This window comes from Theropithecus gelada, chromosome 14 (genome assembly GCF_003255815.1).
Source record: "Theropithecus gelada isolate Dixy chromosome 14, Tgel_1.0, whole genome shotgun sequence".
Taxonomy (NCBI): Eukaryota; Metazoa; Chordata; class Mammalia; order Primates; family Cercopithecidae; genus Theropithecus; species Theropithecus gelada.
In genome coordinates, this window is record NC_037682.1 from 1389476 (window position 1) to 1458952 (window position 69477).

Consider the following 69477-nt stretch of genomic DNA (forward strand, 5'->3'; position numbering starts at 1 on the left):
GGCTGGCTTGTCTCTCCGAGCCAATGTCCTCGGGTCTGCCCGCGCTGCCGCCCATGCCAGGGTCTCCTTCCTTTTGGTGGCTGCCTGGTGTTCCCTGGCATGATGGGCTTCACCTTGTTTTCCCGCAGGTCTGTGGACAGACACTAGGCTGCTTCTGCCTCTTGGCTCCTGTCAACATGACTGTGGACCCTGCTCTCAATTCTTTGTGATTTTGCACTGAGAAAAATATCTTTTAAATGCATTGTCAGCATTTGGTGGAAGGCACCCCACCGTGCGCACGCATTTGGTGGACGATGCCCCACCCTGCGTCGATGCCCCTCTGTCCTCCCAGGGGTCAAAGGTGCTAACCTGTGCCCCAGTGCCCTGGTTGATCTGGGCCCCTGGAAACTGCAGCGAGGGCAGCATGCTCTGGCTGGTCCTGTCCCCGAGGCCAACCAGGATGGGAATCCATGGTGCACACAGCCTGGCAGGGCCCCCCACCCAGGAGGGGCAGTGTGTGCACGGCGGAGTTGAGGGGGGGACTTGTTGGCAGTGTCCCCTGACTCTCATGGGCCTTTGGGGCTACCGGAGTCAGGGGAGTGGCAGGATCCAGGAAACTGGCTGGGTAATGGACTGAGGGGGATTTGGGGTCCACAGATCTACCCCAGAATCTGTGATTCCCCCCAGCCCCCAGCCCCAAATTACTCACAGGCGTGTGTGCACTCAGGAGCCCTGCTGAAGGTGCCTGGGGTCCAGGAGGTGTGAGGGCAACGGGGGAGCCAGAGGCATGGGGCTGAGGAGTGGGGGAGGGGGATGAGGAGCTCCCAGGAGCCGAGCTGGACCCAGGCACAGGAGGGCCCCCAGCACGGAGCATCACCCGCCCGTGCGGGTGCAGATGAGCGGCTCTGCCACGTGGGAGGCCCACGGAGCCAACGGCCACTCCCGGGGGTCAGTGTGGCCCTTGCTGTGGACACGAGTGCAGGGAACTGACGCTTTGGCCAGAACCATGGGCCTTGGGGACCAGAGCTTCAGCAGCCCCGGCCAGATCTTGGGAGGAATTCTGTTTGTCCAGTGATTCAGAGAAAATAAATAAACGTAGGAAGGCTCCAGATCACGCAGCCCCGCCACAAAATCAAATTTACTCTGCCCCTTCCCCGCCCAGAGGGCCCAGCGGGGTCTCAGCTCCCTCCCGGCAAGGGCCACCTAACCCTGCCGTGGGCACGGCCGCCACGGCTCTCCCTCGGGCCCCCTGGGAAAGCCAGGAAGAAATTTTTTTTTTTTTTTTTTTTTTTTTTTTTTTGAGACGGAGTCTCACTGTGTCTCCCAGGCTGGAGTGCAGTGGCGCGATCTCGGCTCACTGCAAGCTCCGCCCCCCGGGTTCACGCAATTCTCCCGCCTCAGCCTCCCGAGTAGCTGGGACTACAGGCGTCCGCCACCGCGCCCGGCTAGGTTTTTGTATTTTTAGTAGAGACGGGGTTTCACCATGTTAGCCAGGATAGTCTCGATCTCCTGACCTTGTGATCCACCCGCCTCGGCCTCCCAAAGTGCTGGGATTACAGGCTTGAGCCACCGCGCCCGGCCAGGAAGAAATTTAAGACTCCTTCCTCCTTATTGTGTAAGTTCCTGGCTTGGTAAAAATCCGCCGCCGAAGCCCGCTCTTCCTGTCAACAACCTTAGATAATTCCTGTGTCAGTTTCCCGGCCCCGCCCGGGGCACCTCCCCTTCCAAAGCCAGAGCTACCCCGGTCCCGGCGCTGAGAAACTCTGTTGTCTTTCTGTGAAATCATTCTCCAGTTCCCACATGAAGCCTGATCAGGCTTCCTGATTCTGCCACATCCCCCAGAACACGGACTGTCAGAGGCCCAGTCAGGGCTGTCCTGGACCCCATGGCCCGCCCTGGCCTCAGTGAGACTGAGGGTCACAGGTGCTAAGTTACCGTTTTCTGAATCACCAGGCACGAGACAGGCTACGTTCAGAGCGTGGAAGTGGCAGAAACGGCCGAACATGGTGGCTCCACCCGTTTTGTGGGTGAGGACACAGGCGCTTTGCAGGCCCCCAGTGGCCCCAAGTCTAGGAGGAGGGTGGGGAGGGCTGGCACCGAGCTCCCATCTGGACCCAGCATGCCTGGGTGCTGTGGGGGTGCATGGCTGGGTTCCTCCTAGGGCAGCAGGGCACTGAGCAGTGGGCTCTAAATGAGCCATTTTACAGCTAGTACAGGAGGGTAATGGCGGGCTCAGGGCCCCACAGCAGGTGCTGTCCAATGCCACCCCCCCACCTGGAGGGGGAGATGTCTGCTCCACAGAGCCCTGGGGTCCCCTGTGGGCAGGGTGTGTGGAGCTGCCCTCCCCTGGTCTCCCCAGGACAGACCTCCACCCTCCACTCTGGGTGCCTTAGCGCGGGTGTGGCCTCCCCAGGTCCTGCCAGCCAGAGCCAGGCTGACCGCAGTGGCCCTGCAGGTGACCTCCTGGGGGCTGCGCCCAGAAACTGGGATGGAAGTGACAGGCTAGGGGCAGGGTGTGAGCCCAGCCCAGGGCTTGCGATGTTGAAACCAGTGATTCCCTCCCCTGCTCACCTGGCCAGTAACCACTGGGCTGGGCTCAGGCTGGGCTGGGGGCCTCTCCTGATGCTGCTGGAAGGCAGACTGGGCCAGGTGCCCCGAACAGTGTGCGCTGGGCCTGGTGGGGCTGAGGAACCTAGGACATACACACCTGTGGGAGTCTTTGAGAGGCTCCTAGGGAGTTCTGGGGTTCCTGGGGAGTCCTTGGGAGCAGGACCCTCTTCACTCCCTCCTCCAGGGGAGGTGGCCCTGGGCCACCCCAGGCTGTTTCCCCAGCTCTGTGGGGTCGAAGCCATCCCCAGGGGGCTTTCCCCACTGGATGTGGTGCGGATGTGGTGCGGGCCGGGGTTAATCTCACATGAGTTAGTCACCCAGGGCAAACTGTCTGATGCAATTCCTCCCAAGTCCGGGGGGCTGGAGGTGGGGTCAGCACCTGGTGGCAGGAGACAGCGCGGTCCTGGGATGTGGCCGGGCCTCCCTCCGCTCCTTATCCTGTTGTCTCTGTGGCAACACCTGGCTGGGAGCTCCTATCGGGGCCGTGACCCCCGCCCTTTCTCCAGTGCCCTCTTGTCTACATTCACCTGTCAGATCCCGGGGAGAGAGGGCACTGGCGGCCACCGAGGACCAGAGCTGTGGGGCCTCTGGCACCAGAGTGCAGAGGGAGGGTTTGTGGGCTGCGGTCCCAGTGGAGCCCACGTGCCGCCACCATGCACAGACTTCCTCCTGCACATCCCACAGAAGCAAGCTCCCACCGCCCGGCACTGTCCCCGCTCTGGCGACCCTCCTCCTGCAAGCACTTTCCAGATGACAGGCAGCTGCTGGTCCCGGGCACACACCTTCCCTGAAGGTGCCTCTCACCTGAGCATGCAGGCTCAAGTCAGGAGGGTGGACTCCTGCCCCGTGGGGTCATCACCGTTCTCAGGGGCTGAGGCAGGGTCTGCTTTAAGGGATGCACCTGCTTTTCAGATCACCGGCCCCCAGGCCCCTGCTGCAGCCCCACCCGGACCGCACATGCAGCCATGCCTGCCCGGTGCTGCGGGCAGGGTGCCCAGGGCATCAGGGTTCCGAGATGCAAGTGCCATGCTCGGCTACCTCGGGAGGTCGGGAACTCATGGGGGAAGAGTGATCCTGATTTTGAGACCAAGTCACTGGCCTTACACCTGTGCTGGCTGCTGGTCTCAGAGCTGACACTGGCCCCAGACTGGGGGAAGGTATCCAGCCGGCCTGGCCAGGGCCCCTGCTGGGAGGCAGCAGGAGTTACTGTGCAGGCTGGGGGGCTGGGAGCTGAGGGGGCGTGGAGCCCTCCGGTGCGTGGGACTCCTGGGCATATGCTGAGAACTTTAGGCCTCAGGGAGGGTTCTCAAGAGCCAGGCAGCTGCGCCGGGGCTCGGCCGACCCTGCCTGCACCTTCTGAGAGGTCCCAGGAAGCCTGCAGTGACCCTTAGATTCCCCTCTGAAGCTGGTGGCGTGGCCAGGACCTCACTGCCCCTGGGGACAGACAGGAAGCCCCTACAGGGCTCAGAAACAAGGCCCAGTGGGTTTTCTGGAAAGTTCTGGGTGTGTGGAGCTTGGGGCTGTAGGCTCTGGAACTGTAGGCACTGGTTAAGGCCTCCTGAGGCCTTGGCCCGGTGGGGTTTTCATGGGACCAGGCGGTCAGCCCGTGGCCCATGCCCAGAGGTTTGGGTGCTGGAACCAAGGTCCCAAGAGGAAGCCCAGCACAGCCAGGGGTCACCAGCACTGGCGGGGGGAAGTCACCCCCAGCCTGGACCACAGTAGCGGCCCTGGGTAACATCTGGTTGAGGGAGGAGAAAGCTGTGGCTGGGGCTGCAAGGCCTGGGTGGCCAGTTGGCCAGGTGCCCTGGGGCTTGGCCCAGCCTTAGACACGCAGGGGGCACTCCCCTCTGAGGCCCAGGCTGGTGACTCAGACTGTTTAGAGGTCATGGTATGAACTGGGCCAGTGACTCAGGGGAACCCTGGCTATACCTGGTCAGGTCAGACCTCCTGAAGCACCAGTGGCTGGGGTGGTCCACCTAACCCTGTCAGCCACTCAGCTTCCAGTGTGATCACTCGCTCAGTCAGTCATTCACTCACTCACTCACCCACTCACTCACTCATCCACTCACTCACTCACCCACTCACTCACCCATTCACTCACTCACCCACTCACTCACTCACCTACCCACTCATTCACTCACTCACTCATTCACTCAATTTTTCACCCATTCACTCACTCACTCACCCACTCACTTACTCACCCACTCGCTCACTCACCCACCCACTCACTCACCCACTCACTCACTCACCCACCCACTCACTCACTCATTCACTCACTTATTCACCCATTCACTCACTCACCCACTCACTCATCCACTCACTCACTCAACTGCTCACTCACCCACTCACTTACTCACCCACTGACTTACTCACCCACTCACTCACTCACCCACTCACTCGCTCATTCACTCACTCACCCACTCATTCACTCACTCACCCACTCACTTACCCACTCACTCACTCACTCACCCATTCACTTACTCACTTATTCACTCACTCACCTATTCACTCACTCATTCATTCATTCACCCATTCACTCACTCACTTATTCACTCAACCACTCACTCACTCATTCACTCACTCACCCACTCACTCATTCACTCACCCATTCACTCACTCACTCACCCACTCACTCACTTACTCACTTATTCACCCATTCACTCACTCACTTATTCACTCACTCACTCACTCATTCATTAATTCACCCATTCACGCAGTCATTCACTCACTCACTTATTCACTCATACACTCATTCACTCATTCATTCATTCATTCACTCATTCACCCATTTACTCACTTATTCACTCACTCACTCATTCACTCATTTACTCACTCACTCACTCGCTCATTCATTCACCCATTCACTCACTCACTTACTCATAGACTCATACACTCATTCACTCACTCACTCATTGACTCACTCACTCATTCACACATTCACTCACCCATATACTCACTCATTGCCTCACTCACTCACTCATTCACTCACGCATCCACTCATTCACTCATTCACTCACTCATTCCCTCATTCACTTACTCACTCATTTACTCATTCATTCACCCATTCACTCACTCATTCACTCACTCACTCACTGACTCATTGACTCCTTCACTCACTCATTCATCCATTCACTTACTCACTCATTCACTCACTCACTCATTTACTCATTCATTCACCCATTCATTCACTCACTGACTCATTGACTCATTCACTCACTCATTCCCTCATTCACTTACTCACTCATTTACTCATTCATTCACCCATTCACTCAATCACTCATTCACTCATTCATTCACTCACTCACTAACTCATTCATTCACTCACTCAATCATTTTCCCTTTCCCCACACTCCTGCCACATATGAAGTGCTCTTTTTCCAGGAACCTGGGCTAAGACAGGACCTGGGGAAGGAAAGGCACAGAAATGGAGACGTAGGTGATCATAAGGAGCTTGGGATGGGTCCTTGGAGAGCTGGAAGCAAGTGCTCAGAACAGCCTGGAGGCACCTCTTCGATCCTAATCCCTCTGCAGCAGGGCAGATCGCCCAGCCCAGCCTCTCCCTTTCCTGCCATTCCTCCCATGGGAGACTTCCTGGTTGGACCCTCCATGTGGGCAGTGGAGCTGCTGACCTTGGCTGGGGAGTATGTGGCTGCCTGCGAGGGAGAGTCCAACCCCAGTGTCCTACCACACACCCGTGATCTGGGCGAGTGTTCATCACACAACAGCACCTTTTCAGCCAGAGCCCTTCAGGCCAAAGACTCACTGGGACCTTTCTGTACTGGGACTGCTGGGACCAGTCAACAGCTTCCTGTCCGGAGGGTACTGAGCATTTCTGGATCTGGGTGGCCCGAGACCATCATGTGAATGGAACTGGCCCTGCCCACCTGGGACCAGGAGACTGAAGCACAGGTGGACTCCTGGGCAATGCTGGGAGGGGCTGCATGGTGAGGGAGGGGTTCTGACACTTGCCTGGAGGCTGCTGCCAGTAGCCTCTCTCTAGGAAGGGTGAGGCTGGCTGGCACCACTTCAGTGGCAGCATGTGGCTGGCTTGAGGGACACCTTGGCTCACTCACTCACTCATTCTCTCATTCATTCACTCACTCAATCATTTTCCCTTTCCCCACACTCCTGTCGCATATGAAGTGCTCTCTCTCCAGGCACCTGGGCTAAGACAGACATGGGGAAGAAAAGGCACAGAAAAGGAGACATAGGTGACCATAAGGAGCTTGGGACTGGGCTGGGGCTGGCCTCTCCCTCCCAGGCAGCCACACATTCCCCAGCCAAGGTCGGCAGCTCCACTGCCTACATGGAGGGTCCAACCAGAAGGTCTGCCATGGGAGGAATAGCAGGAAAGGGAGAGGCTGGGCTGGGCCCCCCGTCCTGCTGCAGAGGGTTTAGTGTCAAAGAGGTGCCTCCAGGCTGTTCTGAGCACTCACTTCTGGGCACCGGGAACTCACAGGTTGCTGGGCATGGCACGGTGTCCAGGAAGAGTCTAGGGTGGGGTATGTGGGGAGAACCCCTGCAGGCCAGGGCTTGGGGGAGCCCTCGGAAACTGGCAGACACACCCATCTCTGCCTGCCACCGGCCGCGGGCCAGCCCGCAGTGAGCACCCACTGTTTACTCGGGTGAGGGGGAACCACAGGCCCTGCCCCGCCCACCCATGTGAAGCTCGGGGCCGGAGCCAGCTCTGGGGCTACAAAAGGCTCCTGCAACCTTGGGTCCCTCCTCAGAGGCTGCCGAGGGACAGGGCACTCTTCCCTGCCGTCCACACGATGGGTGTCGGCCAGAGGAAGCTGGCCCCACTCTGGACCCTGGCTCTTGCTCTGGCCTGCACCCGGCACACAGGTACGGCTCGGTCCCTGGCCGCTCTACTAGTCCTGGGTGGCGCGGTACTGAGTGGGCCTCAGGCAGCTCAGTCTTTGCCCTGGGTTCCGGGCATGTGCCATGAACGGCGCCCAGCAGCAGAGCCCCTGCTTGTGGCCCTGGCCACCAACGAGCAGTTTCCACCTCGTGGGGTTGCTAAGGGATCTCCGGGCTTCAGGGACCTCTGAGGCTGGGCCATTCCCTGAGGCAGGGAAGCAGGAGCTCAGGTCTCCGGCTTCCCCTCCCCACCTGGATCCCTGCACTTATCCCCGGCAGCCGACAGTGCCTGGCCCACAGTATCTCCAGCGGCTCACGGCCCCCGCTGGGCCTGGTCAGGGCATCAGCCCCAGGCACCTGCCCTTGCACACCCCACACGTGCCCAGTTTACCAGCTCATGTTCCCTGTCTGGGCCTCTATGGGGGTCTCCTGGGGGGGGTCTCAGCCTCTGAGCGAGGATGTAATGATGAGGTCCACAGGGGAACTGTTTCACCCCCGGCCTAAGGCTAAGAGGGTGATGGGGGCTAAGAGGGTGTTGGGGGCTAAGAGGGTGATGCGGGAGGCTCCAGGCCCTGTGATCTGAACGGCCCCTCGCTGGGCCAGTAAGTCCCTGCCTCTGCTTCTAGGGGACACCTGGGCCTGGGTCTGCTGGTGACCATGTGCCCCTGTCAGGGGAATGCCTGGGGTTGGGTTGGGGGAGTGGGTGCTCCTGGGCTCCTGGAACAGCAGGGCAGGGACCTCAGCACTGCTGAGACGGCCACATGGCCCACCCAGGTCCCTCGCCCAGCCCTGTCCCCAGCCTCTGGCCCTCTGCCAGGCAGTCCCAGAGCAAGAACTGTCTCCCGGTGTCTCCGTGCTGCCCTTGGCTGTGGCCCAGCCGGACTCTGCACCCCCCCCATCCCTCGTCTGTACCACTCTCATCTCAGAAGCAGGAATTCTCTCCCAGGGCTGCTCCCAGGAGAGGGCAGGGCTGGGGCTGGGCCTGCGGGGCTCAGAAGATGGGGGCAGGCCTGGGCCAGGACTGGGTAAGTGAGGCTCAGGCCACTGTCTCTGTCTCTCCAATGGGGCTTGCAGATGCTAAGGGCCCCTCTGCCCACTGACATTTGATGCACTGGGCCCCACTGGGGGCAGAGGGTATGGGGGTGAGGGGGGTCTCCCAGCCTGGCCTGAGGACCCCACGTCAGGCGTGGGAACTGGGAAGCTGGGGCTGGGATGCAGGCGAATCACAGCTTTCCCCAAGACCCCCTCTCTGCAGGGTCCTGGGCTGGGCCAGGCGCCCCTCCCACCATGCTGGCACTGTGTGGGGCTGTGCGAGGCTGTGCGGGGCTGGGGGCTGGTCCCATCATGCTGGCACTGTGTGGGGCTGTGTGAGGCTGTGCGGGGCTGGGGGCTGGTCCTACCATGCTGGCACTGTGTGGGGCTGTGCGAGGCTGTGCGGGGCTGGGGGCTGGTCCCACCATGCTGGTTCTGTGCAGGGATGTGTGGGGCTGTGCGGGGCTGGGCTGGGATCTGGTGACATTCTGCACAGTCTCCATGGACCCTGGAGATCAACCTCCTGCAAGATCTGCTGCTTGTAGGGAGGCAAGGTCCTCCAGGCGGTCTTGGGGCCGACCCCTCCCATGCGTTTGACTGCTCCAGCCCCTCAGTGGGATCACTGTACCAGGCGGGGGTCCCGAGTGTGGAGGCCAGGGCCTGGCATGCTCTGCAGTGAGTGCGAATGAATAGATGGGGATGCCAGCTTGGGGCAAAGGGTCCCGACACCACCTGCTCCATGGGGCCAGGTTGAGGGGATGCTCCTGGAGGGTCTGGGCTCAGACTTCCGACTCACATGGACAGAGGCCCCCTAGGACCTCCAACCCAGCACAGAGAGAGCCCTCGCCACAGGCCACCTGCACCCACCATGGCCTCCCGATCCTCTGGTGTCCGCGCCGCATCTGTGGTCGCAGCCTGAGCCCCCTCAGCCACCCTGCATCTGGGCTCAGCCCCCCTCCTCTTTCTGCAGGCCATGCCCAGGACGGCTCCTCCGAATCCAGCTACGAGCACCACCCTGCCCTCTCTCCCATCGCCCAGGGACCTGGTGGTGAGTCTGAGCGTCCGGCCCCCACCCTAAGCCTGTCAGATTCCACCCTCCACTGAGTGGCATGGCTCCCAGGGGCACTGGTTTTAGGGAGGCTCCCCAGTTGGCCACCGCTGAGGACCAAACCTGGGAGGACAGGAGGACACCCCACATCCATGACCCTGGTCGGTCACACTACCTGCTTGTCCTTGGGCCAGCCCCCTGCAGCGCTCAGGCTCTGAAGGAGTTGCAGGGCTGGGCAGGCTGGCTGTGCCCATGTCCTGTGGGTGCCGGCCACCCTCCAGGGATCTGGAGCTGGGTCCTGCCTCAGTGTCCCCCCGTTCACCTCCTGGCACTTCAGCAACACAGGTATCTCCCTTGGCGCCAGCCGTCCCGGTGTGGATTGTGCTAGCGGGAGCCCGTGGGGGCCCAGCAGCCCTGGCAGAGGCGGGGCAGGCGAGGGCAGCCAGAGTCGGGGGCTTCTGGCAAACTCTCAGATTGCATTTCTCCAAATCGGGCCAGATGTGCCTAATCTCAGCACCCAAGAGACTGACTTGAGCCGCTGATGCAGACTCAGGTTCTGAGGCCCATGGGTGTGAGAGAGCTGGCAGCCCCTGAGGGCTTCTTCCTGGTGACAGCCGGGAGGATGCAGAAAGTCACACTGAACTCAGGGTGTGCGGCTCAGGGTTCGTGGCCGCAAACACACAAGGTGCAGATGGAACTCAGGGTGTGCAGCTGCAAACACACAAGGAGCAGATGGTGGTGGGGGGAGGCAACATGCGGCAGAATCCAGAGTTGGTTTCAGAGCCAGGAGCCGGGACCCACGGACGCTGGAACATCTCTGGCTGCAGAAGCCCCACCCTACCTGGGGGCCGTGTGTGCATCCTACCAGTCCCTGTCTCCGCAGGGGTCCCGCCCCGTGGGGTGACTCTCTTCCCGCCTCTGAGGACCATCCCCGTGGTACAAGGTGAGTGGAGCCCCGAGGCCTGGGTGGGGAAGGGGCCTAGCTTTGCTGAGCTCCCCGCTCAGGCCTGGAGGTGCCTGGTGGAGAGGGGCCCCAGCTTTCCAGGTGGCCACTGGGTAGGTATTGGAGCCACTGGGTAGGTATTGGAACCAGAGGGCCTAGCACCTCCCTGCACACGTTTCTGGGACTTCTCAGACACAGGAAGGACCCCTGGGTGCCCCGTCCAGGGCAGCAGCACCTCCTGCAGGACGCTGGGGTGGGGCAGAAAGTGCAGGGCAGGGGCAGGGGTACAGGACGAGGGTGAGGGCGACGCTCCCAAACGCCATGCTGCTTCCACCGTAGCCTCCAACCCGGCACACAACGGGCGGGTGTGCAGCACCTGGGGCGACTTCCACTACAAGACCTTCGACGGCGACGTCTTCCGCTTCCCCGGCCTCTGCAACTACGTGTTCTCCGAGCACTGCGGCGCCGCCTACGAGGACTTCAACGTCCAGCTGCGCCGCAGCCAGGAGTCAGCAGCCCCCACGCTGAGCAGGGTCCTCATGAAGGTGGATGGCGTGGTCATCCAGCTGACCAACGGCTCTGTCCTGGTCAACGGCCGCCCGTGAGTCTGGGCTCTCGGATGGTGGGGGCCACGCGGTGTGTGGGGACGGCATTCCTGGGGGGTCACAGGGGCATGGCAGTCCTGGGGAGGATGTGTACTTCTTGGCAAGCCCCTGAGAGCGGAGCTGGACATGCGTCCTCCCTGGTCCCCCGAGCTGGTCCACCGAGCTGGATCCCCTCCTGGGATCCCCAGGCTCTTATTCTGCCCCTTCCTAGCTTCTTGTGACCCCAGAGCTCCAGAAGTCACTGTCCCCATCCCAGACGTGACTTCATGGTCACGATGACCGTGTCCCATTTGCGACCACAGGCATCTGCCCTGCGTGGGATCTCTCCTCACCGTGCTCCCAGCCCCTCAGCCCTGCCTCCCTCCACAGGGTCCTGCTGCCCTTCAGCCAGTCTGGGGTCTTCATTCAGCAGAGCAGCAGCTACACCAAGGTGGAGGCCAGACTGGGCCTTGTCCTCATGTGGAACCACGATGACAGCCTGCTGGTGAGGCTGGGGGGTGGGGGTGTCCCGGTGTGCACCTCCAGCCCTCGAGGGCTGGCCCGCTCCCACAGCCTCTCCAGAGAGGGTAAAAGGCTCCCTGGGCTCAGTCAGGATCAGACCCCACCCCACACAGCGGGCAAGAACAGGTGCCCAGACGCCAATGCTGTCCCAGGGTCTGTGCCCTCAGGATGGAGACTGCTTTTGGGGGTGTCTCCTCCGTGGGCCTCGGCCCCTCCTCGGAAATCTCAGGCTTGAGCCTCATCTGTCCATCCGCCCTTGGTGGGGACGGGTGTCTGATGTCTCCTCCGTTGCAGCTGGAGTTGGACGCCAAATATGCCAACGAGACCTGTGGGCTCTGTGGAGACTTCAACGGGATGCCCGTGGTCAGCGAGCTCCTCTCCCACAGTAAGGCCCCATGGCGCCATCAGCCCCTTCCTCAGCGTCCCCTGGGGGCTCAGTGTTGTGTGCACACACACCCTCCGACGCTCCGGCACACACATGCACAGATGCATGGAGGCAGCTGCCCTCCCTCCCAGCACAGCACACACCTGTACACACGCGATCCCGAAATGCTGGCCTGTCTCAGGGTTGCAGGCTGGGAGCAAATCGCCCGTTGAGCCCCTTGCTCTGTGTGGCTGCTCTGGGTGGCGACCCCTGACCGCACGCCCTCTCCTGAAATGACAGACCTGCCTCCTTCTTGGTCTTTGAGTCTTTGCCGTCAGGCTGTGGCCTTGCAAATGTGACCTGCACCAGCCAAGGCCCCACTCCCCACCTCCCCCTGCCAGGCCTGTGAAGCCCCATACAAGCCCCGAGTACAGGGTGTCCCTCTGTGGGGAACTGAGTCTGCCTGGGTGTCCAGCAGCCCTTGGCAAGGCAGGCCTAGAGCTGGGTTGGCTGGGTTCTGTGGACTGGGAGGTACTCAGGTTCCCGCCAGCCTGGCAGGAGGAGACCAGGGTCCTGGGTCAGTTGAGGACTCAGCCGGCAGTCCCCTGTGACTTGGACACCAACCTCCTGGGCTGTTTCTCTCCATCATTCCGGACCCCCTGAGGGTCCTGCAGCATGCATGGGGTGGCCAAGCAGGTGCAGCCAGGACAACTCAGGCATCCAGAGGGGACAGGAGCCACCGATGGCCCTTCTAACCCCACCCCAGGGACCCAGCCGTGGGGGCTCTGCTGCTTGGGTGCTGGGCTGAGGGGTACCGGGACCTGCAGGCAGAGCCCACCTCCGTGCTTCCCGCAGACATCAAGCTGACTCCCATGGAGTTTGGGAACCTGCAGAAGATGGACGACCCCACGGAGCAGTGTGAGGACCCTGTCCCTGAACCCCCGAGGAACTGCTCCACTGGCTCTGTAAGCCCTGGAGGGAACAGGGGCCCGGCACGGTGACGAGGAGGGGTTGTGAGCCCGGAACCGGTCCAGATTCCCCACTGAGGACTCAGTCGGGCTGTGGCCTTTGTTCTAGGGCATCTGCGAGGAGCTCCTGAATGGTCAGCTGTTCTCCAGCTGTGTGGCCCTGGTGGATGTCGGCAGCTACCTAGAGGCCTGCAGGCAAGACCTCTGCTTCTGCGGAGGCACCGACCTGCTCAGCTGCGTCTGCCACACCCTCGCGGAGTACTCCCGGCAGTGCGCCCACGCCGGGGGGCTGCCCCAGGACTGGCGGGGCCCTGACCTCTGCCGTGAGTGTCCCGGCGCCCTGTCCCCCAACCCCTCTGGCAGGGAGGGCCGGGGCGGGCGGACGTGAGCCGTGTCTCTGCCTCCCGCAGCCCAGACGTGCCCCAGCAACATGCAGTACCATGAGTGCCGCTCCCCCTGCACAGACACCTGCTCCAACCAGGAGCACTCCCGGGCCTGCGAGGACCACTGTGTGGCCGGCTGCTTTTGCCCTGAGGGTGAGGCTCCCCCGCCCCTGGGAAACACAGATGCACCCTGGGAACTAGGGGGCTGTGCTCCCATGGCCAAGCCTCAAAAGAAGGATCCCAGTCCTAGTGTCCTGGGCCCCTGAGGCTGGCTGAGGTCCCTGTCCCGGGCCCCTGAGGCTGGCTGAGGCCCCTGTCCCGGGCCCCTGAGGCTGGCTGAGACCCCTGTCCCGGGCCCCTGAGGCTGGCTGAGACCCCTAGCCCGAGATGTCCCGGGCCCCTGAGGCTGGCTGAGGCCTCAGCTTGCTGTAGGGCTGCCATGTTGTTCCCCTGCACCACCCACCACATGGAGACAGCAGGAGCCCATCACAGGCCTGCCTGACCCATGCAGGGACGGTGCTCGATGACGTCGGCCAGACCGGCTGTGTCCCTGTGTCACAGTGTGCCTGCGTCTACAACGGCACTGCCTATGCCCCGGGGGCCACCTACTCCACAGACTGCACCAACTGGTAGGTCCTGGCCCCCCTCCAGGCCCCCAGGATGTGCTATGGGACGGACCCGCTGGGGGCTGTGACCCAGGCTGGCAGGCGTCCCTCATCCGGGCTGTGATGTAGGCAGGCCTGGGTGAGACCCGGTCAGCCTCCGACATGGAGGCTGGAGGCTGGTCTCCTGGGGCCAGCAACCACACGGCACCGTCTCTTGCTCTCAGCACCTGCTCCGGAGGCCGGTGGAGCTGCCAGGAGGTTCCATGCCCGGGTACCTGCTCTGTGCTTGGAGGTGCCCACTTCTCGACGTTTGACGAGAGGCACTACACGGTGCACGGGGACTGCAGTTATGTGTTGACCAAGGTAGGCACTGGCTGCCTGGGGTGCTCGCCGGACAGACGGGGCCCATGGCCAGCCTCCCACAGGCTCCCGCAGCTTGGCTGCATGTCACTGCTGCCCCGGGGTGACCCTTGGGGGTCACTGATGGTGAGACCTCAAGGAAGCACCCCAGCTCCCCAGCACTGGGCCCCACAGGGGCACAAAGGCTGCAGACCGGAGCCTCCAGCCCCACCCAGCGCTGGTTCCCACAGGGGCACGAAGGCTGCAGACCAGAGCTTCCAGTCCCACCCAGCACTGGGCCCTCCACACCTTGGGCTATTTATTTAAGACTTTACTGTTGAGAATAGTTTCAGGTTTACAAAGAAACTGAGCCCAAAGTACTCCCGCTCCAGCACAAAGTCTCCCCAGATGATACCCAGCACCCAGTACACAGTCTCCCCAAGATGAGACCCTGCCTTGGGGTAGAGCCTGCACTGGCGCCCTCACCTCCCAGGTCACGGTTGACATCGGGGTCCCTTGTGGTGGTGAAATTCCGCAGCTTCGGACAGACGTGCAGTGTCCTGTTCCTGCCAGGCAGTTTCACGCAGTCGGCTCCACTGCTCTCAAACCCCTTGGAGCTCGGCCTCCTCACCCCTCCCTCACCCAGCCCCTGCCATCCACTGGCATTTGTGCCTTCTGAGAGCTGTCCTTCCCAGAGGGTCCTGTGGTTGGCGTCGCAGAGTGTGGCCTCCCCACAGTGCATGCAGATTTCTCTGTGTGCCTCGGTGTCCACACCTGGTGGACTCCTAGCACACCTCCCCCTCGGGGGCTGGGATGTTGGAGTGGGGGTTTCTAGTGAGGGAGAGGAGCACAGCCGGGTGGAGGGGCAGGGCCAGGCGGGCTGGGCGCTGGGCAGAGTGTGAGGACCCCTGGTGTGTCCGGTTCTGCAGCCCTGTGACAGCAGTGCCTTCACTGTACTGGCTGAGCTGCGCAGGTGTGGGCTGACGGACAGCGAGACCTGCCTGAAGAGCGTGACACTGAGCCTGGACGGGGCGCAGACGGTGAGTGGAGCCTGGCAGGGCAAACCCTGGGAAGAGGGGAAGGGGCCTGTCTCTTCTACAAGTCACCTCTGCCCAAGCCCTCCGTCCTCAGCGTGAACAGCGAGAGGCGGGGATCCTCTGGCAACACTGGCTGCATCCATTACTTATGGGTCCACGTGACTGTCCCTAAAGGAGCAGCTCAGGGCCGGGCCGCCCGGGCCGCCATACCCGACCCGAGGGGCCCCGGGAAGGAGGGACTGGGTGCATCTGCAGCCAGCTTGGCTTCTCCGCTGAAGTCAGTTTACGTTTAGTGAATAACTTTGGTTTTTACTAAAGAATATAAAGCATGGTCCTCACAGAAAACTCAGAAAATCAGGGCGAGCACAAAACCACCTTGTAGGACCCACAGCCACAGGTAAAGGCCTCCCAGGCACCTGCAGGCAATTTCACAGCCTCCGCGGGGCTGAGTGCGGCGAGCCTGCCCCGCGCTCACACGTCTGTCTGGCTGCCCTCAGGTGGTGGTGATCAAGGCCAGCGGGGAAGTGTTCCTGAACCAGATCTACACCCAGCTGCCCATCTCTGCAGGTGAGGGCGGCGGCCTCCTCCCCACCCCCGGGCTGCCTGGGGTCCCGCCCCACACCCCCAGCAAAACCCTTGTCCTTTGTGTCCCCAGCCAACGTCACCATCTTCAGACCTTCGACCTTCTTCATCATCGCCCAGACCAACCTGGGCCTGCAGCTGGACCTGCAGCTGGTACCCACCATGCAGCTGTTCGTGCGGCTGGCACCCAAGCTCCGAGGGCAGACCTGCGGTAAGAGGGCCGCCTTCGGGGCCTGGAGCCCACCCACTCTGGCCGGGACACATGATCCTCAACCTGCCTAACCCGCCCCCAGGTCTCTGTGGGAACTTCAACAGCATCCAGGCCGATGACTTCCGGACCCTCAGTGGGGTGGTGGAGGCCACGGCCGCAGCCTTCTTCAACACCTTCAAGACCCAGGCCGCCTGTCCCAACATCAGGAACAGCTTCGAAGACCCTTGCTCCCTGAGTGTGGAGAACGGTACGTGTGTCCGTTCAGCTCGCCTTTGTGCTGGCCGCCTGGCGCTGGTTCTCCCGCTTCCATTTGGCACTGCAGGCAGCGTGGAGGCTGGCCCTACGTGTGCCTGTGAGCCAGGTGGGGTGGCTCACGAAGGGGCCCAAGGACAGGCTCATGGTGGGCGCCTCGCCCGGCTTATATGGAGCTTCAGGAATGTGGGGCACCTGCTTCAGGGTCAAAGAAAGGGTGCGAGTCTCTGTTGGTCGATATCGGCCCTGACTGCCTACCCCTGCACGGGGTGGGGTGGTGGGGACGTGGGGAATGGATTCACCCACTCACCCACCCATTCACCCATTCACTCACCCACTCACCCACTCACCCACTCACCCACCCATTCACCCATTCACTCACTCACCCATTCACCCACTCACTCACCCACTCACTCATTCACCCACTCACCCACTCACCCACTCACTCACTCATCCACTCACTCACCTACTCACCCACTCAACCATTCACTCACTCACCCATTCACCCACTCACCTACTCACTCATCCACTCACCCACCCGCTCACTTACTCGCTCACTCACTCAGTCATTCACTCCGCCTTCGGAGCTCGGGCGCCAGTCGTGGGGAAGTGGGATCCTATCTCGCTGACTCTGGCCTGCTTCCTGCAGCCTGGGAAGCCTGGGTCCAGTGAGCCCAGTGGAGGGGCCAGAAGGGCTTCAGTTTGTCTGTCCAGAGCGGGGGTCACTAGCATCCCTGGAAGGCGGCACCGTGAAAGGCTGTGAGGGGCTGGGTGGGACATGCAGGAAACGAGAGGGCGTTGTACCCTGCGCTTGGGGGAGCTTTCCCTCGGGGAGGGCACCGCACCACCCGGGCTGAGTGTGTAGCAGGATGAAGGGCCCAACGTCAGACCGCCCAGAGAAGCTGGCGCCCCAAACCCCACACCAGGGGCCAAGCTGGGTGGGATGAGTGTGCTGCCTGATCCTAATCCTAACCCTAACCCTCCTCTGTCCACAGAGAAGTATGCTCAGCACTGGTGCTCGCAGCTGACCGATGCCAGCGGCCCCTTCAGCCGGTGCCACGCTGCCGTGAAGCCAGACACCTACTACTCGGTAGCATCTGCCGCCTCTTGGCCCAGTGGGGCTCCGGCCACTGAGCCTCACGGCTGCCTCCAGGACGGCTGGGAGGGCACTGGGGGGGCTCGGCAGTCAGTACCAACCTTTCTAGGCTGTGATGGGCACCAGGGGCTGGGACCCAGCCTGTCTGTCCAGCTCCATTCCCCACGTCCCCAGCCCCCCCCATTCACTCATTCACACATTCACCACTCACCCACTCACCCATCCATTCACCCACTCACTCACCCGTTCACCCGTTCACCCATCCACTCACTCACCCATTCATCCATTTACCCACTCACCCATTCACTCACTCACCCGCTAACCCATTCACTCACTCACTCACTCACCCATTCACTCACTCACCCACTCACCCATTCACTCACTCACCCACTCATCCATTCACTCACTCACCTGCTAACCCATCCACTCACTCACTCACTCACCCATTCACTCACTCATTCACTTACTCGCTCTTTCACTCACTCATTCATTCGTTTCTTCACTGACTCATTCACTCATTTACCCACTCACTAATTCCTTCATCTACTCATCTACTTGCTCATTCACTCATCCGCTCACTCATTTACTCACTCATTCACGAATTTCTTCACTCACTCATTCACTCATTCATTCCTTCACTCACTCATTCACTCATTTACTCACTGATTCCTTCGCCTACTCATTCATTCACTCACTCATCCACTCACTCACTCATTCACTCACTCACCCACTCATCTACTCAGTCATCCACTCACTCACTCATTCACTCATCCACTCACTCATCCACTCACTCACTCATCCACTCACTCACTCATTCACTCACTCACTCAGTCATTCACTCACTCACTCATCCACTCACTCACTCATCCACTCACTCACTCATTCATTCACTCATCCACTCACTCATTCACTCACTCACTCATCCACTCACTCATTCACTCACTCACTCATCCACTCACTCATCCACTCACTCATCCACTCACTCATCCACTCACTCACTCATCCACTCACTCATTCACTCACTCACTCATCCACTCACTCACTCATCCACTCACTCACTCATACACTCATTCACTCATACACTCACTCATTCACTCACTCACTCATCCACTCACTCACTCATCTACTCACTCACTCATACACTCATTCACTCATCCACTCACTCATTCACTCACCAACTCATCCACTCACTCCATCCACTCACTCCATCCACTCACTCATCCACTCACTCACTCATACACTCATTCACTCATCCACTCACTCACTCATTCACTCACTCAGTCACTCATCCACTCACTCATTCACTCATCCACTCACTCACTCATCCACTCACTCATTCACTCACTCACTCATCCACTCACGCATACACTCACTCACTCATCCACTCATTCACTCATCCACTCACTCATCCACTCATTCACTCATCCACTCACTCACTCATTCACTCACTCACTCATCCACTCACTCACTCATCCACTCATTCATTCACTCACTCATTCACTCACTTATCCACTCACTCATCCACTCACTCATCCACTCACTCACTCATCCACTCACTCACTTGTTCACTCACTCATTCACTCACTCATCCACCGTTTACTTATTCCTTCATTCATTCCTTCACTCATTCATTAACCACGTTTATGGTGTTTTTCTTGCACCTCCAGCCCTACACTAGGCACAGGGGCTAAACTTCAGGGGTTTGTTGCCCCCCTGGCCCCAGGGGCCAAATGGAAATTAGGCCAAGGCTGAGCTGATGCGCTGTGTCTGAGGCAAATTGGGCATGGCTGGACCTGTTGGGTCACAGAGATGAAGGACCTGGTCCTCCCAACAACCCCTGCTTTGCACGGTGGTTCTGCTGCATGACATGCCAAGTGGTTCTGCTGAGGGGGTGGGATGCCTGTGAGGACTCAGGGAGGGGTCCTGGAGGCAGGAAGACCTGGGACGGGAGGACCCTGGCTGCTGGACGTGTGGCCTGCAGGGTGTGGGGGGCCACCAGGTGTGGGCTGGGGTCTCTGATGCCCTGATGCCCCCCTTCCCCACAGAACTGCATGTTTGACACCTGCAACTGTGAGCGGAGCGAGGACTGCCTGTGCGCTGTGCTGTCCTCCTATGTGCATGCCTGTGCCGCCAAGGGTGTGCAGCTCAGTGGCTGGAGGAACGGCGTCTGCAGTGAGTGCCCGCCAAGCCCAGCCCTTTTCCTACACTGGGTGGCTGCGGATATTGGGGTGCCCCCGGTTCTTGGGGTGCCCCCAGTGTGCACAGGTGCTCTAAGGGTCCCCGTCCTCTGTGCTGGGCTCGAGGGCAAGGAGCCCCCAGGTCAGTGTGGCCTTGGACCTGGCCGAGGAAGGGAGGGGAGGGTAGCTGAGAGAGTTGGGGTCACTCGCTGCTGGCTGCCCACCGCTGGGCTTTGTGTCCTGAGAATTCCCTCTTCCTGGCATCCTGCAGCAAAGCCCATGACCACTTGCCCCAAGTCGATGACCTACCACTACAATGTCAGCACCTGCCAGCCCACCTGCCGCTCTCTGAGTGAGGGGGACATCACCTGCAGTGTTGGCTTTATCCCGGTGGATGGCTGCATCTGTCCCGAGGGCACCTTCCTGGACGACACGGGCAAGTGTGTGCAGGCCAGCAACTGTCCCTGCTATCACAGGGGCTCTGTGATCCCCAATGGGGAGTCGGTGCACGACAGTGGGGCTGTCTGGTAAGAGCTCCCGCTGTGGACTGGGGGTCCCTGGCACCTGCTGGCCCAGGGTGAGGCTCTGACCACCGTCTCCTCACAGCACCTGCACACATGGGAAGCTGAGCTGCATCGGAGGCCAAGCCCCCACCCCAGGTGAGTGCCAGAAAGGAGGCACTGGGGACCCCAGCCTCATCATCTCCATAAGAAATCCTGAAAAATGGCTTCAGGGTTAGTCCCACCGCAAGTCAACGGGGCTGGTGGTTGTCGATCAGCCGCTCGGTGTCAGGCATGGTTTGTGCCCTCTGGGCAGCAAGCGGGAAGAAAGGAGGGTGTGGGCGCACACATGACACACCCACTCACGCCCACTCATGCACATGCTCACACATCCACTCTTGCACACACACTCACACCCACTCATGTGCATGCACTCACACCCACTCATGCACACACACACCCATTCATGCACACACACACTCATGCACATGTTCACACACCCAATCATGCACACCCCCTCACACCCTCATGCACATGCACACCCACTTATGCAACACACACACCCACTCACACACACACTCGCACCCACTCATGCACACACCCACTCATGCACATGCACTCACACCCACTTATGCACACACACCCATTCATGCACACACATATGCACATGCTCACACACCCACTCATGCACACACAGCCACTCATGCACACGCACTCACAGTCACTTATGCAATGCCCACACACCCACTCATGGACACGCTTACCCACTCATGCATATGCACTCACACCCACTCATGCACACTCACACACTCATGCACACTCACTCACACCCTCTCATGCATCTGCACCCACTCATGCACACGCATCCACTCATGAATATGCACTCACACCCACTCATGCACATGCACTCACACCCTCTCATGCACACACTCACCCACTCATGCACACACCCACTCATGCACACACATTCACGCACACACACTCATGCACATGCTGTCGCACTCACTCATGCACACACTCACACCCACTCATGCACACGCACCCACTCATGAATATGCAGTCACCCCCACTCATGAACACTCACACCCACTCATGCACACACCCATTTATGCACACACACTCATGCACATGCTCTCACACCCACTCATGCACATGCACTCATACCCACTGATGCACACGCACCCACTCATGCACACACACACCCACTTATGCAATGCTCACACCCACCGATGGACACGCTCACACACCCACTCATGCACACGCACCCACTCATGGACAAGCACTCACACCCACTTATGCAATGCTCACACACCCACTCATGGACATGCTCACCCACTCATGCATACTCACATCCACTCATATACACACACCCACTCATGCACATGCACTTACTCCCACTCATGCACACGCACCCACTCACGGACAAGCACTCACACCCACTGATGCAATGCTAACACACCCACTCATGCACACGCACATGGCACAGACACGTCCTCCCTGAACACATAGTTGAGGCACTGCAGCAGCCTGTGGCTGGGCCCCCTGACGGCCCTTCCCTCCCCAGTGTGTGCTGCGCCCATGGTGTTCTTCGACTGCCACAATGCCACGCCCGGGGACACGGGGGCCGGCTGTCAGAAGAGCTGCCACACCCTGGACATGACCTGTGTAAGCCCCTGAGGACTCCCCGATGACACACCCTCCATCCACCCCTGCCTGCTAAGGGTGCCTGCCCCCAGGGTGGGCAGTGGTGAGCCTCTGATACATGAGGCCATGGGCTGCCCCATGTCCCAGAGGACCCTGACCCATGGGCTCCCGGACTCTCTGGTCCTGTGGCCCCTCCACTGTAGCATGGGTGAGCTGTCCCTGGGAGGACCTGGCAGGTCCCGTGCCCTGCCCCATCACTCAGCGGTGTCTGCTGGCCCTGCAGTACAGCCCCCAGTGTGTGCCTGGCTGCGTGTGCCCCGATGGGCTGGTGGCAGACGGCGAGGGCAACTGCATCACTGTGGAGGACTGCCCCTGCGTGCACAATGAGGCCAGCTACCGGGCCGGCCAGACCATCCGGGTTGGCTGCAATACCTGGTATGGGGGGGGGGCTCAAAGCGATTGGGGCGTGTCAGGTTCAGGGTACCAGAGGCCCTCCTTAGAGACAGTTGAGACCCCAGCACAGGGGTCCTGGGAAAACACAGGGCACAGACTCAGGGCTGGATGCTCCCAGCAGCCCCAGCCAGGGAGGCCCAGTGGGCGCGTGTCTGTGGTGCTAGGTCCCCCTGGGGGTAGGAAGGCTGCACCCAGCCAGGCAGGCACCCTGTGGGTGCTCTAGCCTGACCCCCAGATGTCCCCCAGCACTTGTGACAGCAGGATGTGGCGGTGTACAGACAACCCCTGCCTGGCCACCTGTGCTGTGTATGGGGATGGCCACTACCTCACCTTCGATGGGCAGAGCTACAGCTTCAATGGAGACTGCGAGTACATGCTGGTGCAGGTGAGCCGGCACGTTTGGGGTCTTCACGGCGGTCCCCACGACCCGCAGCTGCTCACTGCCTGTCTGCAGTTGCCCCAGGGTGCACACAGGTTGAACCCGCCCCATCCTCCTTGTGGAAAGGAGGGCGGGGCCGGCCTCGTCCTTGATGGCCTCTGTTTCCCCAGAACCACTGTGGCGGGAAAGGCAGCGCGCAGGACTCCTTCCGTGTCGTCACTGAGAACGTTCCCTGCGGCACCACGGGGACCACCTGCTCCAAGGCCATCAAGATCTTCCTGGGGGTGAGTGAGGCCGGGCGGTTGCATGCCCTCCGGGAGGCTCCCCTGGCAGCGCCTGGCCAGGTGGGCTGGGGTTCTCGCTGGGGGCCCTGAGCGACCCCTTGCCGTGCAGGGCTCCGAGCTGAAGCTAAGCCACGGGAAGGTGGAGGTGACTGGGACGAACGAGAGCCAGGAGGTGCCATACACCATCCGGCAGATGGGCATCTACCTGGTGGTGGACACCGACATCGGCCTGGTTCTGCTGTGGGACAAGAAGACCAGCATCTTCATCAACCTCAGCCCAGAGTTCAAGGTAAGACTACGCCCCTCATCCAGGCCAGGGCCAGCTGGAAACCTGGAGGTGGAAACCTGGAGGTGGGGTGCATGGAACAGGTGGGCAGAGACGAGAGGCACAGAGACACAGAAACACAGAGATGGAAGGGGGGTGGGAAGTGGTGGGGACGGAGCCTTGGCAAGGGCAGCAGGTCAGGAGATTCCTTGGCTGGGTGTCCGTGTTCTGGGGCCAGAGCAAAGGCCTGCACCCTGGTGGATTTGCTTGCAGCCTGGACACTGGAAGTCCAGCAGAGCATCCACTGGGCCGAGTTCTTTCAGAAGGCTCTGGGGGGCTCCTTTTGGCCCCTTGCATCTGCTGGGGACCCCAGCACTCCTCGACTGTGGCCACACCACTCGGATCACCGCCCCTGTCTTCATGCGGCCTCCTCCCTGTGACTGGGTCTAAGGTTTCCTTTTATAAGGACACCAGGCATTGGATTCAGGACCCAGTCATTACCTCAACCTGCAAGATCGCATCTCCCAGTGAGGTGCCATGCACAGGCACCGGGATCAGGACTTAGGCAGGTCCTTCGAGGCCACATCAGCTCCTTTTTCTCCAGGAGGGACTTGTGTCTGGCCCCGGCCCTCGGTGCTCAGCTGCACTGCCCGGGGCCTCCCCAGGTGTAGCTGGAGGTGGGAAAGAGGAAGTAGTGCCTGTGGTCGCTGTCAGCTGCCTGGGTGGGAGGTGGCGGCTGCAGGGCAGGGGTCCCTGGGTGGGAGGAGGTGGCCGAGGGGCAGGGGGGCCCTGGGTGGGAGGAGGCGGCCGAGGGGCAGGGGGTCCCTGGGTGGGAGGAGGTGGCCGAGGGGCAGGGGTCCCTGGGTGGGAGGAGGCGGCCGAGGGGCGGGGGGCCCTGGGTGGGAGGAGGCGGCCGAGGGGCAGGGGGGCCCTGGGTGGGAGGAGGCGGCCGAGGGGCAGGGGGTCCCTGGGTGGGAGGAGGCGGCCGAGGGGCAGGGGGTCCCTGGGTGGGAGGAGGCGGCCGAGGGGCAGGGGGCCCTGGCCTTCTGGGTTTGCTGCACCCACCTCCACCTCTCCCGGTGCCTCTGCAGAGCAGGGTCTGTGGCCTGTGCGGGAACTTCGATGACATTGCCGTCAACGACTTTGCCACGCGTAGCCGGTCCGTGGTGGGGGACGTGCTGGAGTTCGGGAACAGCTGGAAGCTCTCCCCGTCCTGCCCGGATGCCCTGGCGGCCAAGGACCCCTGCACGGCCAACCCCTTCCGCAAGTCCTGGGCCCAGAAGCAGTGCAGCATCCTCCACGGCCCCACCTTCGCCGCCTGCCACGCACACGTATGCTGGCTGGGGGGCGTTTCTCAGGGCCCAAGGGGGTCATGGAGACCCAAGGAGGACCCAGAAGGGCGAAGGGAATGGGGGCTGGGGGACAGCTGCCAACCAAGGGTGTGGGCTGCTGGGGCTGACGCTGGCGCTGGTGTGGACTCGCCTAGAGGGGCTGGGCGTCCAGCTCTGACACCTGTCAGCTGTGGTTTTGGGGCCCTGGGGGGTGTTAACCCCAAGGGCTGCCAAGGAAGCCCCGGGCCCTGTGGATATCCAGATGGGCCCAGCTGGCCCTTGGCCCTCCCTGAGCTCCACTGGAACTCGGTCCTGGTCAATATCCCAGTGTGGGCCCGGTCCCCAAGAGCCTGCGGGGTGGGTCAGGGGGTCCCTGGAACCTGAAGCCCCGTCTCCCTCAGGTGGAGCCAGCCAGGTACTACGAGGCCTGTGTGAACGATGCATGTGCCTGCGACTCAGGGGGTGACTGCGAGTGTTTCTGCACGGCTGTGGCCGCCTACGCCCAGGCCTGCCATGAAGCGGGCCTGTGTGTGTCCTGGCGGACCCCGAGCATCTGCCGTGAGTGCGAGCGGGCGCCCGGGGCAGAACAGGAAGCGCCAGCAGGGTGTGCCCCACCACCCTCACCACTGATGGGTGGGGAGCCGGGGAAGGTTTCCAAAGAAACAGAAACACCTGGGCCCAGAGAGGAGGGCGTGGCTGACGAGGGGTCGCTGGTGTGATTGAACATTCAGAGGGACAGCATGGCTGACGAGGGGTCGCTGGTGTGGTAGAACGTTCTGGGCAGAGGGGTCAGCAGAGCTACCCAGCTCTAGCCCACACAGAGCCTTGCCAGGAACAGGCACTGCTGGAGCTGTTCCGGCTGGAGACCCCCACTCTGCTGGCAGCCTCCGTGGCACCCTGATAACTGGGGGGTGCCGATCTGGCCCCCTCTCCCCGTCCCCATCTTGCGATGGCTGGGAGGCGCAGGGGAGGGAAGCGGCTTTAGAGCAGCCCCGGGGTGCGGGGCCTCCCCGAGTGAGTGCCTGGGGCCCCACCGAGCCCTTCCTTCCTCCCTGCAGCTCTGTTCTGTGACTACTACAACCCGGAAGGCAAGTGCGAGTGGCACTACCAGCCCTGCGGGGCGCCCTGCCTGCGGACCTGCCAGAACCCCCGCGGAGACTGCCTGCAGGACGTCCGGGGCCTGGAAGGTGGGCTGGGGCTGGCTGGGAGGGGCTGGCCTGCGCTCCGCCGCCCTTGGCCTTCTCCTGGTCCCTCGAGGAGCCTCTGTGGCCCCAGCTTCCAGCACATTCCAGTGCTGTCAGCGAGGCCCACGGCTTGGGGGCTGGGCGGAGCCCTCCAGGGCGAGGCGCCTCACGCTGGGTCTGGTTGTGACTCTGGCCTCTCTGGCCCGCAGGCTGCTACCCCAAGTGCCCACCAGAGGCTCCCATCTTTGATGAGGACAAGATGCAGTGTGTGGCCACCTGCCCAACCCCACCTCCGCCACCACTGTGCCATGTCCATGGGAAGTCCTATCGGCCAGGCGCAGTGGTGCCCTCGGACAAGAACTGCCACTCCTGGTGAGTCCTTTGGCGGGAGGAATGGGGAGCCTGCAGCACGCAGGGGAATTTGGCCACGGCCTGGGCTTTGGGTGCGGCTGGGAGCAGCAGGGCTGGGGGCTTTCCCGTTACTGGAGTTGAAGCTGTGGGTCCCATCCTGGCCCAGGCGACTGTGACATAAGCTTCTCAGGGGCCAGCACCCCCGTGTCCTGAGTCCCAGAGGCAGGGCTGGGTGTAGGGCTCCTTTGGGCAGAAAACCAGCACAGCCTCTGGGGAGCAGGATCGAGGGGCTCAGGGGGCAGCAGCGGGAAGCTGGGCCAAGATGGAGCCCCAGGGTCCCCACGGGAAGGACGCCCGTTAAAATCACCCCTGGGGAGTAATGGCTCCACTCTGGCACCCACCTCCCCTGGCCCCTGACTGGAGGGGCCCCACAAGGGAGGGACCTTGGGCTGACGCTGGAGGGACAACTGCTGGGGCCCGGGTGGGGCTGGCCTCCCTGTTCCCCAGTCCGGGGGTGCAGTGCAGTGCCCAGGGAACTCCACCCCTGTTGGAGCTGCTCCCTGCCCGCCCTTGGTAGCATGGAATGCCCGTGGAAGGCACGCAGCCGCCCCCATGCACCAGCCTGCCCTTCTTCCTTGTCTCCAGCCTCTGCACTGAGCGCGGCGTGGAGTGTACCTATGAAGCTGAGGGTGAGCGGCCGGCAGCCCCTGGGGCTGGGATCTGGGGGTCTCTGCCTGCGCCCAGCCTCTGATGGGCCCGGCCCCTCTGTTCCCACAGCCTGTGTCTGCACCTACGACGGACAGCGCTTCCACCCAGGGGACGTCATCTACCACACGACAGACGGCACGGGTGGCTGCATCTCTGCCCGCTGTGGGGCCAACGGCACCATTGAGAGGAGGGTCTACCCCTGCAGCCCCACCACCCCCGTCCCCCCAACCACCTTCTCCTTCTCCACGCCCCCACTCGGTAAGGCAAATGTGGCCGAGGAGCCCCAGGGTGAGCCCCTCCCACTGCCTGGCACAGCTGCCCTTGCTGGACGCTGAGGTCACAGCAGCTCTGGGCATGGGCAGCAGCCCCTGAGGATCAGGAAGGGACCGAGGAGCAGGGTGTTGGGCTTAGGGATGACCTGCTGTTTTCCCACCAGCCATCTGCAGTGGGGAGGGCTAAGCCTCCAAGTCACCCTGGCAGGCCTGGCATCCAAGTCCTGCCCTCAGCAGCCCCTGGGCCTGGCCTCATGGGAGTGTCGGGGGTCTGGCCGCCCAGCCTGGTCCTGGGGATGCACGGCTATCACTTGCCTCACACTGCTCAGGGTTCAGGTACCCCCATGTCCTCGCCCTCTCCTGGGGGATGTCTCAGGGCCCCAAGGCATCATCTGAGCTTCTCTGAGAGTAGAAAGCTCTGGAACTCTGGCGTTCTGGGGCATAGATGTGTGGACGCTGCTCAGGGCATGGCCTGGGAGCCACTTCCCTAAAACTCAGTCAGTTGGCCTGGCTCTTCAGCAGCTGTGCCACTCATGTGGGTTCTGAGCAGGGACCGTGGGTGGGGACAGGCAGACAGGCCTGCTGGTGCAGCCTCGGATCGCTGACAGGGCCGCAGGGAGGGGTGGGGGCAGCCCCCAGTGCCAGACCCTCGTGCTCAGCTGCCTTATCTTCTGCCCACAGTCGTGAGCTCCACGCACGCCTCCAGCCCTGTCCCGAGCAGCATGCACACAGGCCCTCCAAGCAGCGCCTGGCCCACCACAGCAGGCACTTCTCCCAGGACGAGGCCGCCCACAGCCTCTGCCTCGCTGCCGCCGGTCTGTGGGGAAGAGTGCCTGTGGTCACCTTGGATGGACATTAGCCACCCTGGACGGGGCGTGGACAGCGGTGACTTTGACACGCTGAAGAACCTCCGCGCCCATGGGTATCTGGTGTGCGAATCACCCAGGTCGGTGGAGTGCCGAGCCGAGGACGCCCCCCGAGTGCCGCTCCGAGCCCTGGGGCAGCGTGTGCAGTGCAGCCCGGACATGGGGCTGACCTGTCGTAACAGGGAGCAGGCATCGGGGCTCTGCTACAACTACCAGATCAGGGTCCTGTGTTGCATGCCCCTAGCCTGCTCCACCTCTAGCAGTTCAACCCAGACCACTCCTCCAACAACCTCCAAGACCACTGAAACCCGGGCCTCAGCCTCCTCAGTCCCCAGCAGCACACCTGGCCCCGTGTCTCTCTCTACATCCAGGGCAACACCTGCCCCAGGTACCGCTACATCTGTCAAAAGAACTTTCTCAACTCCCAGCCCTCCGCCAGTGCCAGCAACATCAACATCATCCGTGTCGACCACGGCCCCGGGGACCTCTGTGGTCTCCAGCAAGCCCAGCCACACCGAGTCCATCACACCCTCCTGTGTACACGAGCTTTGCACCTGGACCGAGTGGATCGACGGCAGCTACCCTGATCCCGGAATAAATGGCGGAGATTTTGACACATTTCAAAATTTGAGAGATGAAGGGTACAAATTCTGTGAAAATCCTCAAAGCGTGGAGTGCCGGGCAGTGGGCTTCCCCAACACGCCACTGGCAGACCTGGGGCAGGACGTCATCTGTAGCCGCACGGAGGGGCTGATTTGCCTGAACAAGAATCAGCTCCCACCCATCTGCTACAACTACGAGATCCGCATCCAGTGTTGCAAGACGGTGAACAAGTGCAGAGACGGCACCAGAACGTTGAAGACCATCACAACTACACGGCCGACTCCACACCCAGCTGGAGCTCAGACCCAGACCACCTTCACCACACACGTGCCCTCGGCCTCCACGGAGCAACCCACAGCCACCTCCAGGGGTGGGTCCACAGCAACCAGCGTCACACAGGACACCCACAACAGATCGGTCACCAGAGATTGTCATCCCCAGTGCACCTGGACAAAGTGGTTCGACGTGGACTTCCCATCCCCTGGACCCCACGGCGGAGATGAGGAAACCTACAACAACATCATCAGAAGTGGGGAAAAAATCTGCCGCCAACCTGAGGAGATCACCAGGCTCCAGTGCCGAGCCGCGAGCCACCCGGAGGTGAGCATCGAACACCTGGGCCAGGTGGTACAGTGCAGCCGCGAAGAGGGCCTGGTGTGCCGGAACCAGGACCAGCAGGGACCCTTCAAGATGTGCCTCAACTACGAGGTGCGCGTGCTCTGCTGTGAGACCCCCAAAGGCTGCCCTGTGATGTCCACACCTGTCACAGCTCCTAGCACCCCAAGTGGGAGAGCCACCAGTCCAACTCAGAGCACCTCCTCTTGGCAGAAACCCAGGACAACCACTTTGGTGACAATTAGCACAACCTCCACTCCACAGACCAGTACAATCTCTACCCCTACAACCAACATGACCTCTGCTCCTACACCCAGAACAACCTCTGCTCCGACAACCAGCACAACCTCAGTTCCTACAACTAGCACATCCTCGGCTCCTACAACCAGCACAACCTCTGCCCCTACAACCAACACGACCTCTGCTCCTACACCCACAACAACCTCTGCTCCGACAAAAAGCACAACCTTCACTCGAAAGACTAGCACAACCTCTGCCCCTACAACCAGCAAGACCTCTGCCTCTACAACCAGCACGACCTCTGCTCCTATACCCAGAGCAATCTCTGCTCCTACAAAAAGCACAACCTACACTCAGAAGACCAGCACAACCTCTACCCCTAAAACCAGCACGACCTCTGCTCCTACACCCAGAACATCTGCTCCTACAAAAAGCACAACCTGCACTCGAAAGACCAGCACAACCTCTGCTCCTATAACCAGCACGACTTCTGTTCCCACAACCAGCACGACCTCTGCTCCTCCACCCACAACAACCTCTGCTCCTACAAAAAGCACAACCTGCACTCGAAAGACCAGCACAACCTCTACCCCTAAAACCAGCACGACCTCTGCTCCTACAACCAGCATGACCTCTGCTCCTACACCCAGAACATCTGCTCCTACAAAAAGCACCAAGTGCATTCGAAAGACCAGAACAACCTCTGCCCCTATAACCAGCACGACTTCTGCTCCTACAACCAGCACGACCTCTGCTCCTCCACCCGCAATAACCTCTGGTCCTACAAAAAGCACAACCTTCACTCGACAGACTACAACAACCTCTGCTCCTACAACTAGCACAACCTCTGCCCCTACAACCAGCACAATCTCAACTCCTACAACCAGCACAACTTCTGCCTCTACAACCAGCACAACCATTGTTCCTGGAAATACTCCCACCCCTGTTCTTACCACCAGCACAATCTCTGCTCCTACAACCAGCACCAGCTCTGTTCCTACAGGCAGCACAACCTCTGGTCCTGCAACTATTCCCAGCCCTGTTCCCACCACCAGCACAACTACTGCTCCTACAACCAGAACAACCTCTGCCCTTACAAGCAGCACAACCTCTGGTCCTGAAACTGCTCCCAGCCCTGTTCCTACCACCAGCACCATCAGCTCTGCTCCTACAACCAGCACCACCAGCTCTGCTCCTACAACCAGCACCAGTTCTGCTCCTACGACCAGCACAACCTCTAGTCCTGGAACTATTCCCAGCCCTGTTCCCACCACCAGTGCAACTACTGCTCCTACAACCAGAACAACCTCTGCTTCTACAACTAGCACAACCTCTGGTGCTGGAACTACTCCCAGCCCAGTTCCGATCACCAGCACAACCTCTGCTTCTACAACCAGCACCAGCTCTGCTCCTACAACAAGCACCAGTTCTGCTCCTACAACCAGCACAACCTCTAGTCCTGGAACTACTCTTAGCCCTGTTCCCACCATCAGCACAACCTCTGCTCATACAACCAGAACAACCTCTGCCCCTATAAGCAGCACAACCTCTGCTGCTACAACCAGCATAGCTTCTGGTCCTGAGACTACTCCCAGCCCTGTTCCTACCACCAGCACAACCTCTGCTTCTACAACCAGCACAACCTCTGGTCCTGAAACTACTCACAGCCCTATTCCTACCACCAGCACAACTTCTACTTCTACAACCAGCACAACCTCTAGTCCTGGAACTACTCCCAGCCCTGTTCCCACCACCAGCACCACCAGCTCTGTTCCTACAATCAGTACCACCAGCTCTGCTCCTACAACCAGCACCAGTTCTGCTCCTACAACCAGCACAACCTCTAGTCCTAGAACTACTCCAAGCCCTGTTCCCACCACCAGCACAAACTCTGCTCCTACAACCAGAACAACCTCTGCTGCCACAACCAGCACAACCTCTGGTCCTGAGACTACTCCCAGCCCTATTCCTACAACCAGCACAACCTCTGCTTCTACAACCAGCACAACCTCTGGTCCTGGAACTACTCCCAGCCCTGTTCCTACCACCAGCACTATCTCTGCTCCTACAACCAGCACAACCTCAGCTCCTACAATGAGCACATCCTCAGCTCCTACAACCAGCACAACTTCTTCCCCTACAACCAGCACATCCTCCACTCCACAGACCAGCACATCCTCTGCCACTGCAAGCAGCACAACCTCTGCCCCTACAACCAGCACAACCTCTGCTCCTACAACCAGCAGAACCTTTAAACCTACAACCAGCACAACCTCTGTTCCTACAACCACCACTACCTCGGCTCCTACAACCACCACATCCTCAGCTCCTATAACCAGCACTACTTCTGCCCCTACAAGCAGCACAACCTCTGCCCCTACAAGCAGCACTACTTCTGCCCCTACAAGCAGCACAACCTCGGCTCCTACAAGCAGCACAACCTCTGCCCCTACAAGCAGCACAACCTCCACTGCACAGAGCAGCACAACCTCCACTCCTATAATCAGCACAACCTCTGCTCTTACAACCAGCACAACCTCTGCTCCTACAACCAGCACACCCTCCAGTCCTGGAACTACTCCCAGCCCTGTTCCCACCACCAGCACAACCTCTGTTTCAAAGACCAGCACAAGCCATGTTTCTGTATCCAAGACAACCCACTCTCAACCAGTTACCAGTGACTGTCATCCCCAGTGCACCTGGACCAAGTGGTTCGACGTGGACTTCCCGTCCCCTGGACCCCACGGCGGAGATGAGGAAACCTACAACAACATCATCAGGAGTGGGGAAAAAATCTGCCGCCAACCTGAGGAGATCACCAGGCTCCAGTGCCGAGCCACAAGCCACCCAGAGGTGAGCATCGAACACCTGGGCCAGGTGGTGCAGTGCAGCCGCGAAGAGGGCTTGGTGTGCCGGAACCAGGACCAGCAGGGACCCTTCAAGATGTGCCTCAACTACGAGGTGCGCGTGCTCTGCTGCGAGATCCCCAAAGGCTGCCCGGTGACTGCTGTGACCCCATATGGGACTTCTACCAATACCCTGTATCCTTCCCTGTCTACCTCCGTGGCATCCACTTCTGTGGCATCCAGCTCTGTGGCATCCAGCTCTGTGGCCTCCAGCTCTGTGGCTTACTCCACCCCAACCTGCTTCTGCAACGTAACTGACCGGCTCTACCCCATGGGTTCGTGAGTGTTTCTGGTGCAATTGTTTCTGAGCTCACCCTGGTCAGTTTTTCATCCAGGAATGCCAAGCTGTGATGGAGATGAGAGGAGTCTCTGCTCTTTGTGGCACAGGCTCATTGTCACAGAGTGGCTGCTGGCATTCTCTGAAGTTTGTTCCCATTACACGGGTGGTAGATAGTGCCCCTCTGGCCCACAGAGGGGTTTGTGCCTCTTCTTTGAGCAGGGCTCCACTAAAGGCTATCATGTCCCTTCCTCCTGTAGGATCCACCATATACCGCCACAGAGACCTTGCCGGCCACTGCTATTATGCCCTGTGCAGCCAGGACTGCCAAGTGGTCAGAGGAGTTGGCAGTGACTGTCCATCCACCACGCTGCCTCCTGCCCCAGCCACGTCCCCTTGGACATCCACCTCTGAGCCCGTCACTGAGCTGGGATGCCCAAATGCAGTTCCCCCCAGAAAGGTAACCCCCTGCTTCTCACCCTTCTGAAGGCTCAGGGGCCACTGCAGGGAACTTGAATGTCTTTGCAATTAGGCTTCAGCTGCAAGGTCTTGAGAAGGTCACTGGCCCTAGTGGAGGCAGCCTGGCCATCAGGAGAGGGCTGTGCTATAGCCCAGGGTCTCTGATCCCCCTGGACTTCCCAGACATGGGATTTCTAGGCACTGGGTGTGTGGGTCCAAGGCTGAGGCTGTGCTGAGGCCAGCCAGGGCCAGAGCAGCGGGATGAGGCTGTGGCCGCGGCTGCACAGCCAGGAAGTGTGGCAGAGCCAGGGAGGAGCAACTCTCACACCAGAGACCCCTGCCCCGGGCCAGCTCGGTGTCTGGGGTGGGTGCTGAGGATGGGGCGGGAAGGAGACTGGGGCACAGCCACCCTCCCCTGTCCCCATATGGGACTCTCGGGACTGTGACCTCAAGAACCAAGGGGTGCCCTGGAGACCAGGAGAGGCCGGACCCTGCAGCTCTCTGTGCTTCTGCAGAAAGGTGAGACCTGGGCCACGCCCAACTGCTCCGAGGCCACCTGTGAGGGCAACAACATCATCTCCCTGCGCCCGCGAACGTGCCCGAGGGTGGAGAAACCCACCTGTGCCAATGGCTACCCGGCCCTGAAGGTGGCCGACCAGGACGGCTGCTGCTATCACTACCAGTGCCAGTGTGAGTGGAGCACCGGGCGGGAGCCGGGGCAGCCGGGGCAGCCACTCCCCACCCAGGTGGAAAGGGGTGGGGCAGAGGAGGGGGCTTGGCTGAAGCAGAAAGGAATCAGGTGGGACAGCAGGAAGGATTTCCCATCATCGAGGCGGGGATGCACGGGGCCGAGCCTCCCCACTTAGGGGTGCGGAGTGAATCCCTGTGAGCCTCCGAGCAGCCTGGCTGGAGAAGGTGGAGGGGTCTGTCCCTGCCTTGCTCCAGCCTTGTCAAGCGTCCGCTGGACGGAGCTCTGTGCAGGCGCTGGTCACGTGTGTTCTGATGACGTGGAGGGTCTCGTGCGCCCTGTGAGGGGAGACGGTGGGGGGTCAGGGACAGATGTGACCTGTTGGGAGAAAACCCCGGGGCCATGGTGCCACCATCCCATAAGGCTGCCCCTGGGGCCTCGCAGGTGTGTGCAGCGGCTGGGGTGATCCCCACTACATCACCTTTGATGGCACCTACTACACCTTCCTGGACAACTGCACGTACGTGCTGGTGCAGCAGATCGTGCCCGTGTACGGCCACTTCCGCGTGCTGGTGGACAACGACTTCTGTGGCGCGGAGGATGGGCTTTCCTGCCCGAAGTCCATCATCCTGGAGTACCAGCAGGACCGCGTGGTGCTGACCCGCAAGTCAGTCCACGGGGCGATGACCAATGAGGTGGGGGTGCGCCCGGTGTGCTGGGTAGAGGGTGGGGGACGTGGCTTTCCTGGCTAGAGCCTGAGCAGTGGCTGACCACCCGCCTGCCCGTCCGCCTTCTATCTTCCCGTCGACTGCACCCCGCGTCCAGATCATCTTCAACAACAAGGTAGTCAGCCCCGGCTTCCGGAAAAACGGCATCGTGGTCTCGCGTGTCGGCATCAAGATGTACGCGACCATCCCAGCACTGGGCGTCCAGGTCATGTTCTCCGGCCTCATCTTCTCGGTGGAGGTGCCCTTCAGCAAGTTTGCCAACAACACCGAGGGCCAGTGCGGTGAGGCCACAGGGCTCCCGGGCATCGTCTGGCATTCACGGGGGCAGGGGGTACCAGGCAGGGGGCGAGGCCGCCACGTGCTGCGCGTGCTGGTGTCTCTGCTTTCTGGCTGCTCTGCCGAGCGCAGGCCACACGCATGAGGCCTACACCTGCCCGTACCTGCAGCTCCTCGGTGCCATGGGGACTGTCCCAGGGTTGTTCTTGGGGGACAGTGAGGCACAGGCAGGGTCCACTGCGGTCCACCAAGGTGTGACCCTGAGATGCCAGGGTCCTGTCCCCCAGCTGGGGGTGCTGAGCCCCATGTGGACTGGGGCCGCCTGGCTCTGCTGTCCAGCAGCCTGACCCCCACCGCATCTGTCCAGGCACTTGCACCAACGACCTGAAGGATGAGTGCCGCACGCCTGGGGGCACGGTGGTCGCTTCCTGCTCTGAGATGTCTGGCCTCTGGAATGTCAGCATCCCCAACCAGCCAGCCTGCCACGGGCCTCGCCCCCTGCCCACCACGGTCGGGCCCACGACAGTTGGGTCCACCACGTTCAGGCCTACCACCCCGCCTGCTCCGTGCCCGCCATCGTCCATCTGCCGGCTGATTCTGAGCAAGTGAGACTTGGGTGCAAGGGAGGGAGGGTCAGCGTGGCCGCCCCACCCCCACCCTTCCAAGGGCTCGCGGGGAAGAGGTACGTTTTCAGGGGGCTCCTGAGAGGAAAAAAGAGCTGCTGGTGCCACAGGCCAAGGAGGGGCAGGTGCTGGGGAGGAGTGGGTGCTGGGGACGGGGGGCAGGTACTGGGAGGGGTGGGTGCCAGGGAGGGGTGGTCATGGCTGGAATGCTGCCAAGGGCTGGCCAGGCCAAGCAGTCTCTGAGGCTCCCTGCTGGCTTAGGCGTATGGACGGGGGCATCGGTCACCACCCCCAGACAGCTCCCAGGTTTGCAGGGCGGCAGTGGGGGGCCCAGGAAGAAGAACTTGCAGAAATAAGTGTATGATGCCATCTGGACCCCCAACCCCAGCCCCCAAGCCCACAGAATATGTGGAAGGAGGCTTTCCGGACACAGACAGGAGGGCGGCCGCACACCAGTGGCTGCTCAGGGACTCACCTCTCCTGGGGACTGCCCTGAAGCCTGGGAGCCTGACATGGAACAGCAGGTGGCCAGAGAGGCTGCACCCAGCACCCCGCCCATCCCTCCTACAGGGTCTTTGAGCCGTGCCACGCTGTGATCCCCCCACTGCCATTCTATGAGGGCTGCACTTTCGACCAGTGCCACAAGACCGACCTGGACACAGTGTGCTCCAGCCTGGAGCTGTACGCGGCGCTCTGCGCGTCCCAAGACATCTGCATCGACTGGAGAGGCCGGACCAACCACATGTGCCGTGAGTGCCCCCACTGTCCTCAGGGTCCCAAGTCGCTTGTGAGGGGCACAGGTACGCCAGGCAGACCCTCAAGGTGGGCTCGGGCAGTCTGGGTGGGACCTGGAGGAGGAGGGGTCAGCCCCAGGACAGAGTGCTCCCGGTTCCCTGGAGAGAAAGGAGGGCATCCACATCAGGGAGCCCATGGCGGGGCCCCGGGGTGTGGCAGGCCGTGGCCAGGCCCAGGCCCACGGGTGGCTGTGGGCAGCTCTGGAGAAGATGTTGGTGCCCAGCGGCCCGCGTTGTTCGGGGTGGGTGCCCTCCCTCCCTCTCAGGTATGGCTTCCCCTCCCCACAGCATTCACCTGCCCAGCCGACAAGGTGTACCAGCCCTGCGGCCCGAGCAACCCCTCCTACTGCTATGGGAACGACAGCGCCAGCCTCGGGTAGGCGCCGTCCCTCCTGGCCCTGCCGTGGGCCGCTGCAGCCACCCGGACCCCAGCCTCCTGCTGCGTCTCCCACTCCCAGGCTGGGGCCCTTCCCACCTGGAGGGAAAAACGACATCCACCAACCCTATGCTCTCCACAGGGCCCTGCCGGAGGCCGGCCCCATCACCGAAGGCTGCTTCTGTCCGGAGGGCATGACCTTCTTCAGCACCAGTGCCCAAGTCTGCGTGCCCACGGGCTGCCCCAGTACGTGCCCCAGGCTGGGGCTGGTGGGGTGGCAGGACTGGGCCTGTGACTGTCGGCCAGGTCCTGGGGTCCGCCTTGCCCCAACACGGGACCCTGCCCCTCGCCCCTGTCATGGCAGCTGACCTCCCGTGACCTCAGATCTCTCTCCTTCCAGGGTGTCTGGGGCCCCACGGAGAGCCAGTGAAGGTGAGCAGGAGGTGTGGCCCGAGAGGGCACCGGAGTCTAAGAGCCTGAGGAGGGAGGCTCTGGAAACACTAGCCCCAGAAATGGTCAGAGGGGGCTCAAGGGACGGGGTGTCCTCTCTGTGCCAGAGGCCCAGGGAGAGGGCCGTGGGAGGACCAGGCTCCCAGAAAGACTCGGGGATCTCCCTTCCCAGGTACTCACTCTGTCCGCACTGGGGACGGTGCCAGGGCCTCTGTCCTGGTGTTGCTGTGTGGGTGCCAGCCCCGAGGCTGGCCATACTCTTCCCTTCCTTGGGACCCCCTTCTGCCCAGCTGAGACTGAGGCAGTGTGAGGTGGGGGGCGCAGGCCAGTCACCCCACAGCCTGCCCACCTTGCAGAGCTTCCTGCCCATGCTTGGCCCACACTGCACTTTAGAAGCTCTACTCCTGTGGGGTCCTCAGCTGCAGGCCGCACGGCCTCCACACTGCATGAGCCGGCCTGGCTGCTGCGCCCCTGGGTGGAGCCGCTGTGGATGCTGGACCTCAGGCCTCTCCCTCGCAGGTGGGCCACACCGTCAGCAGGGACTGCCAGGAGTGCACGTGTGAGGCGGCCACGTGGACGCTGACCTGCCGACCCAAGCTCTGCCCGCTGCCCCCTGCCTGCCCCCTGCCCGGCTTCGTGCCTGTGCCTGCAGCCCCACAGGCCGGCCAGTGCTGCCCCCAGTACAACTGCGGTAAGCCCTTGGCTGGGTGGGGGGCACAGCGTGGCAGGCAGGTGACCCAGAGCCCACTCGGCCCGGCCTTTGCTGCTGCCTTGGGGCACGCACCTGGGGGCAGTGCCTATGAGGGTGCCCCCTTCTCCGCTCCCGCAACAGCCTCATCTGGAGACCCCCCAGCGGGCTGTCTGGGCAGTCCGCAATCCTGGAGACCCCGGGGGTGGGCCTTTGGGCGGGGGCAGGGGACAGACTCCCAATTGCCTCCCTCTGCCCCCGCAGCCTGCAACACCAGCCACTGCCCTGCACCCGTGGACTGTCCCGAGGGTGCCCATGCGATCCCGACCTACGAGGAGGGGGACTGCTGCCCGGTCCAAAAGTGCAGTGAGTATCCTGGACCAGACCTTGTCGTGGGCCGTGGGCTGGGGTCTCCACCCAGGATTTTGGGGGGCCATAACCAGATAACCAGATGCCGCTGCGGCTTGTCCACTGCCAGTCTGTGGCTCCGGACTGAGCCTTCTGCAGGGACAAGGCTGGACAAACCCCAGTGGCGAGCCTGGGAATGAGGCGCCCAGGAGGCTGCAGGGGCGGGCATGCCGAGGGTGAGGGGAGGACGGGTGGCAGGGGGTGCAGCTGCTTGTCTTCTCCTGGGCAGACTGGACAGAGTGCAGCATCAACGGGACCTTGTACCAGGTAAGAGCCGCAGAGCCCAGACCCCCGCAGCCACAGGGACGGAGCTTCCTGCTGACCCTAGGGCCCAGGTAGACTTCGGAGCACCTGCCAACCCCCGCTGGGGCCAGGGACTTTAGTCTCTGCGGACACAGTCCACTATTAAGTGTGGCTGAGGCCTGAGGTCGGTCCCAGGCCCCTGAAGTGTGGACGTCTACACCCTGGGCTGCCTGGCTCCGGGGGCTCCGGGGGGCTCTGGGGGCTCTGGGGGCTCCGGGGGGCTTTGCCTCTCCTGGCACCACAGCACAGCCAGCCTTGGATCCCATGGCTCTGTCCTGAGCCGGCTGAGCATGTGGCCCCCATCCATGGGGGTGCAACGTGGGGCTCTGCCCTAGGGATGGGGACCCGGGGCTGTGGCCTCTGTACCAGGAGGTGCCACCAAGAGTCACCCCAGGGGTGCAAGTCAGCCTGATAGGAAGCGGCCTGGAGGCGGATGTCTGGGAAGGTGGGGGCAGCAAACCAGTGAGGAGGCAGGGGGCGGGTCTCCTCAGGGCCCAAGCTCATGGGCCCTCAGCAGAGTGTCTGCTGCCCTGGCTCTTCCCAGCCCGGCGCCGTGGTCTCCTCCAGCCTGTGCGAAACCTGCAGGTGTGAGCTGCCTGGCGGCCCCCTGTCGGACACGTTTGTGGTCAGTTGTGAGACCCAGATCTGCAACTCACACTGCCCTGTGGTGAGTACCCCTGCCCTGCCCCTACCCCCTCCCGGCCCCTGGAGGGCAGTGGTCCTCTGGACTCCGGCCACATGCCCATCCCTCCCACAGGGCTTTGAGTACCAGGAGCAGAGCGGGCAGTGCTGTGGCACTTGTGTGCAGGTCGCCTGTGTCACCAACACCAGCGGGAGCTCCACCCACCTCTTCTACGTGAGTAGCGGCTGCCACAAAGAAGAAGGGCAGGGTCTGGGAGTACTGAGGCATTTGGAGACCTGTCGTTACCCCCCGGAGCCAGGCATGCGTCTGCCAGAGGCTGGGGACCCTCTGGAAGCCCACAGGCTGGGGTGCAGATAGACGGACAGATGGAGGGAGGGTCACTCACCCCGGGGCCTGGCCTCCCTCCAGCCCGGCGAGACCTGGTCAGACCCCGGGAACCACTGTGTCACCTATGAGTGTGAGAAGCACTTGGACGGGCTCGTGGTGGTCACCACGAAGAAGGCGTGCCCCCCGCTCAGCTGTTCTCTGGTGAGGTCCAGGACCCCTGCCCCAGCCAAGGGGGCTTCAGCCCCAGATGGGTTTGGGGGGCTGTGATCATCGCTGCAGCGCCAGCAGACACTCTCTCCTGCTTGGGGCTGTCCACTCCCGAGCCTGGCCCCATGTGCCCGTCCCCCACTTCTGCGGGGGCCGCCGAGCGCCTCAACACTGAGGGCACCCCTCTGTTGGCACAGGACGAGGCCCGCATGAGCAAGGACGGCTGCTGTCGCTTCTGCCCGCCGCCCCCGCTCCCACCCCAGTACCAGAACCGTAAGTGCCGAGCCTGCTGGGCAGGGTGGGCTCCACCCTCAGAAGTCCAGGAGCAGCTGGGCTGGTCCTAAACCCTGTATTCCTCCCCAGAGTCGACCTGTGCTGTGTACCATAGGAGCCAGATCATCCAGCAGCAGGGCTGCAACTCCTCGGAGCCCGTGCGCCTGGCTTACTGCCGGGGGAACTGTGGGGACAGCTCTTCCATGTACGTGCCTGGGCAGTGGGCAGGGAGACGCAATTGACTGTGGGGTGCAGTCGAGATCCCCGGGGCTCTGGGTGCCAGAGAGATGAGGGGCAGGACCATGAGGGGCCAGGGAAAGGGCTCTGAGGGTGAGGTGGGAAAAGGGTCCTGAGATGGCGAGGGTGGGGCTGGGGCGACCACAGTCCCAGAGCCTGTGTCGGCATCACGCGCCTCTGTTTACTGAGCTCCGTCGGTAACTTGCTGCAGCTGCCCCGAGTCTCCCTCCCTCCCATCAGCACGGAGCTGGAGTCGGCCCTGGTGGGACTGTTGGCGCCTGGGGAACTGGCACATGAGAGCTGGTTGTCAGACACTGGCAGCACGCCTCCAGGAGTAGGGAACACGATGGGGCCGCCTGGAGCTCCGCACGGTGCCAGCTTGCAGCACGAGGCTGGGATGGTCCCGGCACAGCAGCTGGTGGGACCGCCCGGAGCTCCGCACGGTGCCAGCTTGCAGCACGAGGCTGGGATGGTCCCGGCACAGCAGCTGGTGGGACCGCCCGGAGCTCCGCACGGTGCCAGCTTCAGCAGGAGGTGCTGAGCAGTCCCTGCCCACAGGTACTCGTTCGAGGGCAACATGGTGGAGCACAGGTGCCAGTGCTGCCAGGAGCTGCGGACCTCGCTGAGGAATGTGACCCTGCACTGCGCCGACGGCTCCAGCCGGACCTTCAGCTTCACCGAGGTGGAACAGTGCGGCTGCAGGGGCCAGCGGTGCCCCACGCCGGGCGACACCCAGCACTCGGAGGAGATGGGACCCGAGCAGAGCCAGGAGGCGGGGAGTGGGAGCTGGGAGAGAGGCACCCTGGTGTCCCCCATCCACTGACCAGCACCGCCGCCCTCCTGACCCCCAAGGAGAACCTCCCATATGTCCTCCGAGTTCGGCTTCCAAGGCCAGTGGAACTTGTGCCCTCATCCAGGCGGCTGCAGCTTTGAACACACTGTCCACGCCCGCTTTCTTGTGGAGGGTGTGGGCTGTGGGTCACCCACTGCCTGGAGGAGGGGCCCTTACCCACCCCGCCTGCAGCCACCTCTCAGGACCAGCCCAGGGCCGGTGGGGCTCCTCTGGCCATGTGTCCAGTCTGCTGTTCTTGGGACTTGAGTATCACGGGAGGGTCTCAGCAATGATGCTTGGATGTGGTGATAGGCTGCCCAGTGGCTGCAGGAGGAAAAGCCTCACTCCTACCTCAGCCCTCAGCCTGCACTCCCCTCCTCAGGACATGGCCAATCTGTTGCATAAATACACTTGAGCATTTTGCAATTTGTGGACTGTACATTTTTTGAGCTTGTTCATAAAACCCAGGAACAGGGTGGGGATAGACCTGGGCTCCAGGGGGTGCACACCTCAGGCCAACCACCCAGCACTGGGCAGCCCTGCTGCCTCTGTGGGCTGGGTGGGACAGTGTCCATCTGCTTATAGAGGAGAGGCCAGAGCTTGGATCTGCCCCAAGAAGAGACCACCACTCTGCAGAGGTCATTGAGGGCTTGGCTGCAGTCTAGAGTCCAGGATGCATCTGTCAGAACACAGAGAGTGAGTGAATGAGAATGAGAGAATGATTGAGTGAATAAATGAGTGAGTGAATAAGTGAGTGAATGTGTGAGTGAATGAGTGAGTGCATGTGAGTGAATGTGAGTGAGTGAATGTGAATGAATATGTGACTGAATGAGTGACTGAGTGAATGAGTGAATGAATGAGTTAGTGAATGAGTAAGTGAATGAGTGAATGAGTGAGTGAATGCGTGAGCAAATGAGTAAGTGAATGAGTGAATGAGTGAGTGAATGAGTGAGTGAATGAATAAGTGGATGAGTGAGTGAATGTGAGTGAATGTGAGTGAACGAATATGTGAATGAATGAGTGAGAGACTGAGTGAATAAGTGAATGAATGAATGAGTGAATGAGTGAGCAAATGAGTGAGTGAATGAGTGAGCAAATGAGTGAATGAGTAAGTGAATGAGTGAGTGAATGAGTGAGTGAATAAGTGAATGAGTGAATGTGAGTGAATGTGAGTGAATGAATATGTGAGTGAATGAGTGAGAGACTGAATGAATGAGTGAGAAAATGAGTGAGTGAATGAGTAAGTGAATAAGTGAGTAAGTAAATGAGTGAATGAGTGAATGAGCAAATGAATAAGCAAATGAGTGAATGAGCGAATGAGTAAGTGAATGAGTGGATGAGTGAGCAAATGAGTGAATGACTGAGTGAATGAATGAATGAGTGAAGGAGTGAGTGAATGAGTGACTGAATGAGTGAGCAAGCAAATGAGTGAATGAATGAGTGAATGAGTGAGCGAGCAAATGAGTGAGCAAATGAGTGAATGATGAGTGAATGAGTGAGCGAATAAGTGAATGAGTGAATGAGTGAGCAAATGAGTGAATGAGTAAATAAGTGAGTGCATGAGTGAGTGAATGAGTAAATGAGTGAGTGAATGAGTGAGTGAATGAGTGAATGAGTGAGTGAATGAGTGAGTGAATGAGTGAATGAATGAGGGAGTGAATGAGGGAGTGAATGAGTGAATGAATGAGTGAATAAGTGAGTGAATGAGTGAATAAGTGAGTGAGTGAATGAGTGAGTGAGTGAGTGAATGAGTGAATGAATGAGTTAGCAAATGAAGGAATGAGTGAATTAGTGAGTGAATAAGAGAATTAGTGAATGAATGAGTGAATGAGTTAATGAGTGAATGAATGAGTGAATAAGTGAGTGAATGAGTGAGTGAATGAATGAGTGTGTGAATGAGTGAGTGAATGAAGGAGTTAATGAATGAGTGAATGAGTGAGTGAATGAGTGAGTGAATGAATGAGTGAGTGAATGAGGGAGTGAGTGAATTAGTGAGTGAATAAGGGAATTAGTGAATGAATGAGTGAATGAGCGAATGAATGAGTGAATGAATGAGTGAATGAGTGAGTGAATGAATAAGTGAATGAATGAAGGAGTGAATGAGTGAGTGAATGAGTGAAAGGGAGTGAGTGAATTAGTGAGTGAATAAGGGAATTAGTGAGTTAATGAGTGAATGAGTGAGTTAATGAGTGAATCAGTGAGCGAATGAATGAGTGAGTGAGTGAATGAGTGATGAATGAATGCGTAAGGGAGGGAGTCAGCAGGGAATGGGGCCAGCCCGGGCATCCAGGGCACCTCATGGCCCAGGCGAGGGCCTCTGACACGGGAAGGCTGCCCCTGCTGATGGAGGCATTCTGGGATGGGGGGTTCCATCTCTGCGCAGTTCCTAGACGTGCCATCCCTGGGGCTGAGCTTGGGGTGTGCACACTCCTGAGTGTATCTGCAGGCAAGCGGGAGGTCAGCAACCCCACAGAGGGTGCCGGATGCTCTGCAGAGGGTGGGCTGGGCCCTGGAAGCTTGTCTGCCTCTTAGTTCTTTCTGACCACCGCCACCCCTCCCCAGAGCCTCCATGTTCCTGATGCCCAGCAGTCTCTCCTTGGAGGGCTCCAGGGAGCCCGCAGATCCCCCAGGACACTGACTGGGCCCTGCCTCGGCCACACAGCCGTGCCAGGAGAGCGGGCAGCACTGGCTCCACATCCCAGGAGTGGGCAGAGGGGTCTGGAAGAGCCCAGGCTGAGCCTAGCGGGGCTGGGGAGCCCACTGCCTAGACAGGGCCAGCACAGGGCGGCGGAAAGAAAGGGAGGGCTGTGGTCAGCCCTGGCTAGGCCTGTGGCCCACACAGGAAGGCCCAGGAACGTCTGGAGCCCTCCACGCCTGATGGTGGGACAGGTAGGTGGGAAGCTGCGCCCAGAGTGGAGGCGGTGACTTTCTGGGGCTCAGGGTCCTCCCTGGGCCTCCCATGGCTTCAGGTGGCCTCAGTGTCCCTCTGGGCCAGAGAGGGCCTCAGGGACTTGTGCACCCTGGGCATGGTGTGGAGTGGCTGAGGGGCTGGCAGGGGGGTTCACCATCAGCAAGGTGGACGTAGGGGCCCGGCCTCGCGTCCGTGTCTGGGTAGGCGCTTTTCCCAGCCCTCTTGGACTTTGGCCGCGCCCATTTCTCCAACCTGTCCCTGCCTCGGTTTCAGGCTCCAGGCCCGGCAGCGGGGTGGCGTCTGGGGAACGCACTGACCTTCCATTCTCAGGCGTGCAGTCGCGCTCCCTGCAGTCGCCACGAGGTGGCAGCACAGTCGGCCCCGGCACCTGCCCGCTCAGGCCCAGGCTCCAGGCACCGCAGAGCCAGGGGGGTCCCGGGACTCGGCCCACATCCCTCAAGGCTGGCCCATGGCCCTGGGAGGCTGAGGACACCCCTCATGACTTACAGGCACATGGTGGCCTGAAGGGCTTGGGCTGGGCCAGAAGGCCGCGGCCCCTCCCACCGCTTTGTGCCTGGCCCTGTGAAGAGGCCGGGTCGGTCCCAGAGTCCCTCCTGCCCGTAGGCCATGTCTGCAGGTACTGGGAGGTCGGAGGGCAAGGCCGGCCCAGTCCCTGCACCAGGATTTTTGACCCAATGGCAGGCAGCGAGGCCTCCGTGGCTCCAGCCTCGGCTCACATCTGGGGGTTACTCTGACAGGTCTCGGGGCTGGGGTGCCCAGGGCCCCCCAGGTCCAGTTCCCTAGCTACCCACCTGCCCTGGCCCAGTGTGTGCTCCCAGACAGCTGGGCAGTGGGGCTGCCTCCAAGCCTGACTCCTGGGGTGAGCAGGTGGGGTAGAGGGGGCTCCCCAGCCTCGACCCGTATCCCCTTGGCGGCCAGGCAGGAAGCACAGCCCGGGAGCTCCCGCTCCAAGAACCATGGGATCCAGCGCTCAGCTGACCCCCTGACCTCACAGCTGCAGGGCACCCTAACCAGCACCACTGTGCCCAGGGTGGATCAGGTATCCTAGAAAGCTGCCAATTCCTCTCAGGGTGGGGTGGGCACTGCTGACTAATCCTCCACCTCCTGGGGTTAGCTTGGCCCCACGGCCTCCCGCCCGGCCCTCCCTGCCTGGAACACGACAGAGTGGCCGGAGGTAACCGGATAGCAGGTCCCTGGGAGAGAGCAGTCGCCTCCCTGCCGCACCCCCCGCCCCGGTCGCCACAGCCCCTGGCCCTGGTTATGCAAGTCACCATTCCGGAAAGAGCCACAGAGCTGGGCGTGGCCCCCAACACCTTGGCAGCTGCCAGCCTGCCCTTGTTCCCCACTCCTGGACGTGAGCGGGAAGAGGCCAGGGCTGGCCTGGGTGGCCCCTGCCCCGCCCCCCATGCTCCCGTGCCAGGAGGCCACCTGGAGTATGGCCTTAGCGGAGGTGTCATGTCAAGGCTGGATGCTCATGACTCTGGGCCCCCCTCCAGGAGCCAAAACTTCCCCCAGGCTGATGGAGAAGTGGTGTCCCGCCATGTATCCAGGGGTCCATATCCGGGCCCATACTGGGGCCGGCTTCTGCCCAGATGAGGGGACCTGGGAGGCTCCCGGCCATGGGGAGCAAGATGGACAGAGAGGCAGGGCTCAGGGGCTCGTGACCACAGAGGGTAGGCCGTGCTCTCAGCCCCCTCCCACCTCTCCCCAGCATGGCGGCACCCAGGGCTCCTGGGGAGCCAGATACCCGTGGTCGGCCATGTCCTGGGGCGTTCCAGGCAGCAGCTCTGAGCTCCTGGACAGCAGGGTGGGTCCCTGCAGTCGGCCACGTCCTGGGGCATCCCAGGCAGCAGCTCTGAGCTCCGGGCAGCAGGGTGGCTTCTTGGAGCAACCAGAGATCCAGGGCACCTGCCTGGCCCAGGCGCAGAGAGACGGACGCTGCAGTGTCAGGGATGCCAGCTGAAGCCCTGGGAACAGAGAGACCTGAGGATGATTTTAAGGAGGCTGGGGCCAGCGTGGAGAAGCAAGGCAGCTGCCCCGGGGCTGGCCACTCACCTGGGCACAGCTCCTGCTGGACGCTGGACACGCATCCTGCCCCCAGGTGTGCCTGAGTTCAGGACGGGTACCGACTGTGTGCCTGAATGTCCCTAGGCAGGACCCGGAATGTGTCTGACCCAGGGGCAGCCTTGTGGGGGACAAAAGACTGCAGAAGAGATAACCCCCTATGTAGAGAATCCAATTGAACCAACAGAGGAGCCGCGGGCGCCGACGGGACAGCCCCACAGAGCCCTGGCTAGAGTGGCCCGAAGTCAGCGCCGCTCTTCCACACGCTGGACCACCACCGGAAAACGACCGCGTCTCCGGCTGTGTTGAAGCTGCGCGGTGAATACTCACGTCTCCAGCAGCGGCTGCAGGGATGCAGAGGAGGACTCAGAGAGGGAAGGGGCGTTGCACACACAGGCGTGGCTCCCCCAGGCTGATGGCAGCTGGTGAGAGCTTTAGAGGAAGTTGGCAAACTCATTGTAGAATCTACCCAGAGTGAAAAAGGTCCTCAAATATCCAGGTGGATTTGGAAAGGGATGAGCAAAGAGTGCAGTGCCCTGCCACCCAGGAGGGCTTGCCAGCAACCATCGCAGGGAAAGCACCCCTCCCCCCAGGTCACAGTGGCTTCCGGCAGCCGTGCTGCGTGGACCAGCCCACGCAGGCCAAAGAGACCCACTGAGGGGCCAGTGAGGTGCCCGTGTCCCTGGGGCCTCACCGTGTTGCAGGAGCAGTGTGCAGGGCTGTCGGCGCCTGAGCATCCGCCGGGAGGCCTGCAGGGTTTGGGGGCTGATTGTTCACGCCCAGAGCCCAGGGATGGAGCCCGGCCCTCACAGTGAGCAGAGCAGACGAGATCACCTGGTGGAAGGCACCACACACTGGAGCCACAGGGCAACATGAAGCAGAAAAGGAGAATTCAAGATATTGGGGCTAGAACTGTGGGTGTGATGACCAGAGCCTGCGGGAGCCCGGGGTGCGTGTGGGGCCGGGGATGATAGGACAGACAGTCCCGCTGGGCGCGGGGCTGCGAGGGAGCCCCTGGCCACGGTGGCTGGACCAAGGTGGGCCAGCAGGGGCGGATGGAAAGGTGGCCAGGCCAGGCCGAGTGCGGGGGGCTTTGGAGGTCCCAGCAGAGGCACCTCGAGGTCTGTCTCAAATCCTGCTGCCTCTCACTCACCCTGGGGCTTTCTCAACGCTCATAAAACCCAGCTTGAGGTCACACCCAGGCGGCTGCATTTTTACAGAATAGAATAAAAAATAAAACGTCAGAGGTGACCGTGAGAGAGCATGTGCGTCCTGGGCCCTGGAGAGACAGTTTTATGACTGAGGTTCTGGGAGGCGTCGACACGGCAGCCCGAGGACGTGGAGAGCCGCAAGTCCGGGTCAGAAAGAAGGTGCCTGCAGGCGGGACTGCGTGGCTGGGAGGCTGCGGTGTGTCCCGCGGCCCCGACACGGGCCCTGTGGGAAGGACGCGCCGGTGCTGCACTCTCTGCTCTCATCCGCCCATCGTCGTCCGGACTGTTTACCTGAAGATGACATGCACCCCTCACGGCACTCACCGCACTCCCTGCCTCGCACAACCATCCCTGCCCAGCCCGCCCACTTCTCCAAATGTGGGGCTCCTCAGCCCTCGGAGCCCACCCCTGGGACCCCCCAGCCTCGGGCCCTTAGTGGGGACTGTGGGGTGGGGGCTCCTGTGCTGGCCCTGCCCTCACCAGATGAAGGTAGACAATGAAGACTGAGCCAGCTGAGCTGTGGGGCCTGGGGGACTCAGAGGCTCCTGGCTGGGCCCCTGCCAATGGTTGGGGCGGCTCTGTCACCTCCGGGAGCTCGCCCTGCTCACGACCCACCACATGCCACCCTAGTCCCAGACCCTGCAGGGGCCCTGAGGGCAGTGCTTACCAAACCAGAGGCAGAGGTCCTGCACCCCAAACCATCCAGACCCGTCCCAGGCCAGCGCCCACTGGCTCCTCCCTGGCTGGGCTGAGCCAGAGGCTCATTCCCACCCGGGCAGGGTTGGGGGCTGCTCCTCTGACCGTCCTGCCCAGAAGGGGGCCCAGCCCTGATGAACCACCCCTGCAGGCCCCGGGGCTCAGGACCCTGCCTCGCCCAGCACCCACCCGGGGGGCCTCAGAGGCCAAGCAGAGGCTGCCTGGGCGGGGGCCGGCAGGAGGGTGCCGGGGAAGGGACCCCAAGCCGATGTCCCCAGCCAGTGGCTCTCAAGCTTCCACCCTCCCACAAAAGGGTGGTTCAGAATTGAGGGAAAACCGAGAACCCACGTCCTGCCGGGAGGGGCCCTGGCAGGCCGGCTCCAGCTCACAGGGTCCCAGAAGAAGCCCCTGGGGGCAAGGAGGTCACCAGGCCACACCCTGCTGGCAGGATGTGCCTTAGGTCCCCAGAGCCAAGAGGCACGATGGCCTTGCTCACGGCACCCCACTCCCCTGCCGTGGACCTGTGCACCTGTGCCCAGCTCAGGAAGCCACTGGTAGCTCCACTGAGACCAGTCTCCTCGCCCGGGGTGTCTCAGCTGTCCCCAGGGCCATGTCCCCCGCCCCACACTTGGGTCTCCACAGCAGCGCCAGCCGGGCTGGTTTGCAGACTCTGCTTCTGGAGAATCGTGCGGTGGCTCCTGTTTGCCTACGTGATGCTGCACGGACAGAGCTGCAAGGCCCTGGGCGGACATGCGGACATATGGACGTGGACACACAGAGGCTTGGAAATGCCTCCTTCATCCCTGCTAAGAGCTGGGCCTGGGGCTTCGCCCCTACCCTGGAAGCAGAGGGTGGGTCTGCTCAGCTGGGCAGAAGCCTGTCCATCCAGAGGCTCAGTAACTTCAGGGCAATGCCCCTGCCAACCCCAAGCCAGTCCCACCATCCTCCTGGTGATAAAGGGTCGGTGCTGAGTGACCTTAAGTTCTGAGAAAGGGGCCTGGCAGCTGCTCTCACCCAAGCTCTGCCAAGGCCTCAGGCTGGCCATGAGCGAGTCTGCCCCTTGTGTCCCCACAGCTGGGCAGAGCCGGGCACGAGGCCTTGGTCGGACCGCCAACCCCCCCGCCACAAACAAGTCCTCATTGTGCCCCTTGAGGCTCTCTGACCACTCTGACCTCTGAATGGGGTCGTAGGTCAGAGTTCAGAGTTCACTAACCACTGTCCTTGGAGCAGCTCAGACTCTACCCCACAGGGGTGTGGGCGCGTTTGCCGCCATCTGCTCAGACCACACAGGCTGTTGGGACATCGCCTGCATCCCAGATGTGGGGCAGGCAGGGCCCTGGTGAGGCTGAGTGCACAGACAGGGCGGCAGGGCCCGAAGGTGCAAGGGGCAGGGATCATGCCTGGGCCTGTGTCCCGTGAGGGTAGGGCCCCGCAGGTAGGCTGCCCCTCTGCTGCTCGGCCTGCCCCATCCCAGCGCCAGAGCCAGGACCGCGGTGAGTCCCTTGGGCTGGGCCTGGATCTCCCTCTCCCAGTTCCTGCAGGGGCCCTGGGGCCAGGTGGGGCAGGAGCCAGCGGTAGCAGGAGCCTGTAGGGCTTGGGTGTGAGTGCTGGCCTTGGTATCAGGTGCCTCACCCAGCACCGGGCCACTGGGGAAGGTGGTGTTGGCCACAAGGGGCCATGCTGGCCCCTCTGCCAACCCCGTAAGCGCTAAGTCAACATCGGGGTTCCTGGAGGGAAGGGAGGGCCTGTTTGCTGCGGACACTTGGCAGGGAACCAGGACAACGTGCACCCCACTCCTGTTTGCTCTGACTCCAGTTGTCTTAATCCTGAGCAAACGCGGCCAAGGGGCCTGCCTCTGCCTTGTCCTCTGTCCACACCTGCCCGCATCCTCGCCTGCCCGCCACGCTGAGGCCACGCCTGCCTGCCACTGCGAGCCACCCCAAGACTCTGGCCCTGCATGGGGGTGTCGCTTCCCCAGGAGACTCTCAGGGCTAGGGAGCCACGAAGCACCCACAGTGCAGGGGCCAGGACCCCTCCCGACACTGGCCTTAGCATCTGGCCATGGCGTGCCTGTCCCTTGCATCCCTGTTGCCTGCTCAGGCTGGCTCTGCCGTGTCCCCCTCCTCCTCCTCCTGCACGTGTGCCCTCTACTTCTCCCTTTTCCCTTTTGTCCCCCTTCACTACTGCACCCCTGCATTCCAGGCCCCACTGGGCTACTGCAGAGGACCTGCTCTGGCAGCATTATGCCTCTGGGGAAAGTCCTCCTTCGCTGTGGTTCTGAACTCACAGGTAAGTTGAATGAGTGGAGCAGAGACCTCCTCCATGCCCTTCCCCAGGCTCTGGGGCTTGCATTTTGTTCCAGGGACTTTGCTATTTGCTCTCTGTAGCTACATATTTTTCTGAACCTCTTGAGTTTGAGAAGCATGTCCCTTTACCCTTATATATGCAGACATGTCTCCCAGAAACAGCAGAGGTCGCACCCAGATGGGTCGGTGACGTGACATCACAGCCCAGAGGCAGACCCCTCCGCTGTCCTGCCCACGTCCATCACAGCTCTCAACTTTCCCACCCCAGGATTTGGCGCAGGACCACCTGTCCCACCATTGCCTGCTTTTCAGTCTCCTTGTATCTGGAACCTGTCCTCAGCTTTTCTGTTTCTTGACCGTGGTCTTTTGAGGAGCACAGGCTGGTTATGTTGCGTGGCACCCCTAAGTCTGTCTGAGGTTTGCTCGTGCTCCGGCTGGGCTGTACCCTGGCAGGGTCACCATGGGGAAGCTGTATGTGTCTCCAGAGGATGTGATGTCGGCTGGACCCAGCACTGGGACGCCAGCCTTCATCACTTGGTTCAGGGGTGTCTGCCAGTTTTCTCCACTAGAAAGTTGTTGGGAACAGGCCCCCCCAAATCTGGCCATAAACTGGCCCCAAAACTGGCCATAAACAAAATCTCTGCAGCACTGTGACATGTTCGTGATGGCCATGACACCCACACTGGAAGGTTGTGGGTTTACCAGAATGAGGGCAAGGAACACCTGGCACACCCAGGGTGGAAAACCGCTTAAAGGTACTCTTGTTTTTTTTTTTTTTTTGAGACGGAGTCTCGCTCTGTCGCCCAGGCTGGAGTGCGGTGGCACAATCTCCACTCACTGCAAGCTCCGCCTCCCGGGTTCACGCCATTCTCCTGCGTCAGCCTTAAACCACAAACAACAGCATGAGCGATCTGTGCCTTAAGGACATGCTCCTGCTGCAGATAACTAGCCCAACCCTCCCTCTATTTTGGCCCATCCCTTCATTTCCCATAAGGGATACTTTTAGTTAATCTAGTATCTATAGAAACAATGCTAATGACCGGCTTGCTGTTAATAAATATGTGGGTAAATCTCTGTTTGAGGTTCTCAGCTCTGAAGGCTGTGAGACCCCCGATTTCCCACTCCACACCTCTATATTTCTGTGTGTGTGTCTTTAACTCCTTTAGCGCCGCTGGGTTAGGGTCTCACTGACCGAGCTGGTCTCGGCAGAAAGTTGCCATCTCCTCCCTTGGAGCTAAGGAGTGTCTTGTGGGAGATGCTTCAGGACCACGTAGTTATTCATTCCTCCCTGGCTGCTGTGCCTTAATTAGTGTCAATATCCATCAATGACTCTAATTCCTTCCACTTTTCTTAGTCTTTCTCTCCAAAAACTGGGAGAGCTCAGGGCATTCAAGGAAATCTCTGTCAAAACCTCAGCTGAACACAAGCTAAGGAACAGAGACTTGGTGATCACACATGACAAGAAACAGTCTTTTCCAGCCAGGCACGGTGGCTCATGCCTGTAGTCCCAGAACTGTGGGAGGCTGAGGCAGGCGGATCCCCTGAGGTTTGCAGCTCAAGACCAGCCTGACCAATGTAGCGAAACCCACCTCTACTAAAAATACAAAAAAGTAGTCAGGCGTGGTGGTGGGTGCCTATAATCCCAGATACTTGGGAGGCTGAAGCAGGATAATTGCTTGAACTTAGGAGGCAGAGGTTGCAGTGAGCGTGCCGTTGCACTCCAGCCTGGACAACAGAGCAAGACTCTGTCAAAAAAAAAAAAAAATCAAGAAATAGCCTTTGCAAAATTCACTTAAAAACATCTCAAATGGATCACTACAGGCTTCAGTAATAAAAAAAAAAAAAAGAAGAAGACACAAAAACCCAGCCAACACTAGAAAAAGGGGGAAATCTGATTTCCAGAGTTACCACATTATAATAGTTAAATCCCCAATTTTCAACAACAACAACAAAAATCACAAGACTTACAAAGAAACAATACAGCCCATTCAAAGAAACAAAATAAACTGGGAGAAGTTATCCCTGGGTAAATTCAGACATCAGTCTCACTAGCCAATGATTTTAAAGCAACTGTCTTAAGTTGCTGAAAGAGCTAAAGCAAAAGATGGACAAAGAACCAAAGGAGGTCAGTAAAACAATGCCTGTGCCTAAAGATAATACCCACAAAGAGACAGAAATCATTTTTAAGAAGAACCGAACAGATATTCTGTACTTGGAAATTATAATAACTGAAATGAGTAAAAGTCACTAGAGGGGTTCAACAACATATATGAGCAGTCATAAGAAAGGCTCAGCCAAACTTGAAGACAGGGCGATTGAAATGGTCAAGTCTGAGGAGCAGAAAGAAAAAAAGATTGAAGAAAAGTAAATAGAGTCTAAGGTAGTTGTTGACAACCAAGTAGGTCTTACAGGAGGAGAGAAAGGGGGAAATTATTCAAAGAAACTCAAAAAAATTCAAAGGAACAAAAATGGCCAAAAACTTCCTAAAATTGATGAAAAACATGAATCTACAAATCCAAGGAGTTCAAGAAACTCCAAGTAGGATAAACCCAAAGAGATCCACACTGAGACACATTATAATCCAACAGTTGAAAGACAAAAGCAAAGAAAGAATCTCAAAAGCAACAAGAGATGTGACTTGTCACAGTCAAGGGATCTTCAGGGAGACTGGCAGCATAGTTACCATCAGAAACCTTAAAGGCCAACAAGGTAGTGGACGATAATATTTAAAGTGCTGAAATTAAAAAACAACAACAATGCTGTCAACCAAGAATTCTATATCTGGCAAAACTGTCTTTCAAAACTTAGGGTGAGATTAGGACATTACTAGATAAACAAAAGGTAAGGGATTTGTTGCCACTAGCCAAGCCCTGCAAGAAATGCTACATAAATAAAAGGACACTAGACAGTAACTCAAAGCTGTAAAAAGAAATAGATCTTCAGTGAAACTACATACATGGACAAATATAAAAATCCAGTATTACTGTAAATTTGATTTTACTTCACTTCTTCTTTTCTACAGGATATAAAAGGCAAATGCATAAAAATAACTATAAATCTATGTTATCGACTACACAGGTATAAAGACGTAATTTGTGACATCAATGACATAAAGGGAGGAGTGGAGCTGTGTAGAAGGAGGGTTTTGTGTGCAATTAAAGTTATGTTGGTATCAATTCAAACTAGACCGTTAGGACTTTAGAATGTTGTATGTCATCCCCAGGGTAACCACAAAGAAAATGCTATAGAATATACACAAAAGGAAATGAGAAGGGAATAAAAATTTGTCACCCCAAAAAATCAACTGAACACAAAAGAAGGCAGTGATGGAGAAAATGAGAAACAAAAAAATTAGAAGACATACAAAAAAAATAGTAAAATGGTAGTGGTAAGTGCATCCTTATCAGCAATTACTTTAAATGCAAATAGACATAGACTTTCCCCTTAAAATGCAGAGACTGGTTAAAATCAATTTTTTAAAAACCATGATCAGCTGGGCATGGTGGCTCACACCTGTAATCCCAGCACTTTGGGAGGCCGAGGTAGGTGGATCACGAGGTCAGGAGATCGAGACCATCCTGGCTAACATGGTGAAACCCTGTCTCTACTAAAAATAAAAAAAAAATTAGACAGGCATGGTGGCGGGTTCCTGTAGTCCCAGCTACTTGGGAGGCTGAGGCAGGAGAAAGGTATAAACCTGGGAGGTGGAGCTTGCAGTGAGCCGAGATCGCCACTGCACTCCAGCCTGGGTGACAGAGTGAGACTCTGCTGTCTCAAACAAAACAAAACAAAAAAGTCATGATCTAGCCATATGCTGTCCACAGCAGAGTCACTTTAGAACTAAAGATACAAATATGTTGAAAGTGAAAGGATGGAAAAAGATATTTAATGCAAATAATAATCAGAAGAGAGCTGGGGTGGCTATACTGTAAGACAAAACTATTTATATTTTAGAAAGTTTACAAGACTGGGCACAGTGACTCATGCCTGTCATAATCCCAGCACTGTGGGGGGCCGAGGCAGGTGGATCACCTGAGGTCAGGAGTTTGAGACCAGCCTGTCCAACATGGCGAAACTCTGTCTCTACTAAAAATACAAAAATTAGCCAGGTATGGTGTCAGGCACCTGTAATCCCAGTTACTTGGGAGGCTGAAGCACGGAGAATTGCTTGAACCCAGGAGATGGAGGTTGCAGTGAGCCGAGATCACACCACTGCACTCCAGCCTGGGCAACAGGAGTGAAACTCCATCTTAAAAAAAAAAAAATTTACAAGAGACAAAGAAAGACATTATATATTGATAAAAGAGGCAATTTTGGTACTTTGGGAGGTGGAGGTGGGCAGATCATCTGAGGTTGGGAGTTCAAGACTAGTCTGGCCAACGTGGTAAAACCCCATCTCTAATAAAAATACAAACATTAGTCAGGTATGGTGGTGCACACCTGTAATCCCAGCTACTCAGGAGGCTGAGGCATGAGAATTGTATGAACCCAGGAGGCAGAGGTTGTAGTGAACCAAGATCATGCCACTGCACTCCAGCCTGGGCAACAGAGTGAGACTCTGTCTCAAAAAAAAAAAAAAAAAAAAAAAAGTCAATTCAACAAGAAGATATAACAACTATAAATATATATGAACCAAACAACAGGGCCTCAAGATATACGAAGCAAACATTGACAGAATGAAGGGAGAAATAAATAGTTCTACAACAAATAGCTAAAGACTTCAGTACCACACTTTCAATAATCAATACAACAACCAGACAGATCAATAAGGAAACAGAGGACTTGGACAACACTAGAGACCAATTAGACATAATGTACATGCACAGAACACTTCACCTACCAACGGCAGAAGACACATTTTCTTCCAAGTGCATATGAAACATTCTTCAGGATAAACTATATGAGAGGATCCAAAACAAGTCTTAATAAATTTTAAAAGACTGAAATCGCACAAAGTATTATACAAAGGAATGAAGCTAAAAATCAAAAAGAAAAGAAAAACTAAAATGTACAAATATGAGGAAATTGAATATCACACCCTTAAATAACAAACAGGTCAAAGTAGAAATCACCAAAGATATTAGGCATTCTTAAAGCTTGAATGAAAACAAAACCACAACATATCCAAACATATAAGACACACAAAGGCAGCAATGAGGGGGAAATGTATAGCTAGAAGTAACTAAATCAAAAAAGAAGAAATACCTTACATCGATAACCTAATTGTACACCTTAAGGAACTAGAAAAAGAGGAGAAAACTAAACCCAAAGCTACCAAAAGGGAGGACATAATAAAGGTTACAGTAGATATAAATAAAATAAGGAATTTAAAAAAATAATAGGAAAAAAAAAAGCCTTCAATGAAACCAAAAGTTGGTTCTTTAAAAAGATCAACCAAATTGACAAACTTTTAGCTAGATTGGCTAAGAAAAAAAGGGAAGATTCAAACTGCTAAAATCAGAAATGAAGAGGATATTACTACAAATTTTTACAGGAACAAAAATGATTATAAGAGAATGCTATGAATGATTATCTGCCAACAAATTTGATAACTTAGAAGAAATAGGCAAATTCCTCAAAAGCACTCTATCCTAGCAAAACTGCCTCATGAAGAAATAGGCAAACTGAGTAGATGTAGAAAAGGAAGTTAAGTCAGTAATCAAAACCCTCCTAACACAGAAAATCACAGGACCTGATGGCTTTACTGGTTAATTCTAACAGACATTTAAAGAAGAATTAACACTGATATGTATCAAATTCTTCCATAAGATTGGAGGAAAAAAGGGCAAAACTTTTGTATTAGTTCATTTTCATACTGCTAAAGAAATACCCACGACTGAGTAATGTATAAAGAAAAAGAGGTTTAATGGACTCACAGTTCCACATGGCTGGGGAGGCCTCACAATCATGGTAGAAGGCAAAGAAGGAGCAGAAGCACGTCTCATATGGCAGCTGGGGAGAGAGTGTGTGCAGGGGAACTGCCCTTTATAAAACCACCAGATCCCTTGAGATTTATCCGCTGTCCTGAGAACAGCACCCATATCAACTTCCTAAGTCATTCTATGAAGCTAGCACTACAATGATACCAAAGCAGAGAAAGACAAAACAAAGAAAACTAAAGACCAATATCCCTTAAAAACATTGATGAAAAAAATCCTCAGCAAAATACTAGCAAACTCAATTCAGGAACTTTTTAAGAGGATTCTATGCCATGATCAAATGGGTTTTGTTCCTGGACTGCAAGGATGGTTCGAGATACGAAAAGCAACCATTGAAATACACCACGTTAATAGAATGAAGGGGAAAAAACCCATGATCATTTCAATTGATGCAGAGAAAGCATTTGCCAAAATTCAACACCATTTCATGGTTAAAAATAAACCAAACCCAGACAAAACAACCAAGTAGAAATAGGAGGAAACTACTTCAACATAATAAAGGCCATATGTAAAAAGCCCGCAGCCAACCCCATATTCAACAATGAAAGACTGAAAACTTTTCCTCTAAAATTGGGAAAAAGACACCAAGGCTTGTGTTCACCATTTGCATTCAACATAGTGTTATTCGACATTGTTCTAGCCAGGGCAATAAGGCAAGAAAGAGAAATAACAGAAACTAAAATTGGTAAGGACGATGCAACATTACTATGTTCACAGATGACATAATATTATATATAGAAATCCCCCAAAATTCCACCCCAAAACTATTCAAGCTGATTAAAGCATTCAGCAATTGCTATACACTAGCCATGAACATTGGGAAAAGGATATTAAGAAAAACAGTTCCCACTTTGGGAGGCCGAGATGGGCGGATCACGAGGTCAGGAGATCGAGACCATCTTGGTTAACACGGTGAAACCCCGTCTCTACTAAAAAATACAAAAAACTAGCCAGGCGAGGTGGCGGGCGCCTGTAGTCCCAGCTACTCAGGAGGCTGAGGCAGGAGAATGGTGGGAACCCGAGAGGAGGAGCTTGCAGTGAGCTGAGATCCAGGCACTGCACTCCAGCCTGGGTGACAGAGCAAGATTCCGTCTCAAAAAAAAAAAAAAAAAAAAAAAAAAAGAAAAAAAGAAAAACAGTTCCATTTACATAGCATCAAAAAGAATAAAATGCTTAGGAAATAAACATAACCAAAGAGGCAAAACATCCGCACACTGAAAACTACAGAACATTGTTGAAAAAATTATTTAAAGACATAAAGTGGAAAGCCATCCTGTGTTCATGGATTTGAAGACAATATTGATAAGGTAACAGCACTACCCAAAGGCAGTACAGATTCCATGCAATCCTTATCAAAATTCTCATGGTACTTTTGTAGAAATAAAAAAATCCATGCTAAACTTTGTATAGAATCTCAAGGGACCCTGAAGAGCCAAAATAGTCTTTCAAAAGAACAAAATTGGAGGACTCATACTTCTTATGTTTAAAACGCATAACAACGCCACAGTAGTCCCTGTACTGGCGTAAGGACAGATATATGGACCAATGGACTGGAACAGAGAGCCAGGAATAACCCTTGGCATATATGATCAATTGATTTTCTTTTCTTTTCTTTTTCTTTTCTTTTTTTTTTTTTTTTTTTTTTTTTGAGACAGAGTTTCACTCGGCTACCCAGGCTGGAGTGCAGTGGCACAATCTTGGTTCACTGCAACCTCCACCTCCTGGACTCAAGTGATTCTCCTGCCTCAGTCTCCCGAGTAATTGGGACTACAGGCACCTGCCACTAAGCCTGGCTAATTTTTTGTATTTTAGTAGAGATGGGGTTTCACCATGTTGCCCAGGGTGGTCTCGAACTCCTGAGCTCAGGTGATCCACTGGCCTCAGCCTCCCAAAGTGCTGGGATTATAGGCGTGAGCCACCGCGCCCGGCCTGAATGGATATTTTTTCCAGAGGAAATGTACAAATGGCCCATAGGCACATACAAAGACACTCGACATCACTAATTATTAGGGATGTGCAAGTCCAGACCACATGGAAATATCAGGTGGTGTTTTTTTTTTAAAAGATAACAAGTGTTGGTGAAGATATAGAGAAATTGGAACCGCTGTGCACGGCTGGCGGGAGCGTAAAATGGCACAGCCGCTGTGGGGCAGTCCAGCAGCTGCTCAGAAAGCCAAACATAGACTGACCGTGTGACCCAGCCATTCCACTCCCAGCCAGAGGGACTCCTACCTGAGGAACTGGAAACAGGGACTCGGATTCCTGGGCACATTGCAATGTCCATTGCAGCTTTATTCACAAAGCCAAAGGCAGAAGCAACCCGAGGGTCCATCGACGGGTGAATCGATGAACCCAGCAGGGCCCATTCACGCAGTGGAAAATGACTCTGCCTTCAACAAGGAAGGAGACCTGGACACAGACAACGACACGGACGAGGCTTGAGGACATCGCGCTCTGTGAAACAAGCCAGTCACGCCAGAACGGGTCTTGTGTGAGTCCATTTATACGAGGTCCTCTAGAGGACCAAACTTACAGAGAGGTGAGGCTGGTGGATGCGTGGGGCTCGGGGCGGGGAGTGGGAGCTGGTGTTTCATGGGGACAGAGTTTCAGTGCAGGACTATGGGAAAGTTCTGAGGGTGGGTGGTGGGGATGGTTGGACGACAATGTAAGTGGACTTAATGCTCCTATATTCACTTAAAAATGGCAAAATGGGCAGCACGGTGGCTTACTCCTGTCATCCCAGCACTGTGGGAGGCTGAGGCAGGCGGATCACGAGGTCAAGAGATTGAGACCATCCTGGCCAATATGGCGAAACCCCGTCTCTACTAAAAATACAAAAATTAGCCAGGCGTGGCGGTATGCACCTGTAGTCCCAGCTACTTGGGAGGCTGAGGCAGGAGACTCACTTGAGCCCAGGAGGCGGAGGTTGCAGTGAGCTGAGATCGAGCCACTGCACTCCAGCCTGGGCGACAGAACAAGACTCCATCTCAAAAAAAAAAAAAAACAAAAAACTGCAAATTGGGTTGTGTGGTGGCTGACTCCTGTCATCCCAGCAGTTTGGGAGGCTGAGGTGGGAGGATCGCTTGAGGCTGGAAGTTCATGACAGCCTGGGCAACAGAGTGAGACCTCGTCTCTACAATAAATAAATAAATAAATAAATAAATAAACAAACAAGGCTAAAATGATCAATGTTAAGTCACATACATTTCACCACTGTTTTAGAAAAATGCCCTACAGGCCGGGCGCGGTGGCTCAAGCCTGTAATCCCAGCACTTTGGGAGGCCGAGTCGGGCGGATCACGAGGTCAGGAGATCGAGACCATCCTGGCTAACACGGTGAAACCCCGTCTCTACTAAAAAATACAAAAAACTAGCCGGGCGAGGTGGCGGGCGCCTGTAGTCCCAGCTACTCGGGAGGCTGAGGCAGGAGAATGGCGGGAACCCGGGAGGCGGAGCTTGCAGTGAGCTGAGATCCGGCCACTGCACTCCAGCCTGGGCGACAGAGCGAGACTCCGTCTCAAAAAAAAAAAAAAGAAAAATGCCCTATAGCTTTCCTGCTTTAAATGATCCAATCAATTCGCCCCACGCCCCCAGGCTCCTCCCCACACCTGACCCTGCCCTCACCTCTGGCTCGTCTCAGCCCCCTGTGTCCCAGCCACACCAGGTGCATGTGGACCCTCCAGGGGGCCGAGTCCATCGCTGCCCCGGGGTCTCTGCACCTGCTGTTCCCTGGTTTGCAGCTCAGCCGTCATCCCCCCCACCCCACCCAGAGGACCATCCTCTCTCTTTCCTTGGAAGCTGGTGCTGCTGCTGCAAAGGCCAAGCTACTGGAAGCCTCAAAGTGGGGGGGGGACTCTGTTCTAGCCCTTGTCAAATCCCACTGCCCAGGGCAGCACCAGGACCCAGCTGGGGCTCCTCGGAACTGGCAGGAATGATGCGGGTGGGGAGACAGGCAGAGAAGGGGGTCTGTGCAAAGACCAGGAGAAACCAGAGACAGGTGGTGGGGGAGCCAAGGCCTTCACACAGGGCAGGGGCCGTCCTGGGGGGGTCTCCGTGTCTTGCAGCCCCTGTGCTGGGCATCCTTAGAGCAGGGGCAGCTCAGGGCACTGGGATGTCCAGGTCCTGCCATCCCGCAGCTTCACTTCCTGCCAGGTGATTCGGCGCCCCCAGTTGTGCCTGTCGCTCAGTGGGCCAGGGTCTGAGGGCCGTGAAGACCTAATGTGCCCCCACCTGCTGCTTCTGGACACCAGGCACTGGTTCTGAGACCCCTGGGCTTTGCTGGACACCTCCTCAGGTGTACTGGGCCAGGGGACAGGGGCCTGGCCATCCCAACACCCAGGAGCAAGCAGCCCGTCACCCGCCAGGGGCCCCGAGGCCTGGAACACACTGGGACCCTCGGCCTATCAGCAGGTGCGCCCCCAGGAGCGTGGGTGTGGCCAGGAGCCGGGGAGGCCCCCGTGCCAGGGAGCAGGAGGCTGCCGAGGTGGAGAGTCCCACACAGCCACCACCCCCTGTCCCCAGCACAGCCTGGGGCCTGGCTCTGAGCAGACCAAGAGTCCATCCCTGCTTTGTGACCCCCTGGACTGTGCCTGACACCCCAGGTGTCCAGCGTGGAGCTGGGGCCCGGCTCAGTGCCTGGGAGCTGACGGACCCTAGGGTCTGGCTCAGTGCCTGGGAGCTGATGGACGCTAGGGCCCAGCTCAAACCTGCATCGCTGTGGTTGGGGGAGGGGAAGGCTGAGCCACATGGGGACCCAGCCCCAGGGACGACTCTTTGCGGCGGCCAAGCCCCCCAGGTGGCCCCCCAGGGCTGAGGGGCTGGGCTTGGGACAGCTGGTGAGAGCAGATGGTGGCTCTGACCACTGGTGCCTGGACGGCCTCTGGAGAGGTCTGTGGGGTCCCAGGCGGGTCCTCATTCATGGCGGGATTAATCCCCCTTGGGTTCCGTGTCACCCAGGCCGCCCCTTTGTCCCCACTACCCCCTGGCCAGATGATGGACAGTGACCCGCCCAGGGCTGGTCCTGGCTCAGACCCCGTCAGAGCCGCAGGGCAGGTTCTTGGCACGTCCGAGGCGGGAGGCTCCTCTGCGCTCCAGGAGGCTGTGCCCGGCCCCCCTTCCCGGCAGGAACCGGCTGCGTCCCTTTCCTTCCTTTATCTCCTGTTTTCAGCGCCTTCAACTGTGAAGACGCAAACTCTTCAAACACACTCTGAGCAAACAGGCCGGACTCCCGGGGCCGCATCCGGGATGTCTCAATAGCTGTGGCCTTGACGTCCACCTCGGACCCCTGCCCCGGACCCAGCCCAGTCCCCAAGGGAGGACAGCCTAGTGGGAGGCACTGCCCGGGGAGGTGCCTAGTGGGAGGGACGAAGACAGAGTCAGGGCCCCCACTTGTTTGGTGTCACTGCGTGCCAGTGGCCACAGGCGGGCGAGGCTCTTCCAGGGTGGAGGCGGGGAGGGTTGGACCACAGGCACTGAGCTGGGACAGGGGAGCTGCTGAGGGTCCCAGCTCTGCCACGGAGAAAACGTTATCTCGCTGATGCAGAGGTGCCCGGCATGCTGGAGCTGGGGGTGAGGGGACTGCTCCCCAGTGGGCCGCCAGCCCCCATGAATGCCGCAGGCACTGGCCGTGGTCAGGGAGGGCAGGGGACAGGTAGTAGGGGCCAGCAGGGGAGACCCCAGGCTTGGCCCCAGCACCCAGGTGGGCATCAGCTTGTGAGCTGGAGCCGCGGGCACGGAGTGGGGAGGCCACCAGGGCTAGTGGCCAAGGTGGGAGACCCAGGTGGGTGTGTCGTGGGGACGTCTGCAGTAGAGGCCCAGGCAGCAGGCACACCCCTCCCCCTGGGTGCGAGGGACAAGGCACCACAGCGTCAGGGAGCCCCCCATTTGCCCAGCCTGGCCTGGAGCAGGCAGGTAGGCCAGGGAGAGGGCTCTGGCTGGGGCCTGGGCGCAGTCACAGTCATGAGCCAGGGGTGGGGGCTCTGGCCCACCCTCCAGACCATCCTCAAGGCCCACTGGCCCAGGCATTCCCTCCCACCCCTCCTGCCGTGCTGCAGCAGGGACTCCCGGCCTGGATATGAAAGAGAGCTTGGAGACCACAGAGACCTTGGAAACTTCAGCTTTGGAATTGATGTCGGTGGGGAAGGGGGAGCACAGGCTCCGGAGTCCCGGAAGTGAGTGGGGAGCAGGGGTCTGCACTGTGCTGAGATCTGGGAGACCCTCCTCCAGCCCAGGTACAGGGCCAGGCAGAAGACCAAGGTGTGCCCTGAGTTAAAGAAACTGCCACAAAGGGAGAAGGCAGGTCCCAGCTTCCGCCACAGGCCTTGCGCTCTGAGGAGTCGCCTGGGGGCCTCAGCCATGAGGGGGTGACAGATGGCAAAATGGGCCAGGTCCATTCACGTTGCTGTGCAGGTGTCTCCGCCCTCCGTTTCCAGAACGTTCTCATCTTCCCAAGCTGAAACCCTGTCCCCATGAAACACCAGCTCCCCATCCCCTCTGCCAGCCCCTGGCGCCCACGGTCCATGCTCCGTTTCTGTGGGTTTCATGACTCCAGGGGCAGCACACGAGCGGCCCCTTCTGCCTTTGTCCTCTGTGTCCACCTACCTCACTGGGCACAGCGACCCCAGCTTCCCTCGTGGAGCAGCCTGGGCCAGCCTCTCTTTTTCACGGCTGAACTCTATTCCACCGCACAGATCGGCCTCACGACGCTGGCCCAGTCCTCCATCCAGGACACATGAGCAGCTTCTGCCCTTTGTCAGTGATGCTGCTGTGAACACGGGGGTGCAAATGTCCCTCATGACCCGCCTTCAGTTCTTCCGGGGACAGACCCAGAGTGGAGGTGCTGGTCACCCCCACCGGCAGGGCACAGGGCTCCAGGTCTCCACGTCTCTGCCAACACTTCTTACTTCCTGTGTTTCTGGATCCCCGCCGTCCTACTGAGCGTGAGGCAGGTCAGAAGCTTTGAAGATGGGCTTTCCTCTTGCCCCAGAAATTCCACCTCTAAGAATTTAACTTCAGAAAGACAAACGCGGGGGAGCTGGCGCAGGGCCCCCGTGGCGGGGACTGTCACGCAAACAAAACAACAGACCTGGAGGCCAACCTAGGGTCCCCGTGGGGTCGGACGAGGTCACACCACCCGACCTGGTGCTTCCCGGAAACCTAGGGTCCATGTCACGGAGCATTCAGGACACTGGTAGCCAGGGAGCCAGAGGGTGGGAGCGTCTCAAGTGCAGGGCACACGGGCAGGAGGCGTTTGCAGGTGTTTGCAGCGCGGACCGAGTGTCCTGTAGATGACACTGTCTGCCCTGTAGATGACGTTGGTCGGGGAGGTTTACCACGTGGCCCCCGGGAAGCCCACCCAGCCCCAGTGTGAGGTGCTAGGCTTCCGAGGCTCCCACCTGGGGCAGGCTGAGGACCCCGGGCAGGTCCAGGACCTCCAGGAGCCGCTGCGTCCTCAACCCTGCCCAGGTTAATGAGGGGCCCAGAGTGAGGTGGAGGCCAAATGGGACTCAGGGCTGGAGCCTCTGGCCTGGCTGGACCAGGGCTGGCATTGGACAAGCACGGCTGACTCCCGATATGCATGGCCAGGGGACACTCTGGGCCTCAGTTTCCCCTTGAACATGAACCTGGAAACAGATGAGCCCAGAGACCTCCCATGGTCTTCAAGGGGTTCTGGTCAGCTGGGCTGGGATCTCCAGAAATGGGGCCTCCTCCAGGGACCCCCACAAGCCACCCAGCCTGAGCATCCTGGCCACGTGCATGCCTGAGCTGAGCAGGAGCCTCCTGGCCTTCCCGCTGGCTAAGCAGTGGCCGGAGAGGAGCTCCAGCCTCGTGGGCCCTCCCCGGGCCTCAGGCACCCATGGTGAGTGGCTGGGGGAGCTGCCCAGAGGCTGGGGTTCCCTCCCAGTGGAGCGGAGTGGGGCTGAGTGTGAGACAGGCTGGCTGACCACCGTTTCCAGGGACCCTGTGCCCAAGGCCAGCCCTGCCCTCCAGCAGCTTTGCCATCTAGGAAGGTGCCAAGCGGGACGGGCCCTTCTCCTCTCCCTTCCGATTCTCAGAAGCTGCTGGGGGTGGGGGCGTCCTGGGCCTCAGGGCACAGAGCTGCAAATCCTTCCTGATCCAGGCCTCTCCCCTGCCACAGCCCCTCCCCGAGAGCAAACACACGTGGCTGGCGCGGGAAAGAGCAGGGTGCCCTGCGTGGCCTGGCCTGGCTTGGGGCCAACACTCCCTGCTACATAAGCTGGGGCCCCCAGGGGAGCAAGCACCCGGCCCAGCTCCCTCCCTGCCCGTCCGCACCCCCCACCTGTGCCAGTCCCCAGGATGGGTGCCCTGAGCACGTGCCGGACGCTGGTGTTGGCTCTGGCGGCCGTGCTCCTGGTGCAGCAGGCAGGTAAGAGCCCCCCGACTCAGCCCCCTCTAGGATGCCGTCTTCACGGTGGGGATCTCTGCAGGCCGCTTGCCTGGGAGCTTCTCCTGCAGAGTGGACGGGCAGATCCCCCTAGGATCCTGAGTATCCTGGATGGGACCCTACGTGTCCCCAGCACAGAGCTCTCTGGCCCCATGGGCCCACAGTGTCAGGGAACTCAGGGACTGGCTTGGATGGGATGTCCAGGGGAAGTTGGGCCCCTGACTGCAGGGCAAGGACCCTGGGAGACCACCGAAAGGGTCTTGGTCTTGGGGGTGAGACAGGAGTGGGCAATGGGGGAGGGGGCCACGGCTGCGGGTCTCTCTGGAGCCCTGTGAGGCCCAGGCATCACAGTAAACAGGGGTGGGCTTAGTGTGGGCCCCTGCCCAGGACCGGCTTTGCCCTTCACGACCAGCCTGGGGATCACAGCTGGCAGGGCAGGTGAGGGCACCACCCTCAAGGGTTGCACAGCCAGCCGCGAGAGCCCTGGCCTCAACCCACGCGTGACTCCCACAGGTCATCTGCGGGCATCTCAGGCCGCACGGGCTGCCTGGCTCTCAGCCAAGCATTTTCCCTCGTCTGCCATCTCTTGGCCAGAGCCGCAGCTTTAATACTTACTGTCAACAGAGAAAGATGCGGCCCCAGGGGCCACCTGGAGACACCCAGCCGGGCTGGCCAAGAGGCAGCTGCAGTCCCTCCCTGCCCTGCCGTCCACTCCCTCCCAAGCTTGGGGTCTGGGCTGGGCAGGCGAGGCTCCCCGGGGGCTCTCTCTGTCTGTGGAAGGGAGGCTGGGTGGTCAGCAGGGCTGGAGGTAGGCGGCTTCCCCCAGTGGCTCCCAGCCTGGGCCTGGGGGGAGCTGCCTCTGACCACAAGGTTTGGGCGCTGGTTTGACCAGAATAGCCACATCCTTGCATCTAGTTCTTCCAGGCCATGCAGCCTGGGTTCCCCTCACCCGAGCAGGCAGGGCCCAGGGACTGTCAGCCCCCACGTCCTCCAGTCCTCCATGCACATCCAAGTTGGGGAGATCAAGCCCTCGGCAGGGACTGTGCTTTAGTCACAAGATGCCCGTCCTATGGCCGGGGCAAGGTGGGCCCTGCACAGAGCTGCTTCACGTTAGGGGACACACCCCAGGGTGATGGGAGGGCTGGTGGCGGGCGCTTCTCTGGCCTCAAGATGGAGGCCCAGGTGGCCCAGTCCAACGAGGGCACGGCATGGAGCAGATGACCAAGGGCGGTCAGCCTGGGTGGGGAGGGGCTGCCTGGGTGGGGAAGGGCTGCCTGGGGCTGCCAGGGGCTGCTGGGGTGGGGAGGGGCTCCCTGGGGTAGGGAGGGGCTGCCTGGGGTGGGCACCAGTGCGTGGGAGTGGCTAAGTGGGCCGGCACACGTGGGCAGGGCTGTGGGCTGGGGGTTGGGGTGGAGGACACAGGGAGCAGCTGGCCTTCTGGGAAAGGCAGTCAACCTGGACCTCTGGAGGCGGCCCCTGCTGTGGTTCCCAGATGTCAGCAGGACCTGACTGGAAAAGCCAGGCAGGGCCAGGCCAGAGCACAAACCACAGGGGCCAGCCCCTCGCTGAGCCCTGACCGTGCTGTGGGGGCTGGGGCCTCACCTCCCGCCTCCCCAGGAAGCACAGGTTTGGGCTGGGCCATCTCAGATCAGGCTCCAGGGAGGAGCTCTGGGGCCCGGTGAAGGGGGCACCCCAACCCAAACCGAGCAGACAATGGCCTGGGGGCCAGGGGGCCAGGGGGCCTCAGAGTCCTGGGGGTTGGAGCTGCCTCTTCCCAGGCTCTCAGCCCAGAGTCCAGCCTCCATGGGACTGGTGGGTGAGGCCTTGCCCGGAGGCGGTGGTCAGCCTGGGGGACCTTGGCGCCATCCCAGTATCTACAGCCTCACAGCCCCGAGGCCTGCCCCCACCCCGCCCCACTCGCCCGGACTTAGGGATCGAAACTGGCTCTGGGCTTAGGTTTCTGCTAAGTCACGCCTGGAAGGTTCCAAGTGTGTCCTCCCAACAAAGCTGGCCTTTGTCCTTCTCCAGGGGACGTGTGGGATGAGGCGGAATCCCCCCTTGGGGCGGCCAACGCCTTTTCCTGATTCCATTTTCTCCCCCATCACTTCAGAAGGAGGCACCATCCCCGCATGTCAGTTGGGGAGGGCTGGGGTCTCTGGCCAGGTGCAGGTCGTGCCGGGGGCAGCTCAGGGCTCCCTGCTGGAAGCTTCCATCCCGCAGGCTTTCCATAGCATTGAGTGGCGGGGGAGGCATCTGTGGTTGACGGTTGCGGTAGCCTGAGCGGCTGGGGAGGAGTCCCGGCCTTGGCCAGAGTGTGCCGTGCGGGTGACCCTGCAGAGTGTGGAGACCGTCACCGTGGACCCCACATGAGGCTGTCGCACCAGGGATGTGGCCGGGTCCACGGTCAGGTTGGTGGCCGGCAGCCACATCTGGTTCCTCACTGACTCCCATCCCCTCTTCCCACAGAGACCCAGGGCCCTGCGGAGCCGAGCTGGGGCAGTGCAGGGCACACCACAGATGGCGGTACGTGGCCAGGCTCGGGTGGGGGGTTCCTGACCAGGCTGGAGGTGCTGGGATTTGGGCTGGGGCAGGCAGATGCCTCTCCAAGCAGCCATAGGTCCGACAGAGACCCTCCCTGGGTCCCCTGCCCAGGACAATGCCCGGCACCTGAGGCAGAGCTGGACGCTCCAAAGAAGAGGAAAGTGCAAAGCAGAGAGACTTGCACACACACACACACACGTGCAGGCACACGTGCGCCCACACTTGCACCAGCACACACACGTGTGCACACAGGCCAAAACACAAGGCAGCAGTGTTTCTGAGCAGACAGGGCCAAGGGTGAAGGGGCTGCCTTGCCCCCAGCCCATCAGTTTCGGGCTCCCCTTCAACTCTGGTGGCTGGCGAGGAGGGTGGGACCCGGGGAGGGTGTCTCTGCTGCCCCTTCCCGGCCACGTTCCTGGGGTGACCGGCCTTCGCTCACAGGTGCCCCGACGTCCTCGCCCACCCGGCGTGTGAGCTTTGTTCCACCCGTCACTGTCTTCCCCAGCCTGAGCCGTAAGCAGACGCCATCCCTGCCGGCTGGGAAGGGGGTGTTTGCCAGCCCCAAAGGTGGGGGCCCAGATCTAGGGGTGCAGTTGCCACCAGGTGGGGCCATTGGGCCAGACCCAGAGTCCTCCCTCTGGGCGGTCTCCTGATTACTGGCCGCCCTGGGGGATGGGGACGGGTCAGGGGTCTTGGAGCGAAACAGAGGCAGCCCAGGGTGAACCAGGCAGGGCACAGCCAGCAGCCGACCATGGGCTTTTCTGCTCCAAAAACCAGGGCACCTCAGCCCAGGGGAGGCTACCCCGTGGGGGGCTGGCATGGGGGTGGGCCTCATCCCACGCTCCCCACAGCCCTGAACCCGGCACACAACGGGCGGGTGTGCAGCACCTGGGGCGACTTCCACTACAAGACCTTCGACGGTGACGTCTTCCGCTTCCCCGGCCTCTGCAACTACGTGTTCTCCGAGCACTGCGGCGCCGCCTATGAGGACTTCAACGTCCAGCTACGCAGAGGCCTGGTGGGCTCCAGGCCTGTGGTCACCCGTGTTGTCATCAAGGCCCAGGGGCTGGTGCTAGAGGCGTCCAATGGCTCTGTCCTTGTCAACGGGCAGCGGTGAGCTGGCCACCCTGGGGAGAGGCGAGGGCCGGGCCACGTGGTGTGACCTCCCCACACGGCCGTGTCTGACCTGGGCCAGGGCGGGGGTGGGGTTGGGCGGGCGGGCAGCCGGGAGGGCTGGGCCCAGGGAGAGACCCAGCTGTCTGTGCAGGGAGGAGCTGCCTTACAGCCGCACTGGGCTCCTGGTGGAGCAGAGCGGGGACTACGTCAAGGTCAGCATCCGGCTGGTCCTGACCTTCCTGTGGAACGGAGAGGACAGTGCCCTGGTGAGGAAGCCCTCTCGTCCCTTGCCCCTCCAGGCCTGGCCACAAAACCCCCGCAGGGGTCAAGGGACGCCTCCCTGGGCTTGGGGTCCCAGGGCTTGGGGCATGTTGCCAGTGGGGGGATCAGAAGTCCTGAGGCTGGAGCTGCTCCTCCCCTACTCTCAGCTGGAGCTGGACCCCAAATACGCCAACCAGACCTGTGGCCTGTGCGGGGACTTCAACGGCCTCCCAGCCTTCAACGAGTTCTATGCCCACAGTGAGTGCCACCTGGGCGAGGGGGCGGTGACCGATTATGTCAGCCAGCCAAGGGTCACAGTCCCATGGAGGCTGGGAGGGGTGGAGTGGGGACCGGGCACCGGGCAGGGAGGGGTCACAAGGGCTGTGCCCTACATGGTGGGAGGAGCGCCCCTCGGGCACATCGGGCCCTAGGCAGGAGTGGGAGTCCTCTGGCCTGGGCTCAGGAAGTGGGAGCCCATACCCTGTCCCCAGGATCCCCTCAGAGCCACCACACTCCTGCTTTCTTCCCGGCAGATGCCAGACTGACCCCGCTCCAGTTTGGGAACCTGCAGAAGTTGGATGGGCCCACGGAGCAGTGCCCGGACCCGCTGCCCTTGCTGGCCAGCAACTGCACAGATGAGGTGAGTTTCCCCCCAACCCCCAGCTCCTGGGCAGGGACGGCCTCCAGAGGTGAGCCCCTCGCTCCTGGGCAGGGACGGCCTCCAGGTCCAGGGGGAGCCAGGCCGAGGTCTGAGGAACGTTCCCAGCTGGAGGAGAGATGGTGGCGTTGGAGGGAGGCCTGGCAGCCACCCTCTGTGTGCTCAGTTCCACGGTACACACTGTCCAAGTGTGGTGATGTGTGTGTTCCTCAGGCCACGTGTGTGACAAGCTGTGCGAGCAAATATAGGCCCATGCTGCACGGGCTGGGCTGAGGGTGGGTACTCGGGGAGCCTGGAGCCAGCTCTTCCCACCAGCAGGGGGACTCAGAAGGGGCCTGGAGGCTCCAGGATCCCTAAATCAGCAGAATCTCTGAGCCTTAAATTGGGCATTGAATGACAGCAGCAGCCCCCCGGGAGCTGGGCCCCACAGCCCACAGCCCGGGGCCTGGGAAGGGAGGACACTCAACACTGGACTGCCCTGAACTTGCCAGGCTACCTGGAGAGGCAGGGCCTGCGCCTCCCCTCCTTGGCTCTGCCTCCCGGGGCGGGGTCTGCACCTTTCTTCAGA

At 59.5% G+C, this 69477-nt stretch overlaps 2 protein-coding genes across 2 annotated transcripts in view; both read left to right on the forward strand.

The window, feature by feature from the left end:
* The first annotated feature begins 7361 nt into the window (after nt 1-7361).
* Nucleotides 7362-41208, forward strand: MUC5AC (mucin 5AC, oligomeric mucus/gel-forming). The gene is made up of 50 exons (XM_025355877.1): nt 7362-7434; nt 9452-9529; nt 10413-10472; nt 10812-11073; nt 11447-11561; nt 11873-11963; nt 12798-12907; nt 13020-13233; nt 13321-13446; nt 13805-13922; nt 14123-14261; nt 15167-15277; nt 15772-15841; nt 15930-16067; nt 16150-16314; nt 17315-17409; nt 19461-19587; nt 19864-20119; nt 20199-20251; nt 21657-21757; nt 22020-22171; nt 22436-22574; nt 22739-22852; nt 22962-23141; nt 24209-24448; nt 24850-25006; nt 25507-25635; nt 25842-26004; nt 26629-26672; nt 26761-26949; nt 27645-29557; nt 30104-32468; nt 32731-32930; nt 33445-33619; nt 34062-34312; nt 34443-34626; nt 34989-35226; nt 35815-35993; nt 36327-36414; nt 36557-36660; nt 36815-36846; nt 37384-37555; nt 37817-37918; nt 38190-38227; nt 38808-38930; nt 39021-39119; nt 39315-39434; nt 39638-39713; nt 39804-39918; nt 40509-41208. The coding sequence occupies exons 1-50, from the start codon at nt 7362-7364 to the stop codon at nt 40771-40773; spliced, it is 10848 nt and encodes a 3615-aa protein (XP_025211662.1). The 3' UTR covers nt 40774-41208.
* A 22986-nt stretch (nt 41209-64194) lies between these two features.
* Nucleotides 64195-69477, forward strand: part of MUC5B (mucin 5B, oligomeric mucus/gel-forming) — a 34969-nt gene continuing 29686 nt past the window's right edge. Inside the window, 7 exon segments of the mRNA XM_025358488.1 lie at nt 64195-64315; nt 66800-66856; nt 67316-67387; nt 67726-67987; nt 68142-68256; nt 68419-68509; nt 68785-68891. Coding sequence (XP_025214273.1) covers nt 64246-64315; nt 66800-66856; nt 67316-67387; nt 67726-67987; nt 68142-68256; nt 68419-68509; nt 68785-68891 — 774 coding nt within the window. The 5' untranslated portion in view covers nt 64195-64245.

Excerpts from the sequence above, each read along its gene's own strand:
- MUC5AC (XM_025355877.1), top strand. The coding sequence starts at position 7,362 with ATGGGTGTCGGCCAGAGGAAGCTGGCCCCACTCTGGACCCTGGCTCTT. Across the intron at positions 15,842-15,929 it reads CCAGCTGCCCATCTCTGCAG|CCAACGTCACCATCTTCAGA; the intron begins GTGAGGGCGGCG and ends TTGTGTCCCCAG. Across the intron at positions 16,068-16,149 it reads GCTCCGAGGGCAGACCTGCG|GTCTCTGTGGGAACTTCAAC; the intron begins GTAAGAGGGCCG and ends ACCCGCCCCCAG.